This window comes from Neovison vison, chromosome 13 (assembly GCF_020171115.1).
Source record: "Neovison vison isolate M4711 chromosome 13, ASM_NN_V1, whole genome shotgun sequence".
NCBI lineage: Eukaryota > Metazoa > Chordata > Mammalia > Carnivora > Mustelidae > Neogale > Neogale vison.
Window position 1 is genome coordinate 9,149,546 of NC_058103.1, and position 71,777 is coordinate 9,221,322.

General features: G+C 49.8%; 1 long non-coding RNA gene across 1 annotated transcript; it reads right to left on the reverse strand.

The window, feature by feature from the left end:
- Positions 1-2,938: 2,938 nt before the first annotated feature.
- LOC122893190 lies at positions 2,939-41,747 on the reverse strand. Its single transcript, XR_006381595.1, has 2 exons — positions 41,701-41,747; positions 2,939-5,404 (listed from the first exon to the last, which is right to left on the reverse strand). It is a non-coding gene; the product is annotated as an uncharacterized LOC122893190 (long non-coding RNA).
- Between the last annotated feature and the right edge of the window lie 30,030 nt (positions 41,748-71,777).

The following is a 71,777-nucleotide window of genomic DNA, read 5'->3' on the forward strand; positions in this document are numbered from 1 at the left end:
ACAGGGTCATCAGTGATGGTACATAAGCAACAGAATCCCAAGACTCATTGATAGGCAAGCATATTCCTGATTGTTAAAGACAAAATATCTGGGAGCAGTGTTCACAGCGTGGCGCTGTTCATGTAAATTATAATATTCCAACTGCTCGTGCTGAAGTGTCTGAGTGATTGTTGAGGATGGCCATCTAGGATGCCTTCGGACCCAGCAAGTAAGAGAAACAAGGGAAGCTGTCCATTAGAATAGGGAATGTGGGGACAATGACTCCCCAATATCCCCAATGACCAAGAGCGTGCCTTGCCTCAAGGCAACAACATTTTAATATTTCAAGGAAAACGGTCTCACCAAACTGATGTGCCTGCCACCTGGGTCTAGAATGAAGGCACTAAACATCAACTTGATTCTGGGTGGCGGTATCTGGAAATTATTTTAATTTTTAAAAAAATTGTAAAGATTTTTTAAAAAAGTATTCGTTCTTTTCAACTGTGACCATGTGTGTGTGATTCATGAAAAGACAAATAAGAATGAAAGGCCCCTTCCGTTGCGGCATAAAGAGGCATTTCTCAGTCTTAGATTTTGCATAGGAATCACAGCAACGTGCACTGGAAAAAGGCCTTGTGGTGCAGCCAATATCCAGGGAGCTCTTTATTTTTCCGATGTAACATTCAGTGATTCGTCAGGTGCATATCACACCAGTACTCATTACATCACGTCCCCTCCCTAATGCGCATCACCCAGTTACCCCACTCTCCTACTCACCTCCCCTCCAGCAACCCTCAGTTTGTTTCCTGTAATTAAGAGTCTCTCGTGGTTTGTCTCCCTCCCTGATGACTTCCCCTTCAGTTCCCCGCCCCTCCCCTAGGATCCTCTATATTGTTTCTGATGCTCCACCTAGAAGTGAAACCATAAGGGGTGCCTGGGTGGCTCATGGGTTTAGCCGCTGCCTTCAGCTCAGGTCATGATCTCAGGGTCCTGGGATCGAGCCCCGCATCGGGCTCTCTCTTCAGCGGGGAGCCTGCTTCCCCTCCCTCTCTCTGCCTGCCTCTCTACTTGTGCTCTCTGTCAAATAAATAAAATCTTAAAAAAAAAGAGAGAGAGAAGTGAAACCATAAGATAGTTGTCTTTCTCTGGTTGACTTATTTTGCTCAGCATAATACCCTCTAGTCCAAAACTAAAATTCAGGAAGCTCTTTTTAAAAGAAAAAGTCTCAGATCACCGGGGTGGCTCAGCCATTAAGCATCTGCCTTCAGCTCAGGTCATGATCCCAGGGTCCTGGGATTGAGCCTCGTATCCCGCTCCCCGTTCTGCGGGAAGTCTGCTTCTCCCTCTCTCACTCCCCTTGCCTGTTTCCCTCTCTCACTCTCTCTCTTCCTCTGCGTCAAATAAATAAATAAAATTAAAAATAAATAAATAAAAAGAAAAAAGTCTTTATAAAATTTTCCCAGACTTCCCTTGACGTCTCTGGACTCCTGAGCTATGTGTCTTGGGGACTTGCTCCCGTCTAGGTGTCAGTTGGCTTTATGAGTTTAAAAAAAAAAAAAAGGGAAAAAAAAGTCTTAGGGAAAGTGTTTCTTGGTCCTTTCCCTCCCCTATCCGGTAGAGTCAGTGGGACCCCAAGCCCCTCCTCGGCTTCGCAGGGTCTGGGTCATTCACATTGAACCTGAAGGTCTTTGAGGCATCCTGTTCCCTCCACTGGACCTCAGGCTCCCCGGGGCTCGCTCTTTGGGGGCCTCCATCTCATACTTGGGCTGCACGGGGGAAGGCAGCAGTCCCCAGAACTTCGGCCCAGCCTTGCTGCATGAATTCACCGTCCTTGGGCCCCTGACAAGTAACTCACCTTGCTGGTCCCACTTTCTGCCTCAGTTGAATGCAGTAGATGTATCCACCTGATGGAATTTGGGGGCCATTATCTCTCCGGTTTCCAGGTGAGGAATACCAGGGATCCTAGAGTTGGGGTGGGATGTCCACGCGTAGGAGCCCCAAATGCGGTTCGGACCACAGGCGAGCACTCTGCAGCTCCAAACCGCTGCTTCCTGGACTGGGCTTTCTGAGTTTCTCCCCTGGGGCCGAAGTGAGAGGTGTCTATTCAGCCGTGCTGCCCGGGCCAGCTGCATGGAGATCAGGAAGCACCAGGAGTGCTGGGAAGCAGTGTGCTCTGAGCCGGCATCTGCCGGATGCCCGCGGAGTGACCCCCCATAGCCTGGGCCACACAAGCTGCTGACAGCGCACGGAATCCGGAATCAGAAGGTCTGATTCTGCTCGTTTCTCACCCTGCAAACTTGGAACGATCCAACCGCCTTCTTAAGAGCCTTTTCCTTCAGCTTGTCAAACTGGAATAAGCAGACACATCTCACGGCCGCGGGGGAAGGGGTGGTGGTTGGGAGGGCCCTGCAGAGTGGGTGCAAAGTGCTGGGGAGGGCACAGGCCCTCTGTGGTCGGGATTATTGCTACGCTCCCCGAGGCTGGGCTCCCTACACTTAATAAGACTCTGAGGACCCAGGGCTGAAGGCAGCATCTCCCTTCACTGTTCTCAGAAGACTCCTCCAGATTTTCGGGGGAGCTGTGAGTGTGAGCCACGTGTGTTCTTGGGTTCTGCTAAGTGAGAGTGGGGATCAGACCATGCGTGCCAGATACCCAGGAGACTGCCGCTCCTGCGTCCAGCATGCACTGACCGGGCAGCTTTCTTTCCAGGCTGTGGATTCCAGGCTAGAAGAACCATCCGGAGGCGGCTCAGAGGGTTGGAAAGGAAGTTTTTCCCTCAATAAATTTTGAACTAGTATACTTGAAAAAGCACTGTGGCTTCTAGGGCCCAAACAGTCTGTGTTGAAAAGTGTTACACTCTGGGTTTTCTTTAGTGTTTTTTGAATATAATAAAAGTACAGAAGGAGGAATGACAGAGAAGTTTAAAAATACCCTGATGTTAAAGAAGAGAAGACATCGATTTTTTTTAATCCATTGCACCTTTATTGTTTACTCTGTTCACTGTTCAGAATTTTCATACAGTCTTTCTAGAATCACAAAGAACCTGGCAGACAACTCCCCCGCGCCCAACATCCCATTTTATTTCTAACCAGCCTCCTCTGGTTTCTCGTCCTTATTTGTATGATATTCTGTCAGTGTCCAAGGAGTTCCCAAGGCTTATTTATTTTTATGGAGGAGGGGGGGGGAGGTGTGCAGAGCTGGCCCTTAACAAAGCTATCAGGTCTGTGACCTGACCCCAAGGGCTCTTTCCAGCGCCTTCCCCTCCTGAGCATTTCCTCTCTCTCCAGAAGCCCAGTCCTGGCTGGGCTAAGGAAATGATCAGATCGGGGAGGAGACGTTTCAGCCACATGATCTCTCTGAGCTCACCTTTCTTCTATGATGCTGGGAAAAGACCTCCCCATCTCACAGGGTTACAGGGAGAATTCAATGACCTAAAGAATATAAAGTGTCCGGCACTGTGTCTGGCACACCGTGTGCCCTAAATGCATGTCTACTTGCTTCCAGTAGGGAAGAGAAGACACCTGATGAATAATGTCAGAGCCAGGTGCTCAAGGGCATCTGCTTTATAAAAGAACCTGGTCCCTTAGAAGAGCACAAGAAATGACTCTCTAATGGTGATATCCTAGGACCAGATACCACAACAAGGGGAGGGAGAGATCTGGCGGTAGAGACCTCCGCGCGTCATTTGAACCCAACAAGGCAAGTTGCTGCTTCTTTTGTCCATGAACAAGTCTGGCACTGGCAAAAGGAACTGTGACCCTCTTTGTCACAGCCAGGCAAAGACCCGTCTCAGGGAGCTGGGAGAACAGGGCAAATTCATATATATTCACCCAACCCTACCGGGGAGGAAGTGGCTTTGTGGGGGTGTAAACCAGGAGCTTTAAGGAAGCACAGCAATCTTTTGGGGGTGATCATTCTGTCCCCTTCTTGTGCCCTTAAAAGGTCACCTGTCACAGGGGTATCTTTGCAGCCTGAAACACCCAGATCTCTCACTGCGGGGACTGAATCCACATGCCCTTTACATCCCACCTACTTTGATAAAGGTCCCAGGCAGTTCACTAAGGAAGGGATTATGCACTCACACTGGCCTCTACCCCCTCGATCTCCCCCATCTTGCACGGCATGTGGCCATTAAGATAAAAATCTGATCGACAAATGGTCACAAGCATGAAATAATAATGCTGCCAGGAAGAAGCTGAATGTTCCATCCTAGAGATGATCTGTGGATACAGCTGCCCTCTCTCCTTCCATGACCGTCCTTTTTACATCTCTCAGAAGCTGATCTATCACTCAGCCCTTGTTCATGCAAAATTCTCAATAAGGATACGGTGCAACTAAGGACCCCATGCCCACGATCATTTTAGATCTCCCCTATAACAACAAAAAGCCCCTCAATGGACAATCTTAAAACATGCATTGACCAGGACCATGGCTGGTATTATGGGAAATGCCCTCCAGACCAAAAAGTGGGGGAGAGAGAGAGAGAGAGGGAGAAAAGGAGACAGAGAGAGAGAAGGTAAAAGACTGAAGATGTTCAAAGCAGGACAAGAATGGCAATACCACAGAACACCTGCGAGTCTACGGGGCAAAGCAGATAAAACCAAAGAAGGCTCTAGGACTCCAGGAGCGCCTCTCCAAATATTTGGTTCATGCTAAAAAATAGAGCACATTTATTAAAAATATATATTTATAAACCTTGATATGAACAGATACACACGTCAAGCCAATGAAAAAAGAAAAATAAGTTATCTCCCCAGTATCAAATAGTTAGACACTTTTGATGGGTGGGATGTGTGTCAAAGGGTTTTGTTCTGAACGGTCCGTGGAGTGGAGGCCGAGCGCATGTCCCGGGTGATGTACCCCCGAGCCACACTGCCCTGTTGCCCTTTCCCGAGGCGTGAGAGCCATCAGAGATCTGGGACCGTGGATTTCTGCCCCCATCTGCTCACCGACGGCATCAAAGACTGGTCTTCCGAGGGGTCTCCCGGGCCCTGGGCCAAAGACGCTGAGTTCCTTGTTGTGTGAATGAGTCTTGTTGGATTCATTGTGCTTTAGTGTCTGCTCCTGGCGGCAGGCTTGGTTTGTGTGACCCTTTTATAAAGTTCGAAGGTGCATTTGCTCCAGCAGCGTGTGTAGGTCAAGCCCGCTTGTTTGCACAGCGTCTGATCATGGCTGTGTTGACACGCAGGGATCCCATCTTCCAGCCACCCCCGTGGGCTCCAAGCACCCTCCGGGCCATTCACAGAGTGGTGTAGATGTATACAAATATGATAACAATCAGGTTCAGAATGGTCCCGATAATCCCCAGCATCGCCAAGATACTCTCTTCCTTATTCTCTCTCTCCTGGCCTTCTCTGTCCTCCTCATTTCCACTCGTGATTACCATCTTGGTGGCAAATGTCTTTATCTTCCGCCCCAGGCTAACCTGTAATGGGAAAGAGGCAGCACAAGAGACGATCAGTTAGCAGGGAGACCCGGCGTACGGGGTCAATTCCATGCCTGGGCACTAGAGTGTGCCTGGGAGCGGAAAAATCCCCTGTGGACCCAATCTTGGGACACACGGCTCTGGGCCGCAGAGAAAGAGCAGAGCACGCGGCCTGTCAATTTCAAGGATGGCTTAACTGTCCTGACACTGGCAGGAAGAGATCACCCCGGGGGTGGGGGCTGCCAGGGGCCACCTACTCTTCTGACCCTGTTCTCTCCCTGTTCCTTGAAGCAGAAACAGAGGCCACTGAATAGCAGTCAGGCAGGCGGGAATTTTCCATGCATTCATGCACGAGATCCCACCCAGGTATGCATTGCCCTGCATCTGTACAAAGAAGGCATGATATACAAGACACATTATGGGAACACTGGTGGCAGTGTGGGCAGGGTGGCTGGGACCTGGGGAAGGTGATATCCTAGGACCAGAGGGGATGAGAAGACCCCCGTAAGAAACTTGCGTAGCCTCTAGCAGGAGTATAAACTGATATAGCCCTTCTGGAAAGTTCCTTGGGATTATCTAGAAAGCAAAGAGACATATTGCACAACTAGGCAGGCCACCGGTTCCCCCAGGTGTAGACCCTAGGGAAATTCCTGTATCTGGGGATGTGGATGGGACACGCCTACAAGCTTTGTGATAGCAGAGGACCAGAAATTACCCAAACACGCACCAAGTATAAAACAGATGAACACGTGGTGGTCCGGGCATGAGGCATGGCTAGACAGAATGGAATATTACGCAGCAGTGAAATGAATGAGCTGAGGGTACAAGTGACGACGTGGCTAAAACCCCAACACATAATGGAGAACGGAAGGTGCGATGCAGACGACTTTATACAGCAAGTGTCGATGCACAAAGGCTTAAAATGGGCAAAACCGAACAATGTACTGTTTATAGACATATATTTGGTTTTTATAGAAACAGGGGAATGATTAATGATCAAATTCAGGAGATAGGTGTCTCACAGGTAAGGACAGTGGGAGGCCATTTGGAGGAAGCACTGAGAGCCTTCGACGCACTGGCCATTTCCATCTGTTACGATGGTTGGGGAGGTCTCAGGTGTTCATTATTATCATTATCTTTTGAACCATATTCGTAGGTTTCAGGCTTGTTTGCATGACACATTTTGCAGTCACTAACAACCTTTTTTTTTTCTTTCTCTAAGATAATAAACATGTTCATCGAGGGGAATGGGTGGGCAGCTGGAGGCTTCTACCCTTCCTTTCTCAGAGCCAGAAAGTGTTTCATGCTCTGCAGTTGTGATGGTTCATTTTGTGTGTTATCTTGACTGGGTCACAGGGCCCCCTGGCATTTGTCAAACACTATCCTAGGTGTCTCTGTGAGGGTGTTTCTGGATGAGATTAACATTTCAATCAGTAGACTGAATAAAGCAGGTGGCTCTTCCTAAAGTGGGTGGGCCTCATCTAATCAGTTGAAGACCTAAATACAACAAAAGGGCCGAGTAGGAGGAATTTCTCTTGCCTGACTGCCTCTGAGCTGGGACGTCAGCTTTTCCCTGCCTTTGAATTCAGATTGAATCACTCTGGCTCTTCCTGGGTCTTGGTCTTGCTTGTCTTCGTATTGAAACTAAACCCATCGGCTCTCCTGAGTCTCTGGGTTGCTGACTCACCCTGCAGGTCTTGAGACCGGCCGGCCTCCACAATGACATGAGCCCATTCCTTGGAAGAAATCTCTTTTTATCTGTACCTATCTATCATCAGTCTATCATCTTCCTTACTGTTTCTGCTTTCTCTGGAGAACTGACCAATAGAGGGGTCAAGATATCTGGGAGCCAAGGGCGCCTGGGTGGCTCAGTGGGTTAAGCCGCTGCCTTTGGCTCAGGTCATGATCTCAGGGTCCTGGGATCGAGTCCCGCATCGGGCTCTCTGCTCCGCAGGGAGCCTGCTTCCTCCTCTCTCTCTCTTTGCCTGCTTGTGATCTCTCTGTCAAATAAATAAAATAAAATCCTTAAAAAAAAAAAAAGATATCTGGGAGCCAATATCCAGGAAAGATCACAAACAGAAATCCAGGAAAGTGGGGGGTATGGCTGCAAACTGAACTGTCTGCACGCCCCTTCCTCTGGGCATTGAACCCCGGAAAGGGCTAGGTCAGGATGTGAGGATCAAGTCTAGATTTGGAACACAGCATATGCAGGCAGATGTCTGCGTAAAGGAGAGACAATCAGTGGAAGCCGGGGAATTAATGCAGCATGAATATAAGCAGAAAGGAATGAAAGAATGTCTTAAAGCAAAGTTTCATTTCATTCACAGCTTCAGTATGCTAGACAGGCTCAGAGTGGGATCCTAACCCTGCAGCTCAGCTAAGCAAAGCTTCCAGGTGGCTCTACTTGGTTTCCTTTCTCCTAGTATAGTTTTTAATGATGCATAGTACACACAGAGAAAAGTGCACAGACCTTAAATGCACAGCTTGATCAATATTCACATCTCTTTAGCCAGCATCGAGATCAAGAAACAGAAACTTCCTACTCCTCTCTAATTTGGGTAAATTGGAAGGGGAGGTGAACCATGAGAGACTATGGACTCTGAAAAACAATCTGAGGGGTTTGAAGTGGCGGGGGTGTGGGAGGTTGGGGTACCAGGTGGTGGGTATTATAGAGGGCACGGCTTGCATGGAGCACTGGGTGTGGTGAAAAAATAATGAATAATGTTTTTCTGAAAATAAATAAATTGAAAAAAAAAAAAGAAACAGAAACTTCCAGTACCCCAGGAGGCCCCCATGGCACCCGACTGCACTTACTATCCTTTCTCCTTTCTTCCCACACTTTGCCCCCCAAACCATTATCCTGACTTCTACACCCGAGGTTCATTTTGAGTGTTTGTGAATTTTATACAAATAGAATCATACAGCGTGTTATCTTTTGAGTTTCATTCCCCCCCTTCAGTGTTCCATGGGTGAAATTCACCTGCTTGAATGGATCTGTGTTGTGGATCTGTGGCTCATTCAATCTTACTGAGAACAGTATCCCATGATACAAAGAGACCCGCAATTTAGATCTCTACCTATTGCTGGTGGACACTTGGATTGCTTCCAGTTTGAGCCATTATGCTGCTCTGAACATTCTTGCATGTGTCTGCTGGCAAATCTACGTTTGCATTTTTCCCTATGTTTTATATAAAATTTTTCAACATACAAAGAAAATTTACAGGGAGCACCATATTCCACCATTAACATGCTACTCTACTTGCTTTATCGACTCTCTATCCGTGTGTCTTTGCATCCATCTCCTTTCTTGGGTGTATTTCCAAGTAAATTGCAAATATTATTACACGCCCCTTATGTACTACGGCATGCATATATTAACCAGAGCTCAATCTTTGTCTACAATTTATTCTTTGGACATAAAGCTTCTAGCATGCAATTTCCTATTGGCTACCTACACCCAGGAGGGGAATCGCTGAGCCACAGTGGGTGCACGTGTACATTTACTGGACAGCGTTAAACAGTTTCTCAAAGGGGTTGGATCGGCTGGCTTGTTTGAGAGTGCTAGAAAGATCGCCTCTTTTCCTCTGGTGGGAAGGCACGAGAAAGTACAGGTACTTCCAGATCCACAGCTTTCTCTGCTCTGGACAGACCTCTAACCAAGTACCAGTGATCTCGTGGATCTCGTTTCTTGTAGTCTCTTTAGCTAGATGTCGAGCCCCGAGAGGGCAAGCTGCTGACATGGGCCGCCCAGCTCGGGGCCCGGCACGGGACAGGGGCTGGGAGAAGCATGTGGAATGAATGAGCGGGTACTTCGGGGGGACCCGGCATCTCCCTGTCTCTGCAGGGCAGGGAATGTTCGCCACGGTTGGTCTAAAGGGACGCAATTAGTGCTGTCCTTAAAACCAAAGACCCATCATCACAGTCACTCAAGCAAAACAAAGTGCCTGTCACCAAGGCAGCTTGGTTTCAAGGCTTAATTTAGCCTCTTCCCTGACTTAACCCGAGACAGCTCTGACTCAGGAGGAAGTGCGGGGAATAATCAGGTCGACTGTGTTTACTTTCTGAGGACTGCAGCAGACCAAGGGCTCGGGAGAGGCTCTCTCCACCCCAAGGAAGTTACACCCCAAAGCCTGTTTCTACAGCACTTGACTCATCAGCCTCCAGTTCCCCGGAGGAACCATGTCAGCCGCGTAGCTGGATTGCCAAGGGAGCTATGGAGGGCTTCCCAGGAGAGAAGTGGTTGGAACATTCTTTTCCTTGGAAAAGGTTGTCTGGGCAGAGTGTGAGGACAGAGAATGAGAGATGAGCTTGGAAGCCATAGGAGTGTTCGAGGTGGGAGGGGAAACAAAACTGAAATAAGACAGAAAGCAAAGGCTGGGGCTGGGCGATGTGGGACATGAAGCTTGCTACTCCAGTATACGCTCCCTCCCTTCCCTCCCTCCCTCCCTCAGTCACTGGACCCTTCCTGCAGGGACCGGGTGCAAGGGAAATGGGGAGTGACTGCTGATGGGGAGGGCATTTCTTCTGGGGGTGATAAAAATATTCCAAAACAGATTTGCAGTGATGGTTCCATAACTCTGCAAATACTAAGACCACTGAGTCATATACTTTAAACAAGTGAATTTTGTGGTTTGCAGGTTGTATTTTATTGAAAATTTATTTAAAATTATTTATGAAAATGTAAAGATATTTCAAAAGTCTATTTTATTTTATTTTTTTAAAGATTTGTTTATTTCTTTATGTTCTAGAGAGACAGAAAGAAGGGAGAGACAGAGTGCATGTACACGCGTGCACACACACACACACACACACACGGAGAGGGTCAGAAGGAGAGGGGGAGAATCTCAAGCAGACTCCCTGTTCAGCATGGAACCTGAGGTGGGTCTTGATCTCGCTACCCTGAGATCATGACCTGAGCTGAAATAAAGTGTTAGATGTTCAACCGACTGAGCCACCCAGGGGACCGCCAAAAGTCTATTTCAAAAGGTTAGCATTTATGGTAGTATCTGAAAGACAAAGTATCTAGAAATAAATATAATAAAAAATGTGTAAAATCTTTATAAAGAATATCAGAAACTTTACTAACGGACATCAAATTAGATCAACAGAAAAAGGGAGACTGTGGCGCCTGGCCGGCTCAGTCGGTGGAGGCTGCAACTCTTGATCTCAGAGGTGTGAGTTCGAGCCCCGTGCTGGGCGTAGACATCACTTAAAAAAACAAAATCTTAAAAAAAAAGAGGGGGTGGGGAGCTATACCATCTTCATGGAGTATCAAAGTCCATATTCTGAAACCACAAGTTCTTCCCAGTGTGATTGATCTACAGATTTGCTGCAGTTCCAGTCAGCTTCTTCAAGGTTTTTCCTGCTATTTGCTGGGCTTATTCTAAAATGTGTATCAAAGTACAAAGGGACTAAAGAAGACTAAGGTGAGGGGGATGTGCCTCCAGAGGCCACAAGAATTATGATGCCGCCTTAGTAATGACATCTTAGACAAACAGGCTAAAGAACAGAAACAGAGCTTCATGTGCATGGACAGTACTAGTCAGTGGGAGGAAATGGGCCTTTGGATAAACAGTGCTGGAATAACTAAGTATCCAGAAGGGGGGGAAATGGAAGCTCGAACTAGTAGTTCTTCCATTCCTGCTGGATTACAGACAACTGTGAAAAGGAAAACGGAAGAATTTTTAGAAGACAATGTAAGTGACTATCTTTAGGATGCTGTGGTAGAGGTTATCTCAATAAGACAAAAAGGCTCACGCTGTAAGGGAAAATGTTAATAAAGTCAATGACATTAAACTTAATACCTATCAAAAAATAACATAAAAAAGTGCAGAAATCTCAAATGCATGCGTGGATCCTTAATGTAACACTGCATGAGAAAGACCACACAGAGGGTGTTTGTTTCCCTTTATAGGAAGTTCAGAAACATGGAAAATCTAACAATATGTTGTCCAGAGATACAAATGTGATAAAATCACTAGGAAAAGAGAGACAATCATAAACACAAAGGCAGGGCAGCCCGTCCTAGGGAGTGGAGAGGGGCAGTGGACAGGTCAGGAAGGGGTGCTCAGAGAACGCCAGAACTACTGGCAATAGTTCTTAAGCAGGACAGTAGCTACACGGGAGTTGGTTCTGCATACTTTATATCTTTAAAAGATGCTTCTGTTATCTAACAACTAATAAATCAATTAATGAAATCAGGAGCATGACAATGGAGTAACTGATTCATAGTAAAACAATACTGATGAAGACAGATTAAGACTTAATAACAACAGGAGCCTAAAGACGGGGCACTGAGTGCCATGCTCTGTGCCCCACGCAGCAATGTGCTCTGTAACCATGAAGGGGGCGCCCTCACTGCAGAGAGAGAGCGCCCCCCAGCATCGCCAAAGGGATGGACAGCTCAGTTTCAAGCATGGTTTCCAGCAAACCAGTCCTCTGCTGGGCTGCTTCTGGATAACACAGCTGAAGGGCAGGCAAAGTTTTCCCCGTTGGGACGCAGCGCCTTGGAAGAGAAACTACATGAGGACACAGGGCTGGGTGTGGGTTGGGAGTCAGGGCTGCAGGGCAGTGGAGGGGAGCCTGGACAGTAGCTGCAGCCAGTCAGGGCCAGCAGGTGCTGCAGTTGCTGGCCATCAGGGCCGTCGGGAGTCCATGCCCTTCTGTTAGAAACAACACCTCTACCCAGGTGAGGCCATCAGACGCTCAGGGAGCCCCACCTAGGGGAAGGCGCCTCGGGGGGTGCTGGAGGGGCTGTAAATGCTGGGTCATCGTGGTAGCAGCTCCAGAATGAGCCTCTGTGAGCTGCTGCCACCTGGGCAACCTGACTCTTGTCCTTTTTCAGATTCTGTTCTTCGTTCCTTCTATCCCATGAATGACCTTCTACAACCTTCTACGGCAAAAAAGAGCGTGGTTTCCCTGAAGGCAGTCAGAACCCGGTTCCTATGAAACCTGCCGCTTACAACCAAGGAATTTCCACTCGCACAGAAGACACATCCGGTTGTAACTTGTTTGCTTCCTCACTTGACCTTTGAGATCCCTCCCGGACTTAGCACTCCACTACATGGTTCCCGGACACCTCCCGTGGCTCTGGGACTTTGTCCGGTCGGGACAGCTTACTCCACCTGCCGACAGTTCCACTTTAAAATGGCTTAGCCTTGCAGCAGCCTGGACCCCCAGAACCATGGGAATGACTAGGACCCAAGCAAAAACACATCCCGACGTCAGCGCGCTAGCCAGTCACCTCCCGCTGAATTCCAGCCAGAGAGGGGCCGTGGCCATGGACAAGGTTCCAACAGCCTTTCCGTGACTGAGCAGAGACCTTCAGGCAGAAAGGAGTCGACTTTGGTTTCACTGAATTCTAGTAGAATTCTTCTTTTTCCAAATGATGCCACTCTGTGGGGGTGCGGGGGGCACTCAGTGGGTGAAGCATCTGACTCGATTTTGGCTCAGGTCGTGAAGTCCTGCGTTGGGTTCTTCACTCAGAGGAGAGTTGGCTTGACATTCTCTCTTCCTCTGCCTTCCCACTCATGCCCTCTCTCTAATATAAATCTTAGACAAAAAATAATGCCAGTCTGGGGACTACATCTGTGCTGAAAATTACCACACAGGCAAGTCAAGGGAAGGGATCACGCCGTCCAAATTCCTCCCATGGCTCGCCGACTGTGTTCTTTTTCAGGAGCGGGTCAGGCTGAGCTGCAACTCCAAGTGTTTCTCCGTCTCAAGGGCACATCCACATTTGGGATAAGAAGGATCACTCTGATCCTCTTTCTGAGGATGAGCTCCTGCCTAGAAATTCAGAAACCCTGGGTGACCAGTCGAGTGGATGCAGCAAGAACATCTTCCCAGAGAAGAGACCTCAGTGGTCACCTAAAACACAGCACCCCTCGGGACCCCAAGACCCGGGCGTCCATCAAATATCCCCAGAGCCCTTGTGCTGACCCAAGCTCCATGCTATGTCTTTGGCCCTCCAGGACCCCTCGGGCCCATCACTCTGGCCACTGGGGGCCTCAGAGGATGCAGGAGTCCTGCACTGTCCCTGGAAGATGGGCGGCGTTGTGGCTGAGATGTGGAAGTCTAGGGGGACTCGCTCTGCGATGGTGGCAGGGGAGGGGCGCGCAGTCAGGAGGCGAGCAAGTGCAAAGGGAAAGGAGAAGTGTGGAGGGAGGCAGCGAGCTGGGTTGATGAAGGATCCCAGAGAGCGTGGGCAGAGCGGAGGCTGCAGGTGGAAGAGGAGGCCGGAAGGGGGCTCTTGCAAACCACACAGAAGACTTTGGAATTTATTCAGTAGGCGTGATGCATCCGTGATGCCCACCTCATACTTATTTCTTCAATGGTACCTGTACATACGTAGTCTCTTTAGTATGCCCGAGATACCTCGTCCTGAATTTAAAAAACCCATCTAGCTCCTAAGAACTCCGTCAGGCTGCACAAGAGCGAGCTGGTGACCTCCTCTCCCTGACGGAACATGGTGCTCGGGGACCTCTAGCTCTAACCACCATTCCACAGGGAGGAGCACCTCGCCTTCCAGGGCCTCGGGAAATCCACTGCAAGCTTCCCTCCAAGGAACAGGTGTCCTGTCCCGGGGGGAGGTCCTGGGCAGGCTCTGGGCTCATCTTGAGAGGACAAACTCCTCCACATGTCCCCATGCCCATCCTGGGTGGCCACAAGGCCTGGCTGCCCCTGAAGGCTATGAAGGGGTCATCAGCCAGGACAGCCCCGGGGACCGGGATTTACTCCCACAAGTCCCAATGAGTCACTAAAGACAAAGGATATGGGTAAAGCATTTAATTTGCTCAGCAGAAGTTCATGATTCTTCTTCTTAACAAGTAGAGTGCTTGTTAAGAAGCCATGATTTGCCAAGAGGTTGCTGGATCTACACGGGCACATGAGGCTGATCTCCATCACACTGTGGCCTGTGGCTGCTTCTCCAGCCACAGGTGACTCTAGTGCCCATGGCCGCTAATGACTAAGCACACAGTGGGCCAAGCCCCGGACCATTCCGTCAGTCAGCCACTCGCCAGGTGTTTACCCAGCACCTACTATATACTTTAGGTGCTATTAGAGAATATTGGGACACAGACAAAAATAAGTGATCTTCCTGTTTGAGAAATAAGGAATCGAGACTCAAAATAATGACTGAACACCCATAAGACACCAGGCAGTGTTGCAGGCAGCAGGGACAGAGGAGTGAATGAAATAAAGAATTCATCAAAAACGGAGTCAGGGTTGAATTCAGCAGTCGATTCTGCTACCCGACATGACCCATCTCCTGCCCGCCCTTAAGTGCTCCCCACACCCTGTCCTACCACCCTACCAGCCCCCACCTCCACTGAGCTTCTGCCACAGGACCTCTGCTCACACTCTCTTCTTGGCTGGACAACTGCTGCTCATCTTTCCAGGCTCAGCTCTGTTGGCAGTGTCTCCAGGGACCCCGCCTCCTTGATGTTGGGAGGCCTGCCCCAGGCTGAATCTGAGCACCTCCTGCCCGATTCTGTAACTCTTTATCTAGAGCCTTCGCCACAGAACTGTGATCTCCTCAGGAGGGGCAGGCCTGGGTCTGAGTCATCTCCACGTCCCCCTGCCCCTGTGCCTGGAATACCAGTGGTGTTCAGTGTAGTAAGTGAATGAATGAAAAGAGGGGCCTCAAGTGAGCCTGCGGAACCCAGCTTCTAGGTCAAGGGAGGGAAAGTTGTGGGAGGCAGTAGAGTGCATGGCAGGAACACTCCAGCCCACCCAGTTGGACCTCACTAGAAAGGAACAAGAAGTGAGGGGAACCAGTGTCGAATGAGTATGCCCTCTTTCCCGACACGCCAAGCAGGGGTCAGCCAGGGCCGGGAGGCTGGGCTGGTGAGTGTGCGGGCGGGGATGCATGGTGGGCCATCAGCTCTGAGGCCAGGTCAGAAGGACCGCTCCCACACCAGCAGCTCCTGGCCTCTTCCTTCTCTGGAGCACCAGTGTCCCACTCAGAGCCCTGGACGGAGTGGGCTCTGCCTTCCCGCTCTGCTCTTATGTGTGAAAGAGCCTCAGGAAACCTCCTTGGATTCCATTTGTCCATGTGACCAAGGAGAGGGGGGACCCACCTGGTAAGGTACAAGGACCCTCGCCAGACTTGCTTCTTTCTCCTTCACCTTGAAGTCTGATGGAAAGGAGGCTTAGTTTACTGCATGTGGAGTAAAAAAAAGTTTAAACACTGATACAAAGTGAAGAAAACAGCTCCCTATGCTAACACTTAAGAGTAAATGAATCAGTATTTCCCCTGCTCAGATGAGAACACATTTTTTAGTTTCTGGAAAACTGACTTATATTAGCCTAGTCTTCCCCAAGGTAGCTCTGTGGTAAGGCTGCTGAAACCAACCAGTGAAAATAAGGCTCTGGCCTGTGGTCTGGTTCTCCAGCCTCACCAGCAATGTCACACCCATCTGCTATACCCCCACTTGGCCATGGACTCCACTTGCCAGTAGACTCCGCCCCCAATTCCCAGGACCAGCAGGAAGGAGAAAAGGAGCCTGGGACTCTGGAGAGCCAGATTTTGGTCTTTTTGGGACCTAGGGAACTGTGTCACTGAAATACATGATCCCTGCCCCCCCCCACCCCTAGTCCTCACCTGTAATTGACTCAGGATGGATACAAATTGTTGACTTTCAACAAGAGGCAAATATTTTCCAACAGCTGAGCAAAAAACTTAACTGGAAGGCAACTGGACAGCACCTCACAAAACTACATATGCGTTGGTCCACCAACATAGCAACCCCACTCCTTGTACTCTACCATGAACACAACCCCCAGCTCTACAACAATGCACATGCAAGCTTATTCACTGAAGCATCATCTGTGAACACCACAACACGGGAAGCAGCATCAGTGCCTAGACATAGGGGAGCAGCCGAATCAATTCTGGTCCCACACAATGGAGCACTCTGCGGCTGTAAAGAAGGCAGGCATGATATGAACAGATTTGGAGAAAATTTCAGGACACACCATTCCATTCAAAAAGCAAAGAGTGAAGAGTATTTATAGTACGCTACATTCATGAAAGGGTGACAAAATATATAACCCACTTTGTGTCCAGCAAGAGTCAACCAGATGCAGAACAGACTGGCTCCCTAGCAGAGGTGAGTGATGGGGGGTGGAACGAGGGGGCAGGGCCTGGGACGGGAAGGACAGAGGGAGTGACAATTTTCGGAGTGTCTGAGATCTTCTAAGACCTGATTTAGAAGCATTGCAATGTTCATGTGACCTTCATAAATCCCCCCCGCACCATGGAGTTTTAGTTAGGCTTGTTAACAAGAGGTAACAGGACTGTGACGGAAAGAGCTCCTTTGTGGGAGATGCTGAAGGAAACACTTTTCTTCTTCAAGCAGAAGCAAGCGCTTCCAGCAGAATCTGATAGATAAACAAACAGACAGACCCTTTTGGGGGAACAATGAAGATCAGGAACATTCTCATTTGTAGAATGGGGGTCATGACTCCCTGAGGAATAGCATGAGCCCTGTGTGAGCCCCGGGCTGTGGATGGAGCTGGCTGTGCCCGTGATTACGTCCCTGTGTGTCACTGCATGTGTGCATGGGAAGGGGGTCATGCACCTGTGTTCCCAGTAGTCACAGATCCCAAGAAACAAGCAAGGTCTCTGGATTTTCGGTCTCATCGCCCCTCACATGGAAGACCCGGTGTGGCTGTGCCATCAACCCTCTCTTCCTGCCCGCGAGCGATCTGGGCCACAGAGGAGGCGGTCTGAGGACCCTCTGGGCTCCCGGACACTTTCCCGGGAGCAGGCAGTGCTCTGAGCACTTCATACGCACAGGCCATTTGAATCTGCACAGCAGATGAAGAGGGGATGGTGCTGTCGTCACATTTATAAACGAGCAAAGTGGGGCCAGCAAGGCGGACGGAGGGACGTCCCCTGGCAGGCCCCACAGCTGGCAGGTGCAAGAGAGCTGGAATGAACCCGCACATCTGGACCAGGCCCACGCCCCCAGGGACACTGGTGTATGGCTTTCTGGCAAGCGACCACAGCGTTCTCTTCTTTCATCTCTAAGCCCATTTCCTTGTCTACAAAGTGGGATGGTAACACGTACCTGATAATTGAGGTATGGACCCCATGAGACATTCATAGTTCCTGCGGCACGTTTCTCCCTCTCTCTCCACCTGCACTCTTTATGGCTCCAAGTTGCAAAGGAAGCATATTTACTAAGAAAATGTATGCTTCCCCGCCTCCTTTTTAATTTGCAAAGTCCCATAAGGGAAAGGATCATCCTTTTTAAGGACATCCAACTTGAAGACTTTGCTCAGAACAGAACCAGAAGCTGAACAAGGGTGAAGGAAGGTGGATCTCTCCTTAGCAACATGATGGCATTGGTTTTTATTCCTTCTCCGCAAGCTCCATGGTGAAGGTCCAACTAGAATATGGAAGGGATGTGGCCAGAAAGTCCTTCCAAGAAGTCTGGCCCATGATTTCCCGGTATGCATGGCATCCCCATTTCTAAACACTCGTGGGGAGATCCCAGGGTTTCGGAACAGCTTCTGTAATTGAGATTTCTCGGCCCCCGTGTCTTACTGAACAAACGGCTTGGTCAGCTAACTGGGGACCAACAGTCTGTATTTCATGAACATTTTTCTTTGGAGAGCTGTACCCATCAACATTTCACTGGCTCAGGAGCATCTGCATTTTAAGATGATTTTTTTCAACACAACTGGACGGCTGGGTGGGTTTTCCCATCTCCTGAGACCCCAAAATCTCATCTCTGTATACGGGTCTCTCCAAGTCTATTTGTGTCTAGGCTGGAAACTGCATCCATCCTAATGACAGCATTTTTAAAGAAACTGCTACTGATGTCCAGAGAAAAATCAGGGTTACAATTTCGAGCCAATGCTTGCCCAAAACGAACAGGGAGGAATATCGTTTTAAATGGATTTTGCTGTAAGGTGTCGTCTGAAAAAATATACATGATTCAGCTGCCACCTACCTATCCACGTTCCTATTTCCTTTCTCAGTCCCTCCCGTACCAACTAGACTGGTACCCTCTATCTTTTTGGAAAATACCACCCCAGGGCCTTTGCACTTGCTATATCCACTATCAGAATACACGTTGCTCCAGCTTTTGTGCTGACGTGCTCTTTCCTGACATATCAGGCTTTGCTCAGACATCATACATCAGAAAGCTCTGCTGGTCGCTCTATTGATAAAGGAGCATATTTCTCCTTTCTTTCCCCTCTTCTCACTCCATCCACATGCCCTACCTTACTTTCATCAAAGTGCTGGTCACAACTCAAACTATATTATTTTTTCACCATTCCTCCTCCATTTGAAGATAGGTCATGTGATAGCAATCTTGTCCTCCGCAGGAGACCCAGTGCCATGTTGCAGAGACAGTAAGCTGTTTTTGAGGGAGTGCGAAACTGCCCATTTTCCAGAAGAGGAAGCTGTGGTTCCCTGAGGGCAAGTGATTTGTTCACAATGACACAGCCAGGAGCTGGGGGCCTCAACTCAAATCTATCAGATTAACTCCTACATTCTACACTTGCCTAATTCACCTTTTCTGACTCCATCCAACCACACTGGCTCTTCCCTGGTCTCTGCTGCCATCCCCCAGCGGCCGGGTACCCAGAAGACGCTCAGAGAATGCTTGAGGAAGGAGGTCTGCATGCATGAGCAGAACCCCTGGCCCCGCTCTTCCCATGTGACCCCTCGCGGAACACGCAGCCCGTCCTGGAACAGTCCCGTCACGAGACTGCCCAGATTTCGGCCGGGGCACCTCAGGGGGCTGCTTGGATCCCCACCTCCCGCAAAGCAGGCTCTGGTCCACGCCGGCAGCAGGCAGGTTCTCAGCCCAACCAGACAACAGCGCGTGCTTATTTGTCCGCTAAGCACAAGCCTTCTGGAGTGATTTCTTGGATCACCTCCCACCATCTCAAACGTTATGTTAAGAGAATAGAAGAGAGAATCAATAAGTGATCACTGAAATAAAAAGGGAAAAATACGCTCTTTAAAGACAGGTAAAGAATGCCAAAAAGAAAGAAAGAAAGGGAATCACAAAGCATGTATAAAGCCTATGTCTGCATTCTTGTCTAATTACACAAAAACAGGCCATGCTTTCCCTCCATGATCCTCTGTTTGCCTGTCCATAAAACGGGGACCCAGGCCTGGTGGTCTCACTCCCTCTAAGGGCGAGCTGCTTCCCTCCCTTTTGCTACTGTCTGCTAATGCCAGCAGTACAATCCAGCAGCACTCACCCTCCGAATCACTCACTGCCTGGGGTCCTTAGCCACCTTGTCACACGCGGTAACTGCCCACACGCTTACTGTGTCCTTGTCCCTGTGCCCGCTGTCCTGGCCGGCTCCTTTACTCCCCAGCACAGCTCTGTGGACGAGGTAGGAACTCTGTGTGCCCTGCCCCGAACAAGAAACCCATCTGCCTTCTAGTGTCAAACCCTGCTGCCGGGCTCCTGACCACGTGGGCCCCACCCTGCCCCCTCACAGAACCCCAGAAACACCAACTCCTACTACTGCGGGGACGAAGACATGGGGACGAAGACTCAGCCAAGAGCAGCAACTAGGTCTTAACCCGTCAGCCTCCTCCACATCCCCAGCCCTGAGCAGGTGCATTACAGGAAGATTTCATATAGGTTAGCTGAGCACAGGAGAAAAAATGAAAGAAAAATAACGGCTCCCGGTGAATGTGTCCGTCTCAGATCCTGGGGGTCTGAGGGGCTTCCCAAAGCCCAGGATGCTCTAAATGCTCTTAAGTGGTTATATGTTTCCTCCCTGAAAGTTGGAATGTTCAAAGGAGAAAGTTTTCAGGAGCAGAAGATGAGGGTAAGTGAGCTAGAGAATTGACGTGAATGTTTATTCCACATGTTTCTGTTTGGCACCCGTCTGCTTGAATTCTGTATGCAGCCCCCCTCACCTCCAGACTCAGGAGTCCCTCTTGGGGAACACTGCCCCAGAGCCAGCCAATGAGTACAACAGCCTCCCCCCTAACAGCCCCCCAGGCTCTGGAGGCTCTCCTGCCTGCAAGGGACAAGCCCACGTCTTTACTGGGAGCTGTGGAGAGCCCTTGGAAAGGCCACTGGGAGGGGGAGAAGCATCCGTCTCAGGAAGGGTCTGCATGCATGCCCCCTGACAACCACAGGACTCAGAAGGAACTCCAGCATTGCCCCCTGCCGCGGCAGTGGAGAGAGGGGGACAGGAAATCCGAAACTAGTCAAAAAGGAAGTTAGAGAAAAGGAGAAGAACAAGGGTCTGTCCCTGCAGGGGGGCATGGAAAGAGCACTCAGCTGTGGGACTCCCAGCCGGCCCCTTCCCCTCGTGAGTCTCTGTCCCCATCTTTCCATTAGACTGGAGTGGACAGACTACCGGACAATCTCTGGGTTTGCTGCCTGCGCCTATATCCCATTATCCAATAGCCTAAGTTGAGAAAGTTCTGTGAGAGTAGAAGGGGGTGAGAAAACCAGGCATCTACTAGAGCCACTGGGATCCAACAACAGAAAGAACTCTTCTGGGTGCCTGGAGGGGTCAGTCAGTGAAGCATCTGCCTTTGGCTCAGGTCATGATCATGGGGTCCTGGGATCAAGCTCTGCTTCAGGCTCCCTGCTCAGCAGGCAGTCTGTTTCTCCCTCTGCCTGCTTGTGCCCATAAATAAAAATCTAAAAAAAAAAAAAAAAAAAAAAGAAGGAAGGAAAGAAGAATAGACGGACTCTTCCTCCTTCGCAGCCATGCCAAGCCAGGTGCTCTCAGCGGACACCGCACAGAGCACGCAGCATCTCGGTGACACTCTCTGACCTCCCTCCCCCTCTCCAGCTGCACTCTGGAGGTGCATCTTTCTGTAGCCCCGCACTTGGCCCAGGAGCTGGCATGCCATGGGCATACCCTAAACGCTGGCTGGCGGGCTGAGGCTGGGACGGATTGCCCGGGATGGCTTCAGACACCCTCCTGGGTAGAGACTGCTAGCTGTCCCACCAAATCCACATGCCGCCTTCACCTGGGGCACAGCCGGGCTACACTGCCCATCTGCCCTGCAGTGAGGTGCAGCTGTTCAGTTCTTCACAGAGGAATGTGAGCAAAATGCTCCAGGTGGGCAAGTGGCTCTCTGCCTTCCCTCCAGCCTAGAACAGATGACGAGGATGTCAGAAGACCCGGAGCGTGGTGGAGCCCACGAGGACCCGGAGCATGGTGGAACCCACGTGGGGAAGCCGAGTCCTGCATTACTGCCTGGAACACAGCCGTCCCCCAACCGGGGACACCCACCAAGACTATTTACACGTTAGTAATAAACCCCCACGGTGTCGGAGCCAGTACATCTCGGGGATGTGTCTGACGGTTACGTTGCTTGCTCTTACGAATACGTTAGTTCTACCATTTAAAAACATTAAAAAGAGGGGTGCCTGGGTGGCTCAGGCATTGGGCTTCTGCCTTCGGCTCGGGTCACGGTCCCAGGTTCCTGGGATTGAGCCCCGAATCGGGCTCCCTGCTCTGCAGGGAGCCGGCTTCTCCCTCTCCCCCTCCCCCTGCTTGTGCTCCCTCTCTCGCTGTCTCTCTCTGTTAACTAAATACATAAAATCTTTTAAAAATAAATAAATAAACAAACATTAAAAAGAAAATGGCTGCATTTTGAAAGGGGAGGGTGGTTAAAAAGCTTAACATAGTTGCCATTTTTCCTTTGGAACTGGTGTTTCTAGGGGTTTGGGGGATCAGATCTCATGTCCTCCTACTGATACACACGTGCCACAGTTGTGCTGTGACCTACTATTTGCAGAAAATTCCAGTCTTTACACACTCAGCAAAGCACATGAATCTGGACCTAAAGTCTACCTCAAATCAGTCAAGTCTTTGGAGGAGAACACAGACACGGAGGGCCTACTAGGTAGAAAACAGCGGGCTGGATGCCCTAAATTTGCTGTCTGCTTTTCGTAACCTTAAAATCAGGCTACATGGTCTGGGAAGCACAGGTCAGAGGCAGCAGAACAGAAAAACTGACATGCAGAGTCCCAGAAACCTCCAGAATGTAATGATGCCAAAGCAAGGGCACTTAGGCATGAAAGACGGAGGCTTGCCCCCAAGGGTGCTCAGGGTATGGGCAGGGGCGGGGGAGGGTCGCCATGTTTAAGGAGAAAATATCAGGGCTACGGAGAAGCAGAGCTCTCAGGTAAAAGAGGTAGGTCAGAAATCCAAAAGTTGGGGTTCAACTGCTGTGCCATTTCTACTGTGTGACCTTGGCTGATGATTCAGTACTTCTGAGTCTAATGACTTATTGGCCAACGAAGAAACTCAAGAACAGCTAGACTATCCCAACCCCAGATGAGCAGGCACACGAGGAGATAAGCACCATGAAGGGAACGATCGAGAGAGACGCACACAGAACTGACCTTTGAGAAGAGGGAAGTAATTCATCAATGAAAGCAAACAAAAAAAACCCTCCAATATTTCACTACTCAGGATATTAACAGCTATAAAATAAAATGAGATTCTAAGAAAAGGAGCAATCAGGGAATAAGATAAAAGCTCTTGGGATGCCTGGGTGGCTCAGTGGGTTAAGCTTCTGCCTCCAGCTCAGGTCATGGTCCCAGGGTCCCAGGATTGAGTCCTGCATCGGACTCCCTGCTCAGCAGGGAGTCTGCTTCTCCCTCTCCCTCTGTTCCTCTGCCTGCTTGTGCACACACACACACACACACACACTCTCTCTGTCAAATAAATAAATTAAAAAAAAAAAAGAACAAGTGCCAAAATGTCTTTTAAAAGTAAACAAAAGAAAAAGATAGACTGGAAGATGACACTGACAAAATCTAGAATAAAGAGCAAAACAGCAATGAAACAAGGAAATAGAAGAAAAATGCAGAAGTAAATAGGCCCATTCTGGAAGGGGGAAGAGCCAACAAATAAGAGGTTCAGAAATGCACAATGGGAAAAAGATGGAGATTTAAATTAAAAAAATGCTTTAGGATCTCCCAGACCATAAGGACTCACCTTCAGATTACACTGAGTATCCAGAAGAGTGGAGGAAGACCCCCACAGAGAATCTTCATGTGATATACGAATGCCAAGGATGAAGAAAAATTCCTAAAATCTGCCAGAAAAAGAAAACAGAAAATCTACAAGGGACCTAGAATCAGACTTCTCATCAGCAACCTGGAAAGCTCCAAAGCGTTCAAAATTCTGAAGGAAAATGATTTTGAACCTGGAGATCTACCCTCAGTGTGAGTATGAAATAAAGACATTTTCTGAGAGCTTACGATCCATGTATCTTTTCCTAGGAAGCTCCAACCCAGGGAAGCGATGAAGGATGCGCCCCGGATGACCACTGTGGAGCGGGTGTGCAGGAGAGATACACAGCTTGGTACAGGACAAGGAGGGTCCTGGGAGGACAAAAACTCAAAACCAACACACACACACACACACACACACACACACACACCAGGGAGGAGTTCAACAGAGCAGGGGGTATGAAAAAAGGGAAATATGACAGAGATAGATGAAACAAAAAAAAAAAAGGAAAAGAAAAAGAAAGGCAATTAGAAATTCTAGGAAACACATAAACACAAAATCCTGCATAATTAAGTCATGATCCAAACACAAAGGAAACTAACAAAAGGCATGATGTGAGGCAATGGATGGAATGCAAACAAATACAATGCATTTGACTCTGTTCTGGGACATTCTGTCTTGAGTGAATCCAGGGGCAGAGATGTCTTGAGTGATCCAGGGGCAGAGAAGCTGATCTCTGGAGAAGGAAAAGTAATCCCAGCATAGGGTTTCATGAAGCATTAGGTACTTCTGATACAGCAGTACCTGTATTGATTCCTACAGTCAGGCTCCGGACAAAACACATGGTGGAAAGTATAGTACGTACAGTACAGGATGTCAATAGAAGCCACTCTGCTGTAAGGTCAACCCCAATGCTTCAGGTGCATGAAGCCGAAGGCAAGAGGAAAGGTCGGATTTAGAGCCGGGCGCTAATCACCTCTTCTCACAAAAAGAAGAGACAGAAGCAGCGTAAGAGGGTGATGGGGAAAGGCATTTATTTAAAGATTAAAAATAAGGGCACTGGGGTGGCTTGGTCAGTGTCCAGCTCTTGATTTTGGCTCAGGGCATGATCTCAGGAATATGGGATCGAGTCCTGTGTTGTGCTCTCTGTTCAGTGGGGAGTCTGCTTGATATTCTCTCTCCCTGCTGCCTCTCCCCAACATAAGCGTGCTCTCTCTCTAAAATAATAAATAAATCCTTTTTAAAAAGGAACTCATAGAAGCACTTGAATAAAAATAAGAACAGGCAGAGGAGGAGTCACACCTTCCTTTTTGACTTTAGAACACTCACAGCTACAGCATGAAGGTGATCAATTCACTACCCGGGTGGGAATCGTGGCTTATATAAAAACATGGAAAAGGGTCCCATTGGGGATTAAACGAGTTTAGATGTGTAATATCTGCGGGGCTTGAAATACATCAGGTATTTTACTGTGCCTACCCCTGCCTTAGGATGTGCAAATATTGACCAGAAAAGAGCTTCAAGGGTTGAAGTAAAAAGATATGTCAAGCAGAGCAATTTGAAGAAATCTATGCAAAAGTGAACTCAAATCAGGATGTAAAGTACGACAACAGTTTTCAAGTCTGCTAAGTAAGACAAGGCAACTTGCACTGGGCTAATAGGTGACCCAGAAAATGGGGGGAGGGGCCTTTGGTGAAGAAGGTTTCCTAGAGACAGCTGGACAGAGATTCCGTTCTTTGAGTGTCCCAAGTGTTTGCAAACATCTCTACAGTTGCATAATACGGACACGATGGAATATGATTGCTATTACTATTTTTTTTTTTTGCAATCACAAGTCTCTATATTTTGGGGGGAACCTGGGAACTTTTTAAACAGCAGGTCCAAACTGCCACCCTACTACTTACATTATACTGCAGGAAAAGCAAATGCTGCATGCAGAAACTTTCACTAAGTTTCCAGGGAAAAGAGAAACACCAGAGGCTCAGAACGATGGCCCGAGGGCATGATGCAGCAGCTTTGGGTTTGACTCTGCCCCCCCCCATCTTTCCCCAACGTTCCAGCTTTATTCTGAGACAAACGTGGTAGGGGATACCTCGTCCCTGGAGCTGGAGCTGGAATGAAGCTTGCTGCCAGAAATTCCATCTTCAGCGGGCCCGGAGTTAAGGCCCAACGTCTCCCCAGCTGGCTGGATCAGCCCGATGTCTATTTCTGGGCTTCTGCCTTAGCTTCCCAATGAAGCCCAAATACGGAGGCCCTGACACTCCACCTGGCTCTCCCAGTGCCCTCCCACCACCGGCCCGGTCTCACTGAGCCCCCTTTCCTCCCACCGCTGGCTGCAGGACTGTTCAGCCTGGCAAGGGAAGCGGAGGCTGGGTGTGCAGTGGGACCCACACAGGTGTGGGGACAGAAAAAAGACAGCTGAATCCCAACTCTGCCACTTGCTGGCAGGGTGACCTTGGGAATATTTCTGAACCTCACTGGGCTCTGGCCTTCTCCAGGATTCACTAATTTACTTAGTAAATACTTCACGAACCACCCTCCCTGGGCCCAGGTACCATGCCAGGTGCACAACGTGTGTGGCATGTTTGCAAAGAACTTGGCAAGTAAAAAGCCACAGTGCAGTGCGTGCTCCGAAGGGCAAGCGCTCTGTGCAGGAGCCGCCCAGAGAGATGGGAGCAGGAGCTGTGGTGGGGGGCTGAGGGGAGGGAGAAGGGGAGACCCAAGCTCGGATAGGAAGGAGGAGTAGAAGCAGAAAAACAGTCCAGAGGCGCAAACAGTAGGTACAACGGCTCAAATAAAGCAAAAGGATCTGAAAGAAGTTCTGAAGGTTTGGGGCACAGGGTGGGCCAGATTTCAGAAAACCCTGCCAGGAAGATCTGAGGTTCTGTCAGCCCCTGAGGCTCGCTTATAAGGATTCTCAAGCATCGGTAAATGCAGACAACTGTTCCCACTTTGCAGAAATGTGAGGTTTAGGGAATCAGGACCTGGGGCGGGAAACGGAGCTTTGGGACCTAGTATTGGTAAATATCATGGAAGCACCCTGACTAGGTGACCTGACCATCTGACGGCCTGGATTTGGGCTTAACAGCTCTCCACCCGACCCCTGCACGCAAGCACATACGAACGCATGCACAGGTGCACACACACCAGATGCAGGCACAGGTGCGCTCCGCTGGAACTAGGCTCTCTGGACACGGAGCTAGACTGGGGGGCGGTCTCAGCACTTCTCCCACCAAAGCAAACCTGCGTGCGATTCTCTCTTTCTCGTCCCAGGCTTAGCGTCCCTCCTGCCACCAGCCTGTGGTTAAGTCCCGGTGCATCTTCCCTGGCTCTCTCTTCCCCATTAAGACACAGGAGCTGTTCTCTGCACCTGGACCGCCCTCCTTCAAGGGACTGATGGCTACCCCTTCTCACGACACAGCTCGGAGGTCCCCTCCTCCCCACGAAGGCTTGTCTGACCCTCACCTGCTCTCAGGTCTGGCTCTGGGCTCCCAGGATTTGTCACGAATCCCCAGAGACACTGCTGTCTGACCCGACTCCGGAGGGTGGGGACGGCCCGCTCGATCCATCTCGGGGGCCCAGCTGCCCCCCAGCTGCCGGCAGAGAGAAGGCGCTCAGCAGAGCCACATGTGATGGAACAGTCCACCCGACAGGGACGCCCCCCAGCCCCCCACATTCGTCAGAGAACCCCTTCTCCAAATGAGGCAACCCCGCGAGTCTGGGTCCTCCGGCCACCCTACGCCCTAACTCAGTCTACACCTGGGCCGCACGTCACACCGAGCCCATCTACGGCTTGCCGAAGGGGCCGGCTGCTCGTCTCTGGAGATGTCCTGAGGCTCTGCAATGGTGCAAAGAGAAGCAGGTCAGCTGGAGAGCCTGCCTTGTTCTTTCAGGCATGGCCTTAAGGATTTTTTTTTAATGTAAAAAAACGAAGAATCCATAGACCCGTGGCTCAGCATCTGCAGCAGCTCACCGGCTTGATTCCAAATCCTCTCTCTCACTCGACTGGCAACCGTTTACACCCAGAAAAAAAAAAAAGTTTTGATAGGCACGAGATGGCTGCCCGTGCTTCCTCCACGTCCCCTCCTGCACACCCCTCCCTAGCTTTCCTGCCACCCCGGGTTCAGGGGAGGTGGCGAGAGGGAGTCCCAGTGCGTTGGGCTCCACCTAATTCATTTAGGGGTCCCCAACCCCTCATTCAGGCACGGTTCCCTAACGGGAATGGCACGACCTCATCCCCAAGCAGAGAGACAATGGCAAAGATGGCACTGGTTTTATCCAAAGGAGACCCGTTTCCCTCAACACACAGCAATGTCCTCTTTCTACTTTGAATCAAGAGTAGCGGGGGCGTCTGTGTGCCAGGCGCTGGGCTAGACCCGCCTCGTGCCTCAGGCCTGCAAGGCGGGAAGGGGGCCCAGGGGTGGCGCCGACAGGGTGCGGTGTTGGCGACGAGCTTTTAAAAGTGCTGGTGCCCAGGCCCCGCCTCAGAGCAGCTGCACCATAAGGCGCAGTCGGGGGGGGTGGGCTTCAGCTTTTGCCGGGGCTCCCAGAATCCCAGCCCTTGAGCACAATACCTTAGGCAACAAGAAGGTCTTCTAGTTTTAACCACACACCTACTATGCACCTGATGTCCTGCGGTCTCTCCAGAGCAATCTCTGCCCCCCAGGCGGCATTCATGCAGCTGGAGAAACCGGGCCCCGCACGGGTGAGAGCCGACCCACACCTTCAAGCCCTAGGGAGTTCCAGGAGGATGGGCCCTTATCTGCCCTAACTTCCGATTCTTCTTGGCAGCAAGAATTCCCTTAAAGGGCCAAGCAGACGCTATTTTCAGGTCTGCCGACCCCCTGCCCACACGGGCTGCTCCTGACTCCCGTCTCCTGATACCCCAAATCCCCAATCCTCCAAACCTCACCTTCTAGGGTGGCTTCAGTGCTACCCATGGACCAGACATCCCTGCCCAAGCTCCCCTGTGGCCTCTGACCCTCCTGCTGCCCCTGGTCTCTTCCCACCCTCCGCAGAAGACCCCCTAACAAAACTCTCGAAAGGGTCCCTATTTCCCTCTCTCTGGGATCCAGGGGTGAGAACATTTTTCTCACCACACAAGCCACAGTCCCCGTAGACCTGACAGGTCATGCTTTCACTTGCAGCATCAATGCCTTTTTCACAGGGGAACACATTTCTGGCCCAAACCCAGTGCCCCCCACCATGAGCTGTCCCCACTGGGGCCCCCCCGACCACCCATCCCTGCGGCCAACCAGCCAGGTGCCGTCTTGGACTCTGCTCTGTTTCTCCATCACACTCTGACCCTTCTTCCCTAAGCCACCTTCCAGATTATACCTGGAGTTGGCATCTCTCATGTGCATAGTTTTAAATTAATATCCACAATCTCACTGAATCCCAGCCATGGGCACAGAGACTGGCCCAGGGAAATCTCAGAGTCTCCAAGGAGCAGCCACACGGTGACTAGATCAGAGAATACGGGGCAGTTGCCACACATCCGAACCTGCGCGGGAGCGACAGACGGCCCTGCCCTAGAGAGGTCTGCAGTCTGGTGGGGGAAAGGAATCAGCCTCGCTCCGATGTCTCAGCCCTGTGCTGCCTCCCCGGACACAGCTGTCCCCTGGCCGTCCTGCCGCTGGAGCGGTCGCTGACCGAGACACATGCCAGGTGCTGCCAGGAGCCCACGGAAGGCTGCCACATCCAGCCAGGGGTGGCCCTCCTCTCCAGGACACGCAGTGTGCCCAAGCCGCCACCTACTCGCTGCATCCAGATGCTGGCAGCGTCCCAAACGGACGCCAAAGCATCACAGCCCATCCCCAGACCGCGGAGCTGGCAGCCGCTGACTTCACGCCCCTCCTGGCCGAGGGGCCAGAAGCCACAGGAGCCCACTGGGGGCATGTGCCAAGCCAGCCTGTGCGGGCGACAGGTGAGATCCCCACAGCCCGGTAGCACTGACTGCTCCCAGAACCTTCTAGATGAGGGTGTGGTCCAGGACAGACCCGCCCCTGGGGCGATCCGTCTCTCGGGGTGCGATGGGCTGAACTGTGCCTCCTCATCAGGTAAGTTCAAGTCCTAACTGCTGCTTTCCTGTGACTCATAGGGAGATCCTGCCTCTCAGAGATGATCAAGTTAAAACGAGGTCATAGCGGGGGAAGGTGGGCCCTAAACCCAGCGGTCTGTACACAGAGGCAGGCACACAGACACTCGGGAGGCCACGGGAGGCTGGCGGGAGTACAACAAGGGGATGCCCTACGGGCCCAGGAGCACCAAAGATTTGCTCGCCACATCCCCACGCCAGGAAGAGGCGTGGAACAGGATCTCCTTAGAATCTTCCGGAAGGTCACAGCCCTGCCAGCACCTGGATTTCGGACTTCTGCCCCTGAGAACAGCAAGAGAAGCCGTTTCTCTTGTTTTCAGCCACCCAGCTTGCTGCATGGTTCCGCAGCCCAGAACTAAGGGCTCTGCAAGGACACATGACAACAGGGAGCAGAGACCGGAGAAACCCTCCCACACACACGTGTCCTGCATAATAACAGGGTAGGAAGTCCTCAGGGTTGACACTTGGCGGCCGGGAGACCCTGGTCCACTTTTCTTCTCCACCTGTGTGACCTTGGGGTTGCTGCCAAGGCCACCTGAGCCTTTCTCTTCTGTCATTTCGGGACATGAGGTCCTGCCCCACGCCCCAGAGTTGCAAACTCGACTGTGCCCGTGATACGGCTGCGTACAGAAAACCAGTCGCTTGAGTCAGGAGACTCTGGAGGAGGGTGGAAGTTAACGAAAACCATTGTTTAGGACACCTGGGTGGCTCAGTGGGTTAAGCGTCTGCCTTTGGCTCAGGTCGTGATCTCAGGATCCTGGTATGGAGCCCTGCACTAGGTGCCCTGCTTAGCGGGGAGTCTGCTTCCCCCTCTCCCTCTGCCCCTCCTCCCTGCTCATGTGCACGCTCTTTCTCTCTCAAATGAATAAATAAAATCTCAAAAAAAAAAAAATTAAAGGCCGGTGTTTTGTCTGAAAAAACCATCAGCATTCCAAAGTCCACGGCACTGTCATGTCTGCCCCCTGCCTGTGTCTTTGGAGACGGGAAGGCAGGTTGCAAACGGGACTTCCCTCAAGTTCCACAGAAGGCTCGAAGGAGGTGGGACCTTGGCGTCACTTCCAAATGGGAATGTGTTTTCAGAAATCAGTTTGACCATATCTGCATATGCCAAACATTTGCTCTTTTAAACGTGTTTGCCAGCACCGTTTTCTAATTTGCAAATGTTGGTTCAACCTCTGTGTTGCCATAGGACTCTCTTTCTAAATTCCAGATTGGATCACGTCCCTTCTCCATAGCCCAGCCCTACTCAGCCAGGACAGGAATGTCCACGCTGGGCTCTCCACGCTCGCTCACACCTGCGTCCGTGCTTCTGTGTCCATCCCTGGCTCGGATGCTTCCATCCTGGTCCAGGTCTGCCTAAGCCAACACTTACTCAGGGAAATTTCCCGAGTCCCCCCTCCCCCCACTCCTCACAGTCTCTGAACAGTCGGTTCATTCTGCTGTGTGCACCCCCACATCACAGCTTGCTTCTGCTCTAGCTGATGGGACCCCACTCCTCTCCCTCCCCTAAAAGGACACGCTTAGAGCAGCCAAGAACTTGGAATTAAATCTCGCTCCTGCTCTCATGGACTGTGCACCCCGGATGAGGCCAGCAGCTTCCCTGAGCTGCGTCATCTCCGGCTTCCAACGAGCAGTGGCCCACGGGGGACTCAGGACAGCATGGAGCCCGCAAGGCTCAGAGTGTCAGCCCTTCCTGCTGCTAAGGGGGCTGGTACTATTGCTAAGTCACCTTTGAGGACCCCTTCCTGCCCATGGGTCCCCAGTGTGTGTCCCCAGAGCACACCAGGTCTGTGAACAAAGTCTTAAATGCATTTGGCAAAATGAAAAGGCCAAGAACAAGGCACGCTGATTGGTGAATTAGTTGAACTTCGTGAAACAAATTAATTAAAGATAACTAATCTGGAGGGCGCCTGGGTGGCTCACACTGTTAAGAGGATGACTTCAGCTCAGGTCACGATCCCAGGGCCCTGGGATTGAGCCCCACATCGGGCTCCCTGCTCAGCAGGGACCCTGCTTCTCCCTCTCCCTCTCCCTTCTGCTGGTGTTCCCTCTCTCCCTCTTTCAAATAAATAAAGAGAATCTTTAAAAAAAATTATTTTGAAAATTCTAATGCTAGGGTCTTCCTATTTTTCTTTCTCTTAAAGATTTTTTTTTTCAAAGATCGCCTGATGCAGGGCTCCAGTGCATGGCCTCGAGATTAAGACTCCCATGTTTTGTTGACTGAGCCAGCCAGACACCCCAACCCACAATCCTATTTTTCTAATTATTTATTATATCACGATGGTAATACTTAGCAAGTGAAAGTTTCACAATCTCGTGCAATTCCTTGATTCAACATACTTCCTCGCCTCTGTACATCAAAAGGCTGGCAAACACAACCTTAACGTGAGCCAGTTTTGAGGTTCCCCCACCCCACACATCCTCCATGAGCAATTGTCCCAATGGTATCTGAGGATAGGCAGCTCACCCCACCACAGGGCCCCACCTGCCCAGCCACAGCTGCTCAGCCTGGAGGGCACCCCCCAACCCAAGCCAGGCCACTCTGCTTCCCTCTCAGGAATCCAGGACCCCAGCAGAGGGAGCAAGTCCTGCTGAGGCTGTCATGTGGGGGAAGGTCTCAATTATCTTTGTGCTCAGAGGAGCAGAAGGAGATGGCCAGTGGTGAGGGGGAGGGTGGGGGCGGGCAGTGCCAGGTGGTGAGACAAGGAGCCCCCAATGGACAGGAAGGCAGGCATCCTGGCTGCTGCCGCAGAGTCTCCCGTGACCGTGCTCACTTTGGTTCTCATGAAATGCTGACTCCTTCTCAAAAATCTCCTATCGTTTATAAAATTCATGTGTTGATTTTTTTTGTCTCTGTACCTCTCTAAGTTCCACTAGGATAGAAACCTGGGAGGTCTTGCTGGCACAGGAGCTCAGTAAAGCTTCTAGATGGATGGGAGGCTCATTACAAGCTGGCCGGGGGCGTCTGAGGCTGCCACCCTGCATGGCTGCAGCAGCCGGGGGGGCAAGACTCCTCTCTTGAGCTGCAGGGAAAAAAGGGAAGTGTTCCCTGGGTTCAGCTTTCAGAGACAAGCCAAAAACCAGACAGGGATGCCTCTGCTAAAGTCCCTTCCCACAAGGAGGGTCCACCCCCTAGGGAAGGGCCAGGACAGAAGAGGCCCAGAGGCAGTGGGGACACTCCATGCCCAGTGTGGAGACCAGCTTAACAGACACAGACAGGAACCTGGGGTTCATAGTCCAGGAGGGGAGAGGGGCCTGTGAAGTGGGGACCAGAATAAAGACTGAAGTAGTGCAGGGTGGGGAGGACAGGCAAAGAGAGAAGCGGGAGGAGACAGGGAAGTGGAAGAAAGCAGGCAGGGGGTTGGGGGAAGGGGAGAGAGAGGAGGCAGGGAGAGGAGGTTCAAGCAATTCTGCCATCTAAAAGTATTTTAGTTAGAAGAAAATGTTTGAACATATACTATTAAAATACTCATCTTTATATCAACTCAGTCATAAGATAATAATTTTCAATACTTTTTTGTGGAGGAAGGGGCCCAGAGAGGCTAAGGCCCAAGAAAGTGAGCTCACAAGCCTGGTGAAGGGCTTGGTGAAGGGCAAGGAGATGGAGAGGATGGGAGGGGAGGGGAGAAGTGGAGGGGATGGGAGGGGGCTGCTGTAGGGTCTGTACTAGTGCCTCTTTGAACCAAAGGCGGAGACACCTGTGCTCTTACATACTCTTGCTTGTTTCTTCAGGGAGAATGTCCGGCAGGTGAACAGGAGAAGTGCAGGGGTTTCCGCAGGGCCAGGTGGTCAAGGTGTTTATGTCTGAGGGTGACAGGATGTGCTCCAACCTCCGGAGTCGCAGCCCACTCTACTGCCATTGCCTACCAGAGCAACCCAACCATGTGCTCTGTGCTCGCTTAGAAATAACTCTGTGAAAAGAGGCCGATGATCCTCCATCTAGAGACTGAGTGCCACTGCCCTCCCCCAAGGTGAGAGCTGCAAAAACTCGCTTCTAAGGAGCAGAGTAAGCCAGAAGGGACACTGTGTGATTCGGGAGGCTGGGCCATGGAACGAGGTACAGACACACCCCCTAGGTCGCTCTTTCCCAGAACACGTGCATTGGAGCCTGTGCCATGACATAGGAAGTCGGGCTCATCTGGCCACAGCCAGGCAGGAAAGACCCCACAGACAGGCCACACAGAGATCAAGGAGCCTCTCCATGTCCCCAGGCTGTGTGGATCTTCCCAGCTCCACCCCCCCCCCAGGGAGATGGGGGCAGACATGTGAGTGAGGAAGCCTTCCAGATGATTCCAGTCCCAGCCCGTCTGAATGCAATCCCCCGTGAGGCCTCCCACAAGAACCACCTACCTGAGCCCAGGCAGCCACTGGACTCATGAGCAAAATAAAGGGTGACTAGTGTTTGAAGCCACTATTTGAAAATATCTTATATGCAGTAAGAAATACTCTCTGAATCTTTAGCTTGCATGTCTATAAAATGGGAATAAAAGCAACTACTCTATTGTGCTGTTGCTCAGATCCAATGCAGGGGTCCCCAGAAAGCCCTTATTTAGCACAATCTCCACCCAGAGGAAGCACCCAGTATATAAAAGCTGCGATTATCACTCACTGTTATCACCCTGGCCATCTTCCATAAGAAAGAACGGGACTCCGAAAGACCAATGCAAAATGATGATTGCAAATCATCCAAGAATCACATGGTGAGTGAGATCGCCCACAGTCTGACCCTGAGAACAGCTTCAAATAAAAGTGCATGCCCCTGGCAGCGGCCATGAGCATCATCACAATGTCCCTGAAGAAAAGTCACTCCAGTCTGTGAGGCGCTCGGTCCTTGACCAGAAAAACAAGAGGGACTGAGGTCAGGCGCTCCAAGGGTCTTCAGCAGCAGCAGCCTGCCACCTCTCACAGCTCCGCTCCCCGCTTTCATCAAGAGTCGGGAAGGTGGGGACGTCTACGAAATGGACCGGCAGGCAGATTTCTTTTGTTCCCAGCTGCAGTAACGTGTGGGCCTCCCTAGATTACTCACCTAATGCAAGTACCTCCCGAGTTTGGGGGTAATAACCTGGGGAAATGACAGGTGACAGACACAGTTTAGGGGCAGGAACTGTATTTCTAGATCTATCTACTAAAGCCTGGAAGGTTTTACTGTGTTGGGGGCAGCCAGCAAGACTGTGGTCGGCTTCACCCTCGCATCTGGGGGAACCCACTTGACAAAGGCGAGAAGCAGCCAGGAGAGCCAGGGTTGGCAATGGACAAATCCCTTCCCACATGGCACCCCTCGCGTAGCCACTGAGACGCCGGGAGCAGCCTGCGCTGAGCCAGCTCTGTGCCCGGTGCTGGGGACCCAGGGAACATACAGCTGTGAGGAGACAAGAGGCAGGGAGGCGGACGCCAAAGGGTGGTTTGTGCTATGCCATGGACGTCCACGGGGCTTGGAGAACCAATATGAAAGGCTTTCCTGGGACATTTGATGGGGCTTTTCATGATACCCAGAGCTCCAGAGATCTCAGCCTCATTTCTTTCTCTGCCCAGACCCTGAAGCATTCTAATTTGCTCCCTTATTCCCCTTTTCTTGCGTTAAACATCCACACAAGCTTCCAGAAACCAAAGGAGTGAAGAAAGGGCCGGAGACGTAGGCAGCGTGCCCAGCTCCCTCCAATGCTGGTTGCCCAGGACCCTGGCTCCGGCGCTGGCTTCCAAGAGGACAGGCAGAGGAACGAGGAGGAAGCCATGTCCTCCGTGCCTGGTTGGCAGCAAGGCAGTATGAGTACAAACTGTCCACCGCCACGTGGATGCCCGCCAATACTGGGCATTGGCCAGCCTCAAAGATCACTGACTCCGGAATGATTTGATGCCCTGCTCGGCGACAAGCCCACTGTGCAACCTTGGACCAGTGGCCTCCCCTCTCTGGGCCTTGGTTTGCTGACCTATAAATGGGGCCAGTGTGAGGGTGGAGGTGCATTCCCTTGCTGGGCCCACATTCTGGGGCAGTGAGCTCTCCAGCCCACGGCAGCTCCTCTCCCTGCCCAGGATGCTTTGCCCTTGGCATGATCTGGCAGTCAGCCTGGAACGAGGAAAGGCTCTTGGCCGGGTCCCAACTATCCAGAAACAGTTACGAATTTACCCACTGGCCTGTGGACCATGCTTTTCTTCCTTCTCTTCCTCTGCCCTGTCACAATGAGAAGGTGGAGGTAGAAGACAGAGATGGGAAAAGTACCAGTGACCCCTGGAACCTTCTTCCTTGTGTCCCAGCTACCCTGTCCACTCTGCAGAGGTCAGCGCCCGGCCAAGCGCGGTGATCTCAAAGCAGACGGACAAAGAGCACTCCAGGCTTCGGCTCCTGACACTGACCCCATCTCCCACCCATTAGGCTCCCTGCTGGGGGGACGCTTGGGGAAGGTGACCGGCGGATGCGTGCCCTGGATTCTCTCAGCTGTGGATGTAGGTCTGGGAGCATTATTTGAGGCCAGGAGCAGCCTGAACGTGCTTGCAGAGGTGCAGGGAGACCCACGGCTCGGTGAATCAGGCTGGGACACTGCCCGCTCCATTTCCTGTTGGCCGGAGTCCACCATGTCTGGGCAGCAAGTGCCTGAGCCAGCAGCTCCCTCGCCTTCCCTCCGAGCCCCCGCAGGGTCGGCGGAGCTGGGGTCTGGGCAGCAGCGCCCAGAAGACCACTCGGGAACTGCAAGCAAGTGGAGCACAAGGAAAGCATGGCCTGGAGGTCACTCCCACACTGTCCCCAGACAGTCACGCCTGCATTCCTACTGCGTGCCCCCGTGAGCGCCTTCTACATCTTCACTGTAATATGGAAGTTATGGAGGGAGCATGAAACAGGAACCACCAGCTAGCTTTGTCAAACCCGCACCCTCACTCAAACACCTTCCATGGCTCCCCATCGCTTATAAGACATGGAATGCTCCTTCTCTTGGCATCCAAGACCCAATCCCACCAGGCCAAGACGGAAGCACCTGCTTCTGCGGCCTGACCCTACAGCCAGCCCTATGCCCCCGCCCCCACCCGCCGTTCACCCATCCCAAGCGATCCAGCCTCTGCACGGCTGCTCATACTGGGATGCCCTGGGATGCCCCGCCCCCCTCATCTCTGCTTGACAAGTTGCTGCCCATCTCTCAAGGCTGACGTCAGATGGCCCCACATCCCGCATCCAAACCCACCTTCCCCACCTCTGCCTGCTCACTCACAGCAACCACTGCAGTGAGCTACGGGCGTGAGTAACACGTTGCCCAAGGGTCTCGGGAGTCTGTTGAAGACAAGGGACACCTTGTGTACTATCAGCAGAGGTTTGGTCAATGTTACCGTGACAGGGATTGGCAAGAACACCAAAGGTGACAGTGAAAATTCCTCCTCCTGTAAGATTCGAGGAGAAACATCTGCAGTGAGCAGGGCCGGGAAGAGCCTGAATGTTCTCGGCCTTTTCCGTGTTGATAGACAGCTGGGCGGGGCGGGCTGGCTTCCCGGGGACCTGAACCAGGGCTCTGATTAACCATTTATCCCACCCGCGAGACTTCTTACATCTTACATAACGGCACCCCGTTACTCACTCAGCTGGCTGTGGAGGCAAATGTACAAGGTGGTCCCTCTCTCCCTCCTACTCACTGTGCGATCATTATTTATGAGTGAGGTTTGCTGTGCTTAAACCCAGGAGGGCCGCTCCTGATAAAAAGGCCAGAGCTGCTCTTTCCTGGTGGGAGAAGATAAGGGCCCGAGGAATAATGTCTGGGCCTCACTGTCCCATCTGTAGGAAAGCCAGAGCAGGAGTCAGACAGGAACCCAGACAGACTCTGCTCCTCTAGAACCATTGTTCCTCCAGAACATCCTGGGGCCCAGATCAGTGCCTGGACATAGCTGGGGTCTGGGAGCATTTGTGGAGGCAAAGCAGGGAGGACAGCAGGACCACTAGGATTAATGGCAGCTGAAGAAATTGTGCAGCTCAAGGTCAGGAGAGATCTGGCCTATTTCTAGAAAGTTCTTCTGAAAGAGATTTCTAGATCCACTTTGATAACCCTGTCCAGGGATGAGTCACCCTAAACTACAGTGCCCGGTTAAAGGGCTTCACCTGAAACAACATGTATCAGGTGGAGGGCCCAGAAACTGAGCTCTGCCCCAGCCCACTTAAGTGTGTTCCCCGGAATGGGGTTTCAGAAAGCACCGTTCACCGCCCTCGGAGCACCCAGCCTCGTCAGTCCCCGGCCCCCACAGGCCGGAGGGAGCGCTGGGCAGCTGCGCGGTTTCAGGAATGGCACAGAACGCAGTGTGGTTCGAAGGGCAGAAGCAAGGGGCGGGAGGCAGGAGAGAGACCCAGGACCAGCGCGTGCAGGGCCTGGCGCCTTCCCAAAGCCGCTGGCCACTGCTCTTGGGGAGACAGCAAGCCCCCGAGAGCTCTGAACAGAGGAGGGTGGTGAGACCCGCTGGAAAGCAAACTGTAGAGGGCAGGAGGGAAGCCGGGAGAGTGGCTGGGAGAGAGGAGGGGGGCCTGGGTGGAGCCGATGCGAGAGGCCAGCCTGGAGGGGGTGTTATTCTGAGGATTCTGCGGCAGGAAGGGCCACTAGTGATCAACCAGCCGTGAGAACCCCTGGGTCTGGAATGTCGTCAGGCCTGAGAGAGGAATTACAGGGCAGGTGTTAAAAATATACCTGGTTCCAATCCAACAGGTCTGCAAAGGGGCTCAGGGCACCTGTAATTTAGTAAGCGCCCAGGCACGTTCATGGAAGTGGTCCCCTGGACCACACTGGGAATAAACCTTCCACCTGACAGCCCAGGAAGCTTGGGGCGAGGACAGAGTGTGGCAGAGGCTTGCCCCAGGAACCCAGGTGAGACAGAGACAATGCAGGCCTGAGGGACAGGTGCCTAACTCCCCCCGAGGCTCTCCCCGCTGGGCTCCTTGCTCTGCTGCACAGCCACGTCTCCCAGATTTTGAATGGACTACTGAAGGGCGGGGGTGGGGGGCAGCATCCCAGGCCTCAGGGAGCAAAAGCAGGTCATGGACACTCTGCTGCTGCCCGCTGTCTCCCAGCACAGCCCCCAGCCCAGCCGCACCGAGAGCTGGGGCTCAGCGTGCTTGTGATGGACCTCGGACAGCACCCACGGGACGGCAGAGTGAGGGGGCGGCTCCCAGGGCTCAGGCAGGACCGGGGGGCAGGCACACCCGATGCCAGGAGGAGATGGCACCCAGCCTGCGCCCATGGACGGAGCCGCCATCCCAGTCCACAGCCATGTCCTGGGGCAGGCCTGTGGACAAGCAGGGACACTGCCTCATCTAGAGGGAATTTAGGGACCAACCGAGGCAACGTCAATACTGTCAGCCAAACGGACCGAGGACGGTCTCGACATTCCCTTCTAGAAGCCGGGTGTACTGTTCCCCACCTGCTTTCTGGGGGCGGATATGGGGAGCAGACTTCCATGTCTCCCGTTAGACTTCACATCGCAACGGCCAGGCTTACCCTTCTCAAAGTACTCGATAAAGCCCTCTCAGCAAGTTAGCTGCACGCATTCATACATCATCTTCAGCCGGGGCACTGTGCTCTCGGGCCACACGCATTTTATTAAAAAATAGAAGACTGGTCAATATTGATCGTGACGCCAATGCTGACTGCCGTTATCATCCGCTTCCTGAATTAAAAGGAATCGGGGATCCTTCGGGGGTCACGTCAAGGCCACTAGGAACTGGGACGGTTTACCCGTGGCGGAACAGAGCAGCAAGTCGGCCAGGATCTGGGACAACGTGGGTAGGTAGAGGCCGAGACACCGGGGTGACCAAGGTCGTGGACATTCCCTACTTGCCGGTCTGCTTCAGGATGCTGAGTGGGGTAAAGGTCGGCTCATCACAGATTGTTAAGAACAGGAACCAACGAGGGCTACGCTGAGCCTCCCACGCACAGAGCCTCGCGAATTCGGAGACGCACCACCCTCTGCCCACCAGGACAGCCTGGGAAGGGGGCAGTCTAACCCCGCGTACAGCACCCCGCTTGTCCTCGCTCGTCGTAAGCCACACACACAGACGGCACGAAAACTTCTAAATGCTTTAGTGAATGTATGCCAGGACTCTTGGGGCTAGAAGCAGACATTAAATCATTTCTACGACCGTGTCCTAAATACCGTTCATCATAACCACAGATCACAAACATCGGTGCCCTCTTGCCTTACGCCCGATACCTCTGTACGGCCACTTTTGCATTTCCTGCCACTTAACAGCCATATGTACTAGAAATCTGGCCCAGAGCTGCGAAGCCTGGGCATCTGTTCTCTCAAAGTTCGGGGGCCAAAGGTGCAGACTCAATGGGTCTCACGGGAGCCATGCAATGTTCTTTCTAATTCGCCGAATCAAAAAATTGGGCCGGCCAGGAAGATGTTTTGGTATCTCGCTGATGACAGATGAATCACAGTTGAGTTTTCCAACGCCTTCTGTCCGCTTTTTCTCGTTAATCACCTATCACAGAACTTAAACCTCTGGCAGATAAGCAGTTTAGGAATCTAGGCGAGGTAGAGGGAGGGTCTGGTTTGTTAAGACTTCACTCTGCAGGACACGGCAAGGCCAGCATTGCAGACCACAGGATTTTAAGCTGCCGGCAAGGAGAACCAGCCTGAGTGTTGTTACAAGAATGGAGGGACACGGGCGCCTGGGTGGCTCAGTGGGTTAAGCCTCTGCCTTCGGCTCAGTTCATGATCCCAGGGTCCTGGGATCGAGCCCCGCATCGGGCTCTCTGCTCAGCAGGGAGCCTGCTTCCTCTTCTCTCTCTGCCAGTCTCTCTGCCTGCTTATGAGCTCTGTCTGTCAAATCAATAAATAAAATCTTTACAAAAAAAAAAAAAAAAGAATGAAGGGACAGGTGACTTCGGGGACTCCCTTACTGGTTGTAAACTGTGTGTCTGGAATCTCCTGTCCTACGTTTGGATGCCGCTTGTCCAAATCTGCAGGCCAATCGGCAAAGATCAGCAGGAGCTCTGCAAAGGCATGCGGACTCCGATGGCCCCTAGAAAAGCCCGTGGTGATGGCATCTCTAAGCGGTAGTTTGAAACATTCTTCTTTTTTTTTTTTTTTAAAGATTTTATTTATTTATTTATTTGACAGAGAGAGAGATCACAAGTAAGCAGAGAAGTAGGCAGAGAGAGAGAGAGGAAAGCAGGCTCTCCACCCAGTGGAGAGCCCGATGTGGGACTCGATCCCAGGACCCTGGGATCATGACCTGAGCCGAAGGCAGCGGCTTAACCCACTGAGCCACCCAGGCACCCCAAGTCCTGGACATTCTTAAAAGCTGCAGCTAAACCTTGAGATTCTGGTCTACGTCCCTCCTTTTTTCCTCCCAGCTCGTTGTTTAGGGAGGATTAACCCGTGCAGCATCTTGGAGGTGCGGTCATGCTCCTTTGGGAAGCTTCTGTTACATAACTTTGATTGTGAGGTCCTTCTCCGAGGTGTAGGCTGGCAACGCCTCCCGAAAGGTCCCAGGGTGGGCTCACATCCCCAGGGTGACACAGGACCTGGAGAAGTTATTTTAGCCTCCCCGGAAGAACTACCACACTAACCCTTTTGGGGGAACCTTTGACTTATTTCTGAACATGTCCAGAATCCAATACATCTGACGCAAGAGTTAAAAGAAATCCAATATCCTTACAAAAACCCCCAGCTAATTCAAAATTCTCAGGAATAGTCAGATCAGCCCCACAGGTCACCCGCATAGAATCCCCTGCCTGTTTTCTCAGTGCCGCGGTGCTGTTGAGAAATTTGGGATGAAAGGACACAGTTTGGTTGCCAGGCACATTGCAGGGATGGTGGCAATGAGGTGTGGCGCGGGTGACTTAATTCTAAATCCTCTGTGGTTCTGCCAATTCACTAACTACGCGGGTCCCAGCACCACGCTCCAGGGGACGCTCTCTCGAGCCCCAGGCTCCTCATCTAGGATGGCTGGTTGGCGACGTCTCCTCTGCAGACAAGACAAAGTGTGTTTGAGGACTTCCCATTCCCTTAGCGGCCACTGTCCCCTCCGTATCTGCCGGGGACTGCGGCTCTGCTAGGGAGCCTGACCTCGGACACCAGCCTGCTTCAAGTGTTACAGGGAAGCCCGTGCAGAGAACCCGGCAAAAACAGCACTGCCAAACCTCCGAACTTCTCACCAGCTTTCAGCTTCCGCTGAGTTCTAGGCTCTAATTAAAGTACTTCCCATTTGCAAAACAACGGCAAACAGTAATTACATACTTCCCCTCCTTACCTTCCAGGAACAGCCTGAGACAGAGGCAGAGCCTCAGCTTCCCCAGGACTTCAAGTTACACACACAGAACGTCATGCTCTTCCTACCCCAATGACCCAAATTACATACAGGCTCCTGCGGCTCCGGCCATACGGACCCTAGAGAGGGTCACAGCTCATTCTAGCCCTCTCCGATGCGTGCCAAGACTCCACTGGGCGGGGATGCCGGCATAATCGCCTTTAGAATGAAAGCCCCATCATCACATGTTCAGGGGAGAGTCCCCGTTTAGGGTGCTGAAGGGAATATTTTATAATGACTGGTTCGCCTTACTGTTTATACAGATGTCTAATTGGAAATGTTATGTAACCTTACAATACGGAGCATCCTCGAGCTATTAATAACCAGCTGTATCCCCAGCCGAGGACTCCTGACACTTAGATTTGGAGAGATCACCTTTTCTAACACACACACACACAGACAAGCGCAGGCATGCACACAGACACAGGAACACAGCCACACTCGCCGCAAGTACACCCACGGACGCCTAAAGAACAGGAATAACTTGTCCAAAGTCCCAGAGCCAAGGAACAACAGAGTCAGGGACAAATCCCACACTTCCTTACCTCTGGGGATGTTCCTTTCATTGACACATCCCTTAAGTACCTTCGCCCATCCTTAATGTTACACAAACTCCCGGCACCTCTAGGTTCCCGGGATGCCGGGCATCTCAGCTCTAAGCAAGGATTCATGTCTAGGCTCCTGATTCAGAGATAGAATGCCAACAGGGTAACACCTCATTGTTCTTATGCCTTTGTGATACGAGCCCGTCCTGTCCTCCCAAAAGAAATCAAAGGCACCCCAAATGTATTTGTACACGAGGCCACTGTATGTACGGTACCCGCGAACCCAGCCTTAGAGATCTTCCAAAAAGAGGTGGGTTTAAGACAAACCCAAAACTGAAAAGGGAGGATTTATTCTTGATTACACATTCTCATGCTCGGGGCGGGGGATGGGGGGAGGCAAAAAGAAAGGGAAAGAACTGACTAATTAAAAACTAGATTATCAGGCACGGAAGTAATGTTTTACTGTGTAATCTGGCTTTGGATATCAGTCATATGATCTATGACATAAAAAGTGTCTTTTCATAATTACATTACCATTTTCAAAAAGTAATTCAACAAAGACTGTTTCTCTGCATTCGTTTTTATACCAGACTGGGCAGGTTAGCCATGACAAGCTGAAGCCCGGCACCCACGATGCGGGGAGATTAGATTAATATGCCCACATGAGATGCATCACTTGCTGTTTCCAGACCCTCCGAGCTTGTCAAAATGAAAGCTTTGCTCTGGGTTTTTGAATTTCAAGCAGTCACGAAACCCGTGGAGGGTTTAGTTTCTGGGAAAAAGGTGGGACATACCCATTTCACTTGGGATTCAGTAACACTTTAAAAGCTTCATTAATCCACATCTTAAAAGACCTATGACAACCCCATTAAGGGCCCATAGGTCAAGTTGATGGATTTAGCTGCAACAGGCAAAGAACAAGTCAGGGTCTAAACATTCCTATGGCCAACCTTTTGTCACAGTCCCTCTGGTTCCCAACTTGGGTGGGTTGCACCTGTCACTAATATAACCAGCAAACATGGAGGGGGGAGATTTCTAAAATCCACTTTATTTACATGGTTAATTGTTTAAGCTGAGCAGTCTTTACCTATTCAACTATGATGGATTCTTTCCAGAAGGGACAGGCAGTCTCACCAGCTTGCCGATTTCTAGCCAGCTGGACCTCTAATTGATGCACTGTATTTGATCAGTTCCTAGGGGCCAATGTCATTTCTCCCAGTGAAAAGCCTAACCCCATAACCTTAATCTGGCACCTTGGGACATTTTACAGTCACCATGCTTTAGACCAATAAATAATCCATCCACCAGGGCACTACTCAGGCTTGCCCTCCTTGGGGTAGAAGCTAAATCTTGCAGTCCCCCCTTCAACCATGTCTTCTTCTTGGAAATCAACAGCATATTCAGGGCAGAGCTGCTAGTCCGAATGCATGTGTCTGATGAACTCATGCACCCTGGCTCAGGCCAGCAACCCACTCTCCTCCCGATCCCAGGATCATTTAGTTGGAAAGGAACCGAGAGGTCATCCAGTCCAGCTCCGGGAGTCAGGAAACTGAGGCCCTTCCTGCTAAGGGCTCTCCCTGCACCAATACTAACACTATACATGTCGGGGAGACAACTGCCAAGCCCAACATTTGGACACTCGATCAAGTAAAGGAGCCACTCAGACCAGTTTGCTTGAAATGCTGCAAGCTGGAGAAATGGGCACCAGCAGAAGGCCCCATGTCTACATCAAGCCCTTCCCCCTTTCTTCTGGGCTAGCAAGTGTGCAGTTGGGCTGACAAGGACCGCAGGACAAGTGTGAGCCAAGATGATGTTTCCGAAAGGGTCAGTTCCAAAATGGGGGGCCTCTGGGCTCAGTCCCCCTGTGCTTGCGAAGTAACGGTCTCTAAGACTTACACAACCAGGGGAACGTGGCCTGGATGAGCCCTCACCCCACGGAAAGGTTTAGGACATGGATTCTGGGGCTGAGCACATGCCAGCAGACAGAGGCTAGGAGGGGCTGGGAAGAGGACCCCAACTCTGCCCTTTGCATCCCTGAAGAGGTCTGAGAGAAACAGGATGTCAGGAAAGGGAGCACCCAGGGGACCATGTTAACCTCCCCCCTTAACTAAGAAGTAATCTTGTGTTTACAATTCACATGAGGGCTTAGCAGCCATGGTAGAGAGGAAGGACAAGAAGAATACATGCTATAGGCAATTTATTTCCCCCAGCAGAACCTCCCCGGCACAGGTGCTTGCACACACATGCAATGATTCCAGAAGGAGGCAGTTCGTAGAATTGGGACAAGCGTGTTTGTTACAAAGGGGTCAGCTTGGCGGAAAGAAGACCCTGGTTTCCAAACCTGGTCTCTCGCACTCTGGCCTTGTGACCTTCATTAAGTCATTCAACCTCTCTGGGCCTCAGTTTCCAAATCTGAGCCATGGAAGAAGGGGGACCTACTTCCCTGGGTGTTTCTCAGGCACGCTACCCCGCACAGCTTGGACGCCCATTACGTAGTCACTATATAGGAGTCGTCTCCCTGCACAAATGAGTTTCCCCCCTCCCCACCAACAGACCAGTCTGAGCCAACATGCATATATTCTTATCTGGACCAAACAGGTCTCCCGCCTGCGTGTCAAGCCTGCATCTGCCTCCCCGATGGCAGTGGCAGAGGAAAGCCCCGGGTCTCGAAGGCGCCCGGGAGCTTTAGCCTCCCAGGCAGGGTTTGGGGATACAGGAAAGGAGGGTTCAATCGGGAGCCCCGCAGGCTTCCAGGCTCTCGGAGGGGCCGAGCAAGGGGCTCGGAGGCGGGCTCCTGGCCGGGCGAAGGGGCTTTGTTCCCGAGGCGGAGGGCCTGGCTTACCGAGCAGCGCATCCGGAGGCGGGCGGGGGGCGCGCGGGGCACGCAGCAGAGCCACAGCCCGGCCGGGGCCCGGGCGCCGGAGCCGAAGGAAGGCGAAGAGGAGGAGGAGAAGGTGGTGAAGGAGGAGGCTGCTGCGGGCTCCTGCCTCATTCTCCCGGGCAGCGCCGACCCGCTGGCCGCCGCCGGCTGGGGCTGGCCGCCGGGCGACGGACCCCGCGCGCGCCGCTCATGTCCCCGTCCGCCGCTGGCGAGGTGTGCGCGCAGCCGGGTTGTCTCCGGGCGGCGCCCCGGGGCTCCTCATGCCCCGCGCAGGGGCTCGGCAGGAGGACCTCGGGGAGGCAGCGCGGAGGGAAAGAGAGAAAGAGAGCGTAAGAGCGCGCAGAGCTGCACCCCGCGGGGGCCGGGGACGGCGGGCGCCCGGCAGGACCGCGCCGCCCCACCTACCGCGCCGCTGAGCCCCGCGCTGCGCGCCAGGCGGGGCGCCGAGCCCCAGAAACTTTAGCACATGGCCGGTCGGCGGCCGCGGTCGCGGGAGGTGCCGGGCTCCGCGCGCGTCCCCCACTCCCTGCCCCAGTCCCGGCCCCCGCCCCGCGAGCCCAGCTTACCGGCGGCGACGGCGACCACGGCTGTGGGGCGCCCACCCGGCTGCGCGCAGAGCGGTGCGCACCGGCTCGGGGGGAAGAGGAGGGGGCCGGTGGGGTCGGAGTCCCTGCGAGGGAGGGGCACCTGGGCGGTGGCGATCCGAACGGGTTAAGGCATCCTGGGAGGGGGCCGCGTGCGGGTCAGGGTCTGCAGCCCCGCCCGGGGAGGGTCCGTGCGCCCCCGCCCGCGCCCCGCGGCGCAGCTGCTGACAGCGCGCGCGGGCTTCCCTGGGCCGCGGGTCTGCGGAGCCAGTCCCGTTACCTAGCGACTCGCTCCGGGGAGCCCACGCTGACGCGCGCGACTAACCCGGCTGCGGCAACCGAGGGGAAGGGAGGGGAGGGGGAGCGGCGGGAGAAAGGGAGGGGGAGGGCGGGCGGCTGGGGCCGGAGCTCCTCCCTCCGCCTCCCTCTCAGCGCAGAGGAGGGGGCTCCGGGGAAAGACTTGGCCTCAGCCCCGCCGGGGAGGATGGGGAGGCTGCGGGAGCCGATAGGGGATGCGCAGAGATGCTCTTCCCTCACTAGGGACGCGGCAGCAGGTGGCGGCGTGGCGGGTTGAGGCCCGGCGCCCACAGGCGCGTGGAGACGGGTCCGGCCCGGGCGGGAGCGCGGCGAGTGTGGTTGTGGACGCGTGGGTGTGTGTGACACCCTCCCACCCACGTGGCATACATGGGGACCAGAGGACGCGAGTGAAGGAGTCTCCTCCTTCCTTGGTTTCGCTCCCTCCCTCCTTCCTAGACATTCTGCTCCAGCGACGACTGTCTCTTCGTCATGGAAGCGCAGGTCCCTCAGCTCGGTGCTCTGAGCTCCTCCTACTTTCTGAAAACAGGAGGTTGGGGCAGCTGCCTTGTCCTGATCAAACCACCCCCACCTTCCCTCCCCGGCCCCTGGCGATGCCTCCCCACCCCAACTCCCGAGTCCCGCAGCTTGCCCTGGGGACCCTATAACGTGCCTTAGGGTGCCTTCCTGTTTCTGCGTTTCTGCGTTTGGGGCTTTGCAGCCTGGGGTTCACATTTGGGCCTTTTCAACTGTCTGTAGTATGTCGGATGCTCCTTTAGTTACTTCACATCTTCAGTAACCGGAGAGCTTGTCAGGGACACACAAATCAAAACCGTAGCGAGAAAACACCTCACGCAGGTCAGAATGGCTGAACTCAGCAAGTCAGGAAAGGACAGGCGTCGGCCAGGATGCAGAGAAAGGGGAACCTCCCTACACTGTGGATGGGAATGTGAGCTGGTGTGGCCATTCTGGAAAACAGTATGGAGGGTCCTCAAAACGTTGAGATTAGAGCTACACTAGGTCCCAGCCATTGCATTACTGGGTATTCAGGCCAAAGACAAGAATGCAGGAATCCGAAGGGGCATGTGCACCCCAGTAGCCACAGTGAGCACAATGGCCAAACTACGGAAAGAGCCCAGGTGTCCACTGACATTGACAGATGAGTGGGTAAAGAAGTGGTGGGTATATACAATGGACTGTCACTCAGCCACCAGAAAATGAAATCTTGCCATTTACAATTGGATGGAACTAGAGGGTGTTACGCTAAGCGAGATAACTCGATCAGAGAAAGACAATTATCATACGATTTCATTCATATGTGGAATTTAAGAAACAAAACAGGGGCATAGAGGAAGGGAGGGAAAAATAAAACAAGACGAAATAAGAGAGGGAGATAAACTGTAAGAGACTCTAAATCACAGGAAACAAACAGAGTTGCTGAAGTGGAGGGAAAGGGATGGTTGGGGTAACTGGGGCACGGGCATTAAGGAGGGCACGTGACGGAATGAGCCCTGGGCACCGATGAGTCCCTGCCCTCTACCTCTGACACTAATAATGCACTGTATGTTGCTTAATTGGATGTAAATAACAAAATAAAACATAAATAAGCTGGAGTGCTTGTCCCCAGAACTCCTAGCTAAGTACTAGCATCTAAGATGCTCCGTGAATGTGAACACGGATTTGCTTGGACCTCACCAAAATACACCCCAGTGCCCAGGACATGATGCTATGACATATGAAACCTGTCATAATGGGCAGGGATCACTGCTTCTACAAGGTTACTTGCCCAAGTCCACCAGGTGCTTCTGGGCTAAGCTGGGCCCAGAACCTAGGCTTCCTGGTTCCCAGGCTTTCATACCTCACTACTGCTCCCTCTTCAACAGCTGGGTTCAGGGAGTCTCGCCTCTCCACTTCTTAGATGACCTCCTATTCCTGTGACAGAATAGGAGCCACCTGTGGCCTTCCCCGCAGGAACACCTCAAATTCGAAACCAACACCCACCAAAGTCAGCACAGCGCTAGGTGCTTGGGATGCAGAGGAATCAGATAAGCCCTCTTTCACCATGGGGATTCTAGGAGAAGGGTGCCTCAGTGGCAGCCAGCTCCCTCCTCCTCAGCACACACTTCCCCAGGTGCGGGTGTAACCGAGACCTAACAAATGAGACCTCAGACCTTGTAATCTACCCACAACCAGTACCTGGGGCCCCACTATTCCAGGACAGCAGGCAGCTTGGGGGAGTGGGGGAATGGGACTTGAGGGCAGAAGCGTCTCATTCACAGGACGTGGAGATTAGAAAAACATTAGCTTATGCGGTAGGCGAAGCAAGTATGCTCATCCTGTAAGGGTCTGCGTGTGGGCTGGGGTCGGGAGGCCGCGGGAAAGGCTTCCCCTACGCTGCGTGGTCGTTCCACACACTTTTCTCGATAGAGGGAGGACTGCGTGAGCAGGTTGAGACCCAGGAGGCCCATGAATCCCTACGGCCGCATCTTTCCAAGATGTCCTTCCGCAGTCCAGTGGAAGAACACCTCAAATTCGAAAACAACACCCACCAAAATCAGCTCAGCGCTAGGCGCTTGGGATGCAAAAAGGAATCAGATAAGCCCTCTTTCACCCGGGTCCTCCTGGGGACACTTATGGAGGCTTAAACCTGTGCAGACACTCCAGGTGCCAAGGGCTTTATCAACAAGAGCCCATTTTAACCTCACCAAAGCCTGTGGGGCAGCTTCTCCCTTTTACAGGGGAAGCATTAAAAGCTTACATAGGGTTCCTAAAGTTGCACTGGTGGCAAAGGACGGACTTGGGAGTCGCAGCCTGCTCTCCCTGACCCCAAAGCCCACGTTCCTAGCCATTACCCTATTTTGTCTGCCAGACTAAAGGAAAACGGGACAACAAAAGTATAGAACGTGCCTACCTGACACTGAGGATAACAAATGAGATGTGTGCCTGAAGTCCCCCCGAGTAGTTCCTGGAACAGAGAAAGCTCTCAACAGATGATATCTGTCGTTGTCATTAGGCCCTCGATTTTGTTTTGAAGTGATAAGATCTATCTTATAAGTTTTGCCAAGTGATACTTTGGGCGGCATAGACCAAAGCCATTCTATCTGTTGCAGGGACTTCGTGGGCTTATAGAGGAAGTGGCATCTGAATGGGGTCTCCAGACGTGAGTAAGTGTTAGGTGGTGGAGAGCAGGAACGAGCTGATCCAGCATGTAAATGGGAGAAGCAGAGTTGCCAACAGCAGCCTGCTTGGGCTGGAGCTGAGAGAGACCCAAGACAGGAAAGCAGAAGACAGGACCGGCCTCTGTTAGTGCCTGTCCCCTCCCCGGAGGCGCAGGCAAGGCCATCTACTGGTCTCTTCAGTGGCAAGTCGGGACAGACAGCAGGCTAGGAGCTAGAGGACAGTGCCCAGCCTGCAGGCGGCTGGATGACCAGCTGTGCCTGATCTCCGGTCTCAGAGACAAGAGAGTCATAATCCCTGCCAACCTCAGCACTTGGCAAGGCCATTGCGAGGGACATAGTCCACCACAAGGCTCACCGTGTGTGAGACAGGACTTGTCACCTGGACTGGGTACATTGTATGCATGGGAGGCCTGACTAGTTCACCTGCACTCAGGTTTTTCCCCACACCTCATTCATTCCTCTGTGCACTCATTCATCTGATAAATGTGCACTGAGCACTTACTTACTACCCAACCCGCCTCTTGCCTCCAGGCGTTCAGCCCTGATCTTGCCGCAGCTGCCCTCAGGTCACTCACAGTCTCATGGGGAGAAGACAGCAGCCAGCGGGGTGTGTGGCAGGACCCGGGGTCAGCGCTATGGCACCTGTGGGCTGCGTGGTGGTAAGCGGGGCCCTTCCCCAGATTTCAGGGGTTGGGGAGCACTTCCTGGTAGAGATTTTCCAAGATGAGTGGGAGTTAGCCCAGTGGAAGGCAATGGGTAGGGAAATGTTCCACGCGCAGGGAACTGCAGGGCATCCCACATACTGAAACGTACGGCCCACTGAGAAAAGTCCAACCTTGCTGTAACTCGTGGGGAACGACCATGTGTAGTCCAGCCCAGTAAGCGTTTGATGTGGGGGTGGGGGAAGCGGAGTCTGGGAGGGAGGGAGGAAGGAACTCCTCCGAAATGGTTTGGGAAAAGCCAGAAACATACCTCCTCTTTAAAAATGGGTATCGGGGCAGGTGGGCGGCTCAGTCAGTTAGGTGTCTGACTTCAGGTCGTGATCTCAGGGACGCGGGACTCAATCCCTCTGCTCATGCCTCTGCCCCTCCCCTGCTCATGCTTTCTCTCTCTCTCTCTCTTTCTCAAGTAAATACATAAAGTCTTTAAAAATAAAATAAAATAAAGAATGGGTATCTCTGCTTGTTAATGACTTCCCAGTTATTCACAGCACTCTGTGGTTTTCCAGAGCTTTCCACAACCCGTTTCAATGGCCCTTGTCACATACAAGGGAGTTTGGTCAAGATGGGCCCTCAGCTGATACCTGGCAGACCCCATAACTTGAACCTGGGCCTTCCTCCTGGGTGGTCTGGTCCTGAGAATCCCTAATAATTTTACCTGACTCCCTACGGTTCACCAAGCATGCCTGCCTCCCGCGGTCCATGTTGTCTGACTGTGTTAGCGTCTCCAGCCTCAAAGGAAGAAAATGCCAGCCCCCTGGTCAGCAAGGGGGCTGATCAGAATCATCTGCATTCTGTGAACAGGGCAGCCTGTGGCGGGGAGAGACAGGGCCTGTGTGTGTGTGTTGGGGCGGGGTGGGGGTGGACGGGTAACACAAAGGACAGGTAAAATGAAACCAAGAGGTCCCTAGCATCATTTCCCTGTAGATAGGAGGCTTTGGAGTCTGAACTCTTCCTTTGTAACACCCATATTAGAGTGGTTATGGAAATGAGATCATTGAAGCCACCCTACTTAGAAGGGGGGAGACACTTGCTCAGGACCTCTGAGGACAGATGAGACAACTGGAGACAAGGAAATAGATCACTTGTGAAGACAGTATCACCCACGTCCGGAAGCTGAAGGGATTCCTTATCGGAGCTGGTTTCGTCCACTCTTAGGTGTGGCCCGACAAGGTTGATGTAGACCACCGGGGAGCAAGGCCCTTAGAAGAGCAACGATCCGTGAAATCTGCCCGCCGATTACTTCTGTCAGCCAGGTTCTGCTGGACTGTCGCCTGCCCGTTCCTTCGTGTCTGGCCCACAGTGCTCTCACGCCAGAAGAGCCGAGTCGACTATTTACTGCAGAGACCAAATGGCCTACTAAGCCTAACGGATTTAGTGCAGAACGGTTTGCCAACCCCTGAATTAGAGCAACCCCAGTCCCCCAGGGGCTGCCTCATTAGGTGGTGAGCTCCCCATCTCTTGCAGTCTTCAAGCAAAAGCTGAGACCTGTTAAGCGGTGACGTTGCAAAGTGCCCACATGACCTTTAAAGTCCCTTTGAAAGGCTAAGAGTCCAGTTATGGTAAGACAGTAAGAGACGCTTAATGACTCAAATGACTCAGTTACTCATTCAAACTTCTTTGTTGCCCACCGATCCCAAAAGTCACAACCATCGATAAGCCATCGTGCTTCTGAGCAGGCTCAGTAGGGCCACACGGGGTAAGGTCTCCATCACCAGACTGAAGCCTGTCAAAGAGAGGGATAGCTTCCTCAGCCTGTTTCATCCGTGATAGACGATGTGCAAATTCAGGCAGTCCCAAGGGTGAACGTGTGCGGAAAACCTTTTTACACCCAAGCCTCACCCGCTGGGAGAGACGCACTCACGTGCCAGTTCATTGATGAATCACCGCACCGATCATTTCCGGGCCGCCAGCAGGCCACGAGGCTCACACATCACCGTGTTACACGAAGGGGTTAGCTGCGGTATAAGCTAACTTAGCTGCATTCGCCTTCTGTCGGGGTCTCTGGGGATGTCATTCAGCAAACTCAGCGCCAGACCTTGAAGAGCTGGTGGCTGAGGCCCCAGCTAGCGCGGCCAGAGTGAGAGAAGAATCTGTCACATCCCAAAGGCAGCGAGAGACTTAACTCAGCCAGGTGCATTTATCCAGCAGGACAACATTGCTGCTCAGCGCTATTAACAGAAATGTGTTTTCTTTCCAAGCAGCGTTGCAAAGAAAAGCAAAATGGTCTCTTCCCAGAAAAATGAAAGTTGGTGGCCATTTCTCCATCTTTTTTTCTCAGCAGACTGAATGCAAACAGGTTCTGTGTCCCCACCCTTGACTGTCTCGCAAACACCACGATGGGAACAAAGGGAAATGTTCCCATGCAGTAATCTACAGCCTGCGAGCAGAAGCAAAGATTTTCCAGCCGGAAAAGGAGAGCATCCCCTAGTGAACAGCACCAGCAAGGCCAAACTGATTCAATACTCTTCTGAGTGCCTGAATGGAGGACTGTGTCCCCTATCCTAAGTGGCCGGGTCCAGCTCATGCCACGGTGAATTCCAGGTATTGCTTTCCCTGAAGCCATCATTGCTTGGAGCGTTTCTTCCTTTCCCCTATCAGAGTGTGATGACAGCAGTGACAAGCCCATTTTACATTTTTACATTTCCTATTTTTCTTGTTGCTGCTTTTGTCTCCAAGTGACAGATAATCAAGGTATTTGGTTGCAGGTTGCCCTTGGCAGGATTCCCCTGCTGACAGACACCCCTGAGAGCTTTACTCCTGAGAAGCAGTCGAATGTTATTCAGACCCTGACGCATCCGTCCTCAGCCACTTAATCATGCTCAAAGCTCATTTCAACCAAAGTTATGCTAGCTCTCCAGCTAGGGGAAATCTTGGTGTTGCTCTGTGTTTATGCAGCATGTAAGAAGATCACGCAGAATGCCAGGGACTTCCACCTGGAGGTAAACAAGGCAGCATCCTGCGAAATGTTCTAAATGTTCCATGCCTTCAGGGGGATCCACAAAGCCCATTATTCCATGATTTTCCAGTCCCATTTGCGGTGTGCGATACGGATCCTGTAATGTCTGTGCTCACACCTCTGGTCTCGGGCTCTCATCCAGACCACAGAGCACCTAACCCTTCTCTGGGCTTTATTTTTGCCATCTCTCTCAGCCATAGCTTGAATGGTGCTGAATTCTTAAATGAGAGTTAATTGCTGTGTGTGTGTGTGTGTGTGTGTGTGTGTGTGTGTGTGTGTGTGCTTTAACAACTTACAATGCAAGGGGGCAAGGGAATATAGCCTGGTCCCCAGTTAATTACAAATGGAATGATTCTTAGATATTTTATTGATAATTACCTGGCGTCAGCATGCTTGGTTTCGGCTCCCAAGGTAAAACTTGGCAAGTATTATTAAATTAATCACTGTGTACATCCAAGTACACATGACCTTATTCCAAGGATTAATATTAATGTAGTAATTCAGTTCTGCCGAGAACTTCCCATAAAACAGACATTTCCCTGAAATTACTAAAAATGCGAAGGTTTTTGAAGTCAATCATTCTGCCTTAGTCTCAACAATCCATAATGTTAATTGCTTTAAAAAATTGACAGATATGCTCCAATGATAGCGAAGCCATGGTAATTAAGAGATACCGTGCGGAAGAACTGATCTATGATCAGAGACCGTCTCTCGAACCTGCCCCCCACCACACACAGTCAGTTAACGGTGTCATCTGCCAACACTAAACAGACCGTCACACTGTCACCTCAGTCGCGAGTCAGGAATGAGGCTCTTGGCTGCAAAGAAGACAAAAGCTTCCGCACCTTGTCTTTCCTATCAGGGTCCTTGTTAAGACTCTCATTTGAGCATAACCAATAGCATGGAGGACAAGGGGCGTTAGAGAGGAGTAGGGAATTTGGGTAAATTGGAAGGGGAGGTGAACCATGAGAGACTATGGACTCTGAAAAACAGTCTGAGGGGTTTGAAGTGGCGGGGGGGGGGGTGGGAGGTTGGAGTACCAGGTGGTGGGTATTATAGAGGGCACAGCTTGCATGGAGCACTGGGTGTGGTGAAAAAATAATGAATACTGTTTTTCTGAAAATAAATAAATTGGGAGAAAAAAAAAAAAGACTCTCATTTGATCCAACAAATCAGCCAGAGCCTGATGTGTCTTGCGAGGCTCTGCGGAGAACCAAGCCCAGTTTGAGGAAGCTGGTTACCTTGCCCCTGATTCCTCTAAACGAATAAATGAACAAAGAGGGAGGGGCTTTGGGTTGTTTATGAAAAGGTACCATGGATGTGGAATTGCTGGGGGGAAGAATTCTATTAATAAGCCACCCAGGAAAATTCCCAAAGATGTTTCATTGAGTTGAGAAAACTTTAAATAGGGATCTCTAGACACACAAGTCTCTGAGGTGATGCCTTCATTATAGTCCTTGTCACGGTCATCTCTGGGAGCATGATTGGACCTGGCTCCGCTCCAGACGCTTTCCCGTGCTTTATTCCCACCTAAAATTCACAGAAACACTGCAAGTCCCTATTATTATCCCCATTTTACAGATGAAGAAGCGGCATCCCCCAAAAGCCCAAGGCTCTTTTTAATCTCCAAAAATCTAAACTTGGCTGATGAATATTTCAAACTGTTAGAAGTCATTAACTTAAAAGTAACCGTAAAATATATTTCTATCAGACCAGGCAGAGGCTATAACTAAGAAAATGCAATGCATTCTGCCCCATCAGTGAGCATAAACACAGAACTTTAAAGAATGAATTTCTCCCTTTTCAGAGTAGCAAGAGGCTCAGTGGCTGAGAGACTTAGCTTGCTGCCTTCCAAACAGCTGTTATTTTAAACTACTGTTATTTTCTACCAACCCACTCCACACACTTAGTCACTCCATACTTTGGAACAAAGGAAGAAAAGTTCTTCCCCCCTCCTGTTTGTTTTCTCTAAACCATTAAGGTCTAAGTATCAACAACCTTGTTAAAACATTGTAATCCATTAGGTTTTTAAGAGATCATGGAATATACAAGTGCAGGGGGTACCTCTCTGGTAGCTTCCCCGTCTTCTCAGGTCCTCTCAAGGGTTGCTCTAGCTGCGGTTCCTAGCAGCTCTTAGGTGATCAGAGCAACCCTGCTGCTTGCTTGGGTAGGACAGAAAAGGTAGGTGGAAGTGTAGTCAGTGCAAAGGATTATGAGTTCCCCTTTCCCCAGTCACGTTGTTGCCACCTTAGAAATGAGGGACAACCTCTGCATGTGTGAGTGTGGATGTGCTTACTCGAATGGGTGGAGAAGTTATAGGAGAAGAGAGATGTAAGTGGTCACGCAGAAAGCAGCAGGCGGTGATGGGTCTTTAGCGATGACTTTGAGATAATATTCCTCCCTGGGGAAGGCAGCACAACAGAAAAGATAAAGCACTAATACAGCAAAATCTGTCCTATGGAGTTAAAAATTTGTTGGATCAGCCAAGCTTTCCCGGCAAAGCAGTACAGAATATGTTTACCCTCTTAATTTTAAGTATTACAACTAGAGAGTAACTAATAGCCAAAGGTTATAGTCTGCACTGGGGGTTAAGTATGATGGAGGAGTGATAAAGAAAATGCAAACTTGTGTTTTTTACAGCAACTTGGAAAGGGCTGCCTCGAAAAATTAGCGTCATGTTGCCCTTCTCCCCCCACCACCCCCGACACAGGATAAACTAATAAGTATTGTAAATCCAACCATAGTCCTGGACCAGGAATTTCTCTGGTGCATTGTTTTTGAGAAGCATGTACAGTCAAGGCCAACCCAAGGAGCCAAGAGGCATTTGGAGACTTTTTTTTTTTGTCTTTTTATTTTATTTTATTTACTTATTTTCTTTGCCCTCATTCTGGAGATAAATTTCTGAGAGCAGCTCATAAAGACATGCATATTAATTCTTCTGCCACGTGACAAAGATGCACAGCTTGGAAAAGTTTGTTGGGGGCTCTTTCTCCTTTTATGCATGGTTGATGGTGCTGCCAGAGCTAGTGGTTTCCATTTACTGAACACCTACCATGAGCCTTGTAGAATCCTGGCACTCCACATTTTATTTTATTCAGTCCTTCTACCAAGCCTGAGTGAGAGGTGGTTCATGCATTACCCACTCTCACAGAGAAGAAAGCCAAGGGTCAGAGATGTCAAGAGCAAACCTCAAGCCTCCAGTTATCTACTGCTTCACAGCAAATTACCATATCACTCAAGGACTAAAAAGAGAACACATTTATTATTTGACAGTTAGTGTGACTCAGAAGTATGGGCGTGGTCTAGCTGGACCCTCTGCTTCCTAGTGTCTCACAAAGCTGTAATTAATGTATCAGCCAGGGCTAGGGGCTCATCTGAAGACTCAGTTGGAGACAGTATCTGCACCAGGCTTTTCTACCCACTGTTGTTGGCAGAGTTTAGCTCCTTGTGGGAAGATGGACTGAGAAGCTCACTTCCTAGCTGCCTATCAGTTTGCCCCATGGACCTCTCCAGCATTGCAACTTGCTTCATCAACATGTACAGGTGAAGAAAGCATTAGAGAGAGAAGACCAGAAAGATGGAAACCACAATGTCAGGTGACCTAATCAGAGAAGTGATACCCTGTAACCTTTGCTATATTCTGCTGGTTAAAAGAAAGTCAGAGGTCCTGCCCACACTCACTCAAGAAGAGGGAATTATTCTAGGGTGTGAAGACCAGGGGGCTGGGTTACCAGGGGCATCTTTGAGTTTGCCCATCATGCCAACCATCCAATTATAGTTGCCACTAAAATGGCACCCAATATCCAAGTTTGTTCTTATGTCCCTTTCCTCTCTTCACCAGATCTTTCTTGGCCTTGGATGTTCTGCTGCAGCCACACCTTCCTCCAAGAAACCATCTCTGGGAGCTCCACCCTTCCACTTCCTTTCTCCCCCCAGTGAATTCCTCTAGCATTGATAACAGCAGACATAGTATTCTGGCACATACCCTTTTTCTGTGTTAGCTGTTTGGTGGACCCTTAAGGCACACTTTCAAGGGGCACATGGCCTTAAAATGTGAACCACACAATCCAGGGTTTTGCAGAGATTCCTCGGGGCTAATGTTTTGGGGAGACATGGAGGGAAGAATTCTACACTCAAAGCCCCCTTCCACATAGCTGAATAGCCACTGTCTTCTAATTTATATTAGATTTCATTGAAAGAAAGTTTCCATGATGAATAGATATTTGGAAGCCATTTATCAGAGAAGTGGTATTACAAATGATAGTTTAATTCCCCAGATAGCCAACCCCTTGTAGTATTGTTTCTTTGGGAAAATATATTTAAAAATCCAAATCTGTGGGGCAGGTGGGTGGCTTAGGTGGTTAAGCAACTGAATCTTGATTTCAGCTCAGGTCATGATCTCAAGATCATGAGACTGAGCCTGGTGTCAGGCTCTTCACTGGGAGTCTGATTGGGATTCTCACTCCCTCTCTCTCTCTGTTCCCCCTACTCTCTCTCAAAAAAAAAAAAATCCAAATTTGACCCTATGTAAAGAGGAAGAGCCTCAAGAGTTGCTAAGATGAAGCCCAGAAAATGCAAAGTAATTTATTATTTTCATCTACATAAAAGAAAGCACTTCTCTGTGTGCTTTCTAGGACCTGCCTAAAGATGTCCTTCTCTCCATTACCACTGCACTAGCTTTAGTTGAGACATTCAGACTTTCTCACCTGGGTGCCTGCAGCAGGCTTCTACCTGACCTCCCTGCCTCCAATCCATCCTCCACCCTGCAGCCCAAGTGACCCTCTAAACTATGACAACCATACCATTACCCTACTGAAACCTCTTCAACAACATCCTTCAAGACAATGGCAAAATCCCTTAATTGGCTCATGAGGCCTTTCCTGAATAGCTGCCATTCATGGACATCTAATATCTTTTGGAAAAACCTGACTACTCTTCGATAGTTCCCACACTTGATGCCCACATTCCCACGGCTGAGTGAAAAATAACATTAACAGTCACATGGCCATGAGGCATGTGACTTGGGTTCCTCCAACCAGATCCCTCCTGCGAGAATTGGATATGGACGTGTTCTATGAGGCAGCAAGAATGATCATAACGCAGGAGATGGTTTTTGTCAGGAGCAACAGTGGGGGGATCTGGAGCAGTATCCTGCCCAGAATGATTGGTGCCGAGTGGTAGATGCTCTGGTATGTTTAGTATTAGTCATGGATGCATAGTTGCTGACAGCATGGTGTCTTAACCCTGTGGGTTTAACTAATGGAGTGGAGTCTATGATTTGTCAATAAGAATCCTGACCAATACAAGGTAATTATGTCCCAATGCTGACAAATTTCTTCAGCTTCTCTCTTGGTATTTTTCTCACACCCTCTATGCTATGATGTGACTGCATTAAAAAATATTTGGAGTTCACCAAATACTTCATTCTTTCTCTAGTTCCTGGGCTTTTCCACATCCTATTCCTTGTGCCTTAGACATTCTTACCTATCCTTTAATTACTTGCATTACCCCTAATCAGTTTTTAGGTTCTTTTGTAGGTATCACTTTCCCTGGAAATTCTTTCCTGACTCACAAAGTCTGTGTTAAAGGTCCCTCTTTGACCTGTACTTCCTGTACTGCAGCACACAAATTATTGCAAGGTCATAGGCTATTAACCCATCTGCATCTGCCTCTAGATTATGGGCAAAGAATGTATTTACAGTGTTCACCTTTGCCATGGATAGCTACCATTCTGCCTATGCATAACTGTACTTCCTCTTATCGAGGAATATATCTATTTAAATCAGTTAGTAAAAATACAGCTACTATCTTTTTTCTGATGCCTACCTCCTTGGCCACAGTGATTAGTAAGATGGAAGCTTCACACAAGCTGGGCCAATCAGAGCCCTTCCTTAGGATTTTTTTTAACATGAAAGATGAACATGTGATCTTCAGATCCACCCAGGTTCCACAGTTTGAGAGGTGGGTCTGGGGATTTTAAGGGCCATGCTTCTTGTATTAGTCTATTGCACAACAAAATTCTAACCCAGTGACTTAAAACAACACACATTCACTATCTCACAGTTCCTGTGGTCATGAATCTGGGCAGGATCTCACCTGAAGGCTAGAACTGAGTGTCACCTGGTCCTCCACTCTCATCTCAAGGTTCAAATGGGAAGGATCCCCTTCCACATTTACATGGTTGTTGGCAGAACTCAGAACCTTGTAGCCTGTAGGACTGAGGGTCTTAGTTTGTGGGAACCTTTAGTTCCTACCTGGTTACTGGCTTAAGGTTGCCTTCAGTTCTTTGTCACATAAGCCTCTCCATCATGTCCATTGGTGTCATCCAATACAGCAAGGGAAAATACGCTAATGAGAAAGATGCTACAGTCTTATGTAACATAACCACAGAAGAGACATCTCATTAACTCTGCCATATTCTGCTGGTTAGAAGCAAGTCACAGATCATGCCCACACTCAAGGGAAGTGGGAAGTTTACACAAGGTTATGTATGTTAGGGAGCTGAGATAACTGACGGTCACCTTAGACTCTATCTGCCACACACGTTCTGAATAGAATAATTCATTTTGGAATAAAGAAAAAAGAATAAAGAAAGAAGAACTGAGTGTCACAGATCCTCATTCTAATTGTTCCTTAGTCCCAGCTAATAATGCCCCATCATTATCCATTCTTCACAGAAGCCTGCGTGTTTTATCTCTGTATCAATCAAAAAGGTTCTAAATTACATACCATTGTATATTTAGTGCCTATCATAGTACCTGGAGTATAAGAAATGACCCTTAATAACATTTTATTCAATCATCAAGAGCCCTGCAGCTTGTTCAAATATGTTGGTGATTTTGGGCAAAATGTTTGAAGTCACCAGATCCTAGAATATTGGTGCTTAGGTTCCTCTTGTTCAACCTGCTCATCTTACATTGGAAGAAATCAAGGTTGAGACAGAACAAGGGAATAATCTGTCTCTTATCACTCAATTAGTCATACAGTTTAGAATGAGAACAGGGTTTCTGAATCCCGACTCTGATTTTAGCCCTCCTAGGCAAAGCAACCAGACCCTAAGGTGAGTCGATGGGTGATTCAGGACCATGGACAGCAGGCTCACACCTACCGGCCACTCTGCATTTCTGCTTTCACACTAGCCAATGGTTTCCTGAATCCATGAATTAAGGACTGATATAAAAATACCTGGTGTACCAAGTATAAACTTAACTGAGTGAAATTATTAGGGTTTTTTGTGATTTACACTTTCAATATATGTCAGAATCATATAGCTTATCCCTTTTGTGGCTATGAGTAAAAAATTTTCTTTGATGCTTGTCAGACAAGGAATTTAGATTAGTTGCTATTTTTTAAAGTTTCAGTGATTCTTGATAACCAGTTTGTTTCAGAAAGAAATCAGCATTCTTGCAGTTCAATGATCTAAAAATATGCTCTAAGAAAAAAATTATTTTATAGCCTTATGCAGAATGCCTGTTTTTTGCTGAATAATGTTCTTTGTTTCTGCAAAGTCATGTGCATTCCCCACTGGTTTGTCTCACATAGTTAAAATAGTTGAAATGTTTTGCTTGCTCTTTTTAATACTTGAAGGGTGTCAGCATGCATTTTGGCATAGCAGGAAATGGCTCGCCAGGGGTTTCTTAACAATATCTGCAAAAGGTAATCGCTCAAATTTGTTAGTTGTAGGAAATTGAACATAAATATTTTCAACTCAACAAGATTGCCTGATTTAAATACTTCTGATTCTGTGGTTTTAGGGCACATTGAGAGGGAAAGTGTTTTTGCAAACTTTAAAGCACTATGCAAATGTTTGTTGCCCTTGTTAGAAGTAACAGTATTATTGTGGTGGGATTTATTATTAAGACACATGGGGGAAGTGATATCTTTCCTCTTTGACACACACACAAAGAGGAAGCTACAAATGGGGCAAAAAATCTGGATTTGAATCTAAAGAGAGGCTGGGAAGGGACTGTTGGAGAACTTACTCAGTGGGGTTCACACTCAACTTAGTGGTGGCTGGACCCATGTCTCTGGCAGATGTCCCACTCCTTGAAGCAAAAAACCATGGTATCCTTCTTTCTGTCAACCCCTTCCCCATGCCCAATGCCACACTCTCAACAGACACTTCTTGTTTTGAAATGGATGCCCTTCTAAGCCAACTCACCCAAACCAAGCAGTTATGCGTGTTGGTAAAAACTGAATTTGCATTTCCCACTGAATTATACCTTGTGTCTTTCTTTCCCTTTCTTTTTGGCTTCCTGGGAAATATCCAAAGTTGTAAAACTCCAAGAGGATGCTAATTAAAAGTTAATGTAACTTACAGAGAAAATTCTTTAAATCGGGAGCAGTGAAGATGAACGATTATAAAGGAATTTGCAAAATGAGTATTTTATCACACTGTGTAGCATTAAGTTAAATGCTTTTAATGGAACTACATCTTTCAAAAGCAGAGAAGCCACTGCTAGCTGGTTTTTTTTTTTTTTTTTGTACTTCAGTAAATTGAAATTGTTGACCTATATTGCTGTTCCCTGATAAGACAGATTCACCTCACTTTGTTTTGGAGGAGAAAAATGGTCTGCGTGGGGCTTATCCTGGGGCTTTATTCTTTCTCCTTCCCACTATTTTGTCAGCTCTGTAGAATGGAATCCCAAGAAAGCCACAAGATTGGTTGGCTGTCTTTGCCTTGCAGTTGACCTTGGGCAAGAGATTTATGTAAGTCTCAGTTCTTTCACCTGTAAAATGGGGACCATAGGCTTGCCTCAGACTTCTTACAAAAGTTAAATAAATCTACATGAAAGCCCTTTGCAATAAGGGCTTTTGATAAGGAGCTTACTTCCTTAAAGAGATAACAGAAGAGAGTTCAAAAGAAAAAGAGCAAAATGGAAGCAAACCCATGAATTTTTGTATTTTCCTAGTTTGCTTTTGTTGGCAGCAACAGAGTTGGTTGGGAAGGAGTCAAAGAAGGGGGTCTAGGTGCACTTCAGCCTGTGGTGTTGAGGGAAGGCCTTCTCCCTCCCAAAATGTAGCCCAGCTCAGCCCCTGACCAACTGTGAAAACTTGGGCCAATCACTTTTCCTCTCTGAGCCTTGGTTTCCTCACCTGCACAATGGAGATAACCTACTACTTCACAGCACATGAGAAAGTTGTTGCAAAAGTCTTACATAAACCATAAAACTCTACAAAAGTACCAGTAATTATTTCATTGTTGGTTACTAGTGAATCTAAAAGCACTTGGAAATTTTAAACCCTACATGTAAAGGGAATATTATCAAGCTTATCCTTTCATGTTAAAGGTGCAGAACCATGGAATATCAGTGCAGTGGCTAAAAGATGTCTCCTTTATGCTCCGGTAATTGGGAAGAACTATAATTGAATTTCATCATTAATTAAATTGATGATTGTGAGTTCCACTTTTGTTTCCTCAAACTGTGTTTCTTGCACCTACTATGGACTAGATTTGGGGCCGAGCTCCTGAGATAGAGTGATCCAGGCATGTGCCTCTCCCTCCCCATCTCCTCTAAAAACAAACTGCAGAGGTTGCCTGGGTGGCTCAGTGGTTTAAAGCCTCTGCCTTTGGCTCAGGTCATGGTCTCAGGGTCCTGGGATCAAGCCCTGCATGGGGCTCTCTGCTCTGCGAGGAGCCTGCTCCACCCCCCCCTCTCTGCCTGCCTCTCTGCCTACTTGTGGTCTCTGTAAAATAAATAAAAAATTAAAAATCTTTTAAAATATTAAAAAAAAAAAACCAAACTCTGAGGGAGCATGTTTACAGCAGAGGAAAGGATAGGGAGCAGTAGAAGCGGAAGGTTCCTGGGGATCTGTAGATAACGGGTGGTCTATGGCTGGGGTACTACTTGTAAATGAATTTACTCTACATCGAATCTAGTAAGTTTACTTCTAGAAAACCTTCCGAGTTTTTTTGCTTTTCTTATTATTTTCAGTCCATATGCTGTTAGTTGTTGAACACTTGGAAAGTACCCCTACTACTTAGCACTTTATTAGAAAAGTTCTCTCTTCGTTGTTAATCTCTGAGTCCTTCATGTCTTTCCAAATGAGCTCTTCTGATATAAAGCCATAGAACCTGAGAACTGGCACAAGCCTTAGAGAAAATATATCCTGGTTCCCTCATTTTACAGAGATGGGAGCCAAGACCCAGAGAGACCATGCAATGTGTTCCAGGTCACACAGTAAATTAGCAGCAGGCTTGGAATATAATTCAGGTTGCTCTCTATGGCTCCTCTCCCTGCCCCAGACTCCTCCCAGCTCTGAAACATGCTCTCACCTTCCATGTTGCTGAAGGCCGTCATCCCAAACCACCATTGCCTGTTTTGTGACCAGTCATTCAGGATACAAGGTTAAATTAGTAATGCTCTGGGTGCCTTTCTCCCAGAGAGGAAACCATGGACTAGAGATTGAGTTTGGCATCACAGATGAACATGTTCTGGTTTTGTTACTTTGGGATGACTGCTCTTTACTGGGTGTGCTTTGTGGTGCTCCAGAGCATCGGAAAAAAAAATCTAAGCTTAGTGAAGTCACCAGGCTTCTTACCTGCACTAAGAAGCATTAGAAAAGAACAGAGAACTGGGACCCTGATCACCAGGATGTGCCCTCCAGTTCTTCCCCGTAATTCCCCAAATGTGCATGGGGAAATGTCATAGGGCTTTTTCACTCATTCTTTTGATCAGACAGTTATTGGGTTCATTCGGTCATTAAAGTTTAGGGCCTCATGCCATGCCCTCAGGATACACTCACATCTAAAACATGGTTTCTATCCTCAGGGAGGACAGTCTGGAGGAAGAACAGACACACAGAGAGAATATATGGTGCTGCTGTACCTGGGCTCCCAGAAGGTTTGATAAAACTGTGCCTGACGTAGCTTGGGGGCGAGGTCCAGGGAAGGCTTTACAAAAGAGGTGAGGCTGAGAGCAAGGAAGTTCTGAAGGATTACCAGGTAACAGGTGGTTTCCAGAAGTAGAAAATAATATTCATCTATCTATCTGTTCATTTCCCTGATAGGTGTTAAGCATCTCTTATAGATTAAGAAATAAGGAGATGATAAGACACGGTCTCTGTCCCCGAAGAAGCTCTTGTAAGCTTGAGCAAAGACTTCAGGGCTTCAGGGTAGCCTTTGTTTCCAGAAAGCAGTAAGTAGCTTGCTCAAGGGGGAGAGGAAGCCCTTGTAGACAAGCAGGAGGAGGAGAGCTTGGAGAAGTGACCTTACAAAATGTCATAGGGGGTTTGTGATCCACTTAGAGGACCAGGAGGAAGGTTCGTGGAAACGTGGGTGGGCCTTAAGGCAGCATCATCCAATTTTAACTTTTGGAAGATCTTTCTAGTGGAAGAGTGTAGAACGAATGAGAGTGGGGAAGGAAGGGGCAGCAAAGGAGACAACTCAGAAGCCTGTTGCTGATGCCCCGTTGTAGTGGCCTGGAGAAGCGCAAGCGCAGAAAAGAGAGAGGGGATGTTACTAGGCAGGAATCCCCAAGTTGTGTTTTCTATGCCCATGTTACTAAAGAGAAAGTTAATAGAAAACAGGCCTATGTGCTTTACATATAAAGTGGAATATTACTCAGCCATCAGAAAGGATGACTACCTACCATTTTCATCATTATGAGTGGAACTGGAGAGTATTATGCTCAGTGAAATAAGTCAATCAGAGAAAGATAATTATCATATGGTTTCACTCATGTGGAACATAAGAAATATCACAGAGGACCACAGAGGAAGGGAGGGAAAACTGAATGGGAAGAAATAAGAGAGGGAGACAAACCATGTGAGACTCTTGACTCTGGGAAACAAACTGAGGGTTGCTGGAGGGGATGTGGGTTGGGAGATAGGATAACTGGGTGACTGACATTATGGAGGGCACATGATTGGAGGAGCACTGTGTGTTATACACAACTGATGAATCATTGAACACCAAATCTGAAACTAATGATGTACAATATGTTGGCTAACAGAATTTATATTAAAAAAAAGAGAGAGAGAGAGAGAGAAAGCAGGCCTGTCCATCATCATGACCCTGCTTGGGTCAACCACCCCCAGGATACTCAGTCTCAGGAAAGTGGAACACTGTTCTGCTGGTTCCACTTCTGGCCAGAGAAACACGTCACCATGTGCTGGACCTGCTTTTCCCCATCGTATCTGGGGCTTGAGCTCGAGTTCCCCAAGCTTTCACTCTGCAACTGTTCACGCCCATACTTCTGGGCGCCAGCAGCTGATCCCTGCAGCATCTGCTGCTGTTCCCAGATATTTAAGGTCTTAGGATTTGAGCCATGTTAATAGCCTGGCCCTCTAGGGAGAAGGGGGCCGGATGACAGAAAGTGGTAAGCACCAGGGTAATCAGGGAAGCCGTCTGTGGAGGAGGTAGGGTGGTGGGGTGTAGAAATGGGAATGGACTTAGGTAGGAGAAAGAAACCACATGCTGGGACCAGAACAAACCTGCACAGTGATTCTGGTGGGATGGCCCTGGCAGTCTGCGGCCAAGCACTGTCCTGATTAGTCAGGGCATCCCAGGCTAGCTGGTAGATACAGTAAAAAGCACTTCTGACTATAAGGTGGCAGCTTTCAGTGCTAGTATGTGTTCAGCACATGAGAGGAGAGGAAGGGGAAGCTAGAAACAGAAGGAAGAGGTCATGCTGCAGGAGTCAGACAGAGCTTGGTTACAGAGGCCTTAAAAGACAAGCAGCAGGCATGAGCCAAGACTCCTTATCCCCCTTTCTCCCTATGCTCTGAAACTTTCGTGCTGGAACCCAAATCAGTGCTTACACATGCTGGCTCTCTCTCCAATTCCAGGTCTCCCTGGATCTGAGGCAGGTTCCTTGGCCTCAATGGGCCTCAGTATACCCACCTGTAATACAGGGTCGGTGATAATAGTACCCACATATCATGCTCTGTTGAAGGATGAAAGGAAATCATGTGGTTAAGTCCTTAACAGAGTGCTGGGTATACAGGAAGTGCTCAGCGCAGGGAGGCTGTTGTCAGTGTTTCCGGGAGGCTCAGGGAGTCCTGGTGTTCTGGCCTCTCTGGTGTGTTTCGTGTCATCTGGCTTTACATGGCTTTCATTGTCCCCCCACTGTTGGTCCCTCAGAATCCTGAGCCAATCCACAGCCAGCAATGTGATTCTTTTCTTCTAAAAGACTGCTGTCAGTTTCATTCATTTTGCATGAGCCCCTCCCTCGGAAAGTGGGTTTTCAAAAATAAATGCAATTTAGAATGACATACTTTTCCCTCGCCTGCCACATTTTCATGAGCCTTGTACGGCAGGGAGGAAAATCAGCCAGGGGTTCTCAGGGAGGATGCTTGGCTGTGGAAATCCTTGGGCTATAAATAGCATATGTGTGTTTTTTTAATATGATGGACTCATTTTCTCTGATCATAAAATCCATGGCTTCTATTTATAGCCATATCTTTGCTTGCTGGGACTGAAGGATTTTAAAAATAGGCCCCAGGAGATAGGATGTGCTCGGGCAGCTCTCCTGGTATGAAGGCAGCAGAAGGGGCTTGGAGATTTGGGACTGCAATTTAGAGTCTTTGCATTAACCCCATGCTGTCTCAGAGTCCTTGGTTCCGGGTTCTGTTGGGCCTTGTGCCTTCAACTTTCATTACATTTGCTCTAGTGAAAAGATTTATTCAATCATTCATTGAGAACCTACTCTGGACAAACCATGATGCTGTGCTTTTGGGAAATAGATAGCGAACTCCTAGTATCAAGATGTTCAGAACTAATGGAGAAGAGACGTGTAAATATAGGTGGGATTCCATGATGAGTCTGTGATAAATGCCACAGCACAGGTATGCGAAGGTCCTAGGTGGTGTGGGGCAAGGTAGACTCCAGGTACAACCTTCCAGGGCAGCTGGTAGGCTGAGTAGTGGCTCCAAAGGTAGCCAGGTGCTGATCCGTGGAACCTGGGGTTCATGTGGCTTTATTTATTTATTTATTTTATGTGGATTTATTTATGTCTTTATGTGGCTAATAAAGACTCCTTCCGCTGCCGTTAAGTTAAGGGTGTTGGGAGAGGTAGACTCTCCTCGTTTCAGGGTGGGGTCGATGTAATCATGAGAGTCCTTGTGAAAGGGAGGCAGTAGGGTTGGATATGAGAGAAGAGGAAGAGGAAGAAGAAGATGAGGAAGGAGGAGGAGGAGAAAGGATGGCAGAGGCAGGGAGAGAGTCAAAGATGCCTTGCTGTCGGCTGCGAAGATGGAAGGGCCACAAGCTCGAGAAGCTGGAAAAGGCAAAGAGATATATCATCGCCCCAGAGCTTCCTGAAGGAGTGCTGGCCTGCAAGGGAGCTGACGGTGACCTGTGATCTATAGGGCTAAGCAAGAATAAAGGTGTTCTGTTTAAGTCATCAAGGTTGCAATGATTCTTCTTGGCAGCCATCAAAAATGAATGTCAACTTGGGACGCCTGGGTGGCTCAGTTGGTTGGACGACTTCCTTTGGCTTAGGTCATGATCCTGGAGTCCTGGGATCGAGTCCCACATCGGGCTCCCAGCTCCATGGGGAGTCTGCTTCTCCCTCTGACCTTCTCCCTGCTCATGTTCTCTCTCACTCTCTCAAATAAATAAATAAATAAATATGAATGTCAACCAAGATGGTGCCCTCACTGGGCCACTGCCATGAAGACCCAGCATTCGGGGCCATTCCCTCCTGTTGGTGTCTGCAGCTAGTCTTTGTTTGACTCTCTCTCCTTGGCTCAGTCGGTGCTTCAGGAAAGCAAGCTGAACTCCAGCTCCAAGGTAGAAGGTTTGGGCCCCACATCATTAGCATCATCCATCCCCCAGGCCCTATCATTGGCTCAGGATGAGCATATGATATAAATTAATCCAGTTAGATGTTAAAAGGGTTGCTTTCCTGGAGCGTCTGGGTGGCTCAGGTGGTAAAGCGTCTGCCTTTGGCTCAGGTCATGATCTCAGGGTCTAGGGATCAAGCTCCGCATCAGGCTCCCTGCTCAGCAGGAAGTCTGCTTCTCTATCTTACTCTACCCCTCCTCCTGCTCATGCTCTCTCTTCCTCGAATAACTAAATAAAATCTTTTATAAAAAAAATAAAATAAAATATAAACATAATAATGACTATAACTAGCTGTCCTCTCCTATCGTTTTTGTTTCACTGGAAAACCTAGACTGGTACAACTGTACGTTAATTAACTGGAATTTAAATGAAGACTTGAAAAAAAATCACCTGATTGGGGTTCTCTGTCATTGGCCTCTGAAGTATTGACTACAAACAGACAGGTTGTGTTATGAGCAGAGGAAAGAAAGAATGACAGAGGGTCAGAAGCAGGGCTGTGCCTGCAGCCCTTGTCTGGTGTATAGGAAAGCGAAGTCCAGAGACAAAGGTCAGGATGGTGCTGCCCAACAAGAGCTGACTGAGGACTAGACCAGTCTGTGGAGTTCGGAGATGAGAAGAGCATGGCCAGGGTGGACTGCAAACCCTTTGCTTTTCAGATAAGGAGACTGAGGTAAGGAGAGTGGGGAGGCTCGGTGGAGGTCATACTGTGAGTCACCGGCCAGCAGAACCAGAAGCCAGGTCTCCCCAGTCTTGTCGTGGCCCCCCCAGCCTCTGCTTTGCCCTGACACTGCTGTCACGTGGGTGAGTGGGCAGTGTAGGTCTGGCCAGCCACCTACACACAAGTGCCCAGAACCACCGGCTGGGCAACCAACACCCTGAGGCTCCCGCTGGGCTAGGCTCACAAGGGAAAGCCTTTCATCCTTACCCTCTGGATGTGGTTCATTGAGCAAAGATGGCTGTATGGGGCCATATCTTTGTTCCTGTGGTCACTGGCAGTGTGGTGTGTGGGATAGAGCAGAAGAGTCAGAGTCTCAGAGCTGGGGCTGGCCAAACTTGGGCTCTTACAGCAACATGTCCACAGACAGCTCTTTAATCCAGCTGACCCACTGCTATCCACGAGACTTTTCTACCTTTCAAGGGCAGCAGTTGGGTAGAGGTATTTCTGAATCATAAAGTGCTATGTATCCATAAGATAGTTATATCACTCAGATTTTCCCCTTCTCTTATGAGGGATGCTCCATAGAGACCAGGAACCCTGACAGCAGACCCATACTGTGCTCCAGGGAGTGGAGCTTGGCCCCTGGGACAGCCTAGTTCAATGCCTTTGATCTAGAAATAAGCCATGTAGGAATCCGCCTTAAACTGAGCATGGAGAAGTATGGCAGCGGCTGTAGGAATGCTCCACAGAGTCTCGTTGTGCTTCTTGGTGCAAAAAGAAAGTGAGCTGGTGTAAGGGTTGGGGAAGATGTCTTTAAAAAAGAAAAAAAAAATTGCTCTTCCATTAACTCAAGAAGAATGTACATCTTTTGCACAACCAAAGTGGAAGGTCAGCAAGTGGCATAAAAATATGTCATCAAATATAGAATATCATAGAATGGAAGGAACCTGAAAAATCATCTGACTCACCACACTCATTTTCCAGATGAAGAACCTGAGGTCCCCAAAAGGAAAACAACTTGCCCAAGCTATAGAGGAAATTCATAGCCTCACTGGGGCTGGAAGTCTTTTGTGTAACTTTGTTGTGTTCTTTTCACGTAATACTGCTGGGATGCTTCTAGTTCAGGTCCTGAGCCCTGGAACCTGTGAAATGTGTCAGCTGTCCTCGGTTGTATGGGTCTACTGGCCATCAAACATAGTGTTAGTATCTTGAATAAGACAATGGTATTTATTTGCTATGCTTTGGAGACCTAGGAAAACCTCTGTGTGAGATTTTATAACATCTGAAAGATTTCCTTCTAGAAAATAATATGAGGTTAGAGCTAACGGGTGCATTTCAACAAGGTGAACCCTCTCTTTCCAAACTGCCATTATCCCCAGGCCCCCCACTGAACATCTCTGTTTCTTTTGCAAGAACCATGACACTCTGTAAGTCAACACCTAGCCCACTGAAAAGGGAGACGACACCGTCCTGGCTTTGATCAAACATAGCTTTGAAATCAAAGCTGGTTTCAAATGCCAGATCTGCTAATTGACTGCTGTATGGCCTTGGCCAAGGGACTTCAATCCCATGAGGACCAGCTCCTTCTCTAATCAGGTTTGAAGGAGGATTAGATACAATGTATAGAAGATACCTTGTTCATGGCTCTGTCTGTGGTGCTGATTATTCTCTTGGTGTTGCTGTGTACTAACCAGCACCATAGGCAGAAACAATAGACACTGAGAGACAGAGAGAGGAGAGGCTCTTAATAGCTCTCGATGTCCTTAGATAAGGATCTACTGCGCCGGAGGGGTCGATTTTCTTCAAGTAGTATTGCTGAGGATCCACAAGTGCCTGTGGAAGGGATGCTGGGATGAAAGAACCAAAATCACTGCCTCCAGGGAACCCATGATTCAGTGGGCATGTAGACAGGTGCAAATGACCACACAAGGCAGAAAGGAATCCCCAGCAACAAATAGACAAAGGAACCCACAAAAGGAGACCATGAAACCCAATAACGGGGACTGCACATTTTAAACACGAGGGGAGCATTAATGATCAATGATACAATTTCTGTTTTCATGGAGGTGCTGGCTACATCCCAAGTTTAGAAGGGTAGACGCCCCGAGTATCACAGCCAGGAGAGATAATTGATAAAGCAACCCAGGAAGGATTTTTCAATCATTAATATCTGTGCAATGAGGACCTCCCCCACTTTTTCTTTAAGCCAGAGCACTTTTAAAGTCATGTTCTTCCTGCCAAACCTCAGGCTATATGAACTTTCTCTCCATCACAACTGAGTGTGCTGTGCAGAAAAGTATCATGTTGGGAAAACAAACTCACTTGTATTTTTCTTACAGAGTGGAGCTGTGCAGTATCAGACTAGGGATGGGAACAGCCAGAGCTATAGACTACAGATACAGAAGATTCTGTTCTTGAATTGTGACCTCCTTTGATCAATTACAGATAGAAAGAAGGAAAAATTCTCTGTGGTTTCACAGGACCTTCTCACTGATACCTACTTTCTCTGACTTCTTTACTTTAAAAATCTGTTTTGTGGACTAGAACAAGGAACCCAGCTTAAAAATAAACCTGCATTTTGCTGACTCTCTTTGATATGGTTCCAGCCTATGAGATGTAAGCAAAATTGGGGGATTAGGTTCCAGTAAAGCTCCTCAAAGGGAGCAAAGTATGTCTTTTTTCTTTTTCCATGTTGCTCTTGCCTGGAACACAGATGTGATGGCTGGATCTGCTGCACCCATATTGTAAGCATGCAAAAAAAAAAAAAAAAAGACTAAAAGTACCACAATATCACAGACCTTGAACCAATACTAGCCATCCCCATTTCTGAACAGATCTTTTTTATGAGAAAAACAAACCCATATGGTGTACATCATCATTATTTGGGTTTTCCATTGCATCACCTAAATGCAAATACCTAAGTGATAAACGCTGAGAATAGAAAGTGTCATTTCCAATGCAGGTGGTGTGGACACTGACAAGGATCAATCTACAGCAAATAACTAAAGTAATAAAGGAGAAGATCTGAATAGGACCAGAGATTCTCAGCCACCTTGGGCCAAGAATTGCACTAGTTTCCAACAGAAGGGGTTGGTGTTTATGAGTATAACCAAACAGATTTGTTAGCTTAATTTTAGTTATGTATGCATTTAATTTAGTAAATGTTAGTTTAATTTTTAAAAAATTTAACAGATTTATTACGTATATTTGATACATAAAAAACTGCACACATTTAATCTCTAATGCTTGATGGGTTGGAACATATGCACACATCTGTGAAACCATCATCACAATCAAGGTAATAAACATCTATCACCTTCAAAAGTTCCTTGCGCCCACCCATCTTCTTAATTTACTGTGGCACAAACACAATGGGACCACTACATGAATTTTTAAGTGCACTATACATATTG